Below are 72,089 nucleotides of genomic sequence, written 5' to 3' on the forward strand. Positions count from 1 at the left end.
ATTTTTTCAACATATACCCCTCATTTGAAAGCTCATGCTTCAAGGGTCTCAAAAATGCAAAAATCATTAACAAAAGGTATGGAAATCACTTACTTCTAGGGATGATAAGTTGTTGCAAATTTTGAAGTTCAAAAACCCCCAAAAATGGCTAAAAATCGGTTGACAAAGAAGATAGAAAAGGGATAATATTCAGCCCATTTTACTCAGAATCACCAAAAATTCAAAGACAAAATATATCAATCTAACATATATCTTTTATTTCTCAACAACTAACATCACAAAACTCACAATTTCATCAATGGCACATTTCAAAATCATAATCAAATTCAGAAATTGAGGCATGGGCTTAGTAAAACACAAAGCAACGATCACAAAAAATGTAGAAATTATCAAAAACCAAACAAAATCTATACCTTAAATAAGGAAATCAATGGCCGAATGAAATAAAGCTTAAAACCATTTCTTCTCTTCTATTTTTGGTAGAAAAAAGATGAATAAAATGGTCACATTTTGATTTGTTTTGATTAATATTAACATATTAATCAATTTCCCATTTTGTCCTTATTTTATAACATAATTAAACCATTACCAAATATCCATTTATGTCCATTAATCTTGTCAATGGACTAATAACCACATAAGGACCCTTGCTTTATAAAGCCATGACAAATAGATACCATTAAATATAGGAAGATACTTTTGCGTTTTATGCGATTAGTTCATTTTTATCCAATTGAGCACACAAACAACTAAATTTTCATACGAAACTTTCACACGCGAATTCACATACCATAAGCATGAAAAATAATATTTAAAATATTTTTTTACTCGAATTTAGGGTCCCAAAACCACTTTTCTGAATAGGGTCTAAATCAGACTATTTCATGAAGACATGCATTAGACCCTTCCATATGAATGGTTTTTATGTACCAACATTGAGGGTTTGAACTTTGAAGTTTCCAAAATCCTCCTGCTACATGAATTTAGTTTATAATGAGCATTATTAATGGTCAACCAAATAGTCCCTACATCACATGTAAATGGGAATTAATCCATCTTAAACAAACCATAATTGAAGTCCCACATGATCTCAAGGATGATAACACGTACATGAGACACAAATATCCTAGGTTTACGAATTACTTTCCTTAGAACTACACTCACGAAATAAGCATGTAACATGTAACATTTACTTAGCAGCATAATTAGGATAACATACACACACGCATAAAATATGAACACAAACTCATGCTTAACACAAATGACATTGAATATGATGCAAAACAGAAACTATGGAATTTTAAAAAAAAAGAAAACTTTTTAAATTTGAAATGAAAACTTAAAGTAATTAAACGACTTAAAATTGGTAGATTAATTCAATCAAGTGTTGGAACACCGGTACACCCCATGGCGCAATGAAAAAATTAAATTTGATGATCACATCTAGGGATCCATGAGTGAGGAATGAATCGAGGTGAGAAGGGTATGAACAATCCTTTAATTGTCTAGAAAACCAAAGATAAATGTTGTGAAACTAATTATCTTTTATCATCTTTTTAATTAATTAATTATTTTAATTTCCAATTTAGTCCCTACTTTTTTCTAATTTTTCCATGGATGAGTCACCAAAAATCTACATACTTTTCTTTAATGGTCTAACTACCATATAAGGACTTCTAGATTTGAATTCAATAGCTATTTAATCCTTATAGCTATAGAAACAAGTTTCGCATTTTATGCAATTTAGTCCTTCTCGTAATTAAGCATTTAATCGATAAAATTTCCGTATCAAAATTTTCACACGACATGTATATCATAATACAGGTCATCTTATAAAATAAAAATAAACTCTATTTTCGGATCAGATTTGCGGTCTTGAAACCACTATTCCGATTTCACTAAAAAATGGGTTGCTATACATGGCTTGGCATTTGTGTAATTTTTAAAGTTTTTAAAGGTTAATTAAGTAATTAATGATAAAAATAAATGAAATAAAACAAACTATCATCTTCCGTTATCATCATCAATCGAATTTAGAAGAAAATAAGAAGCCATTAGAGACCTAGGTTCGACCAACCTTATTTTGCCAATAGGTAAGTGATTTTTTTCTATTTTTAATGCTTTCTACATTTTCGGGATCGTAGCTTAATCTAGCTAGTTGGGGGACTAATTCGTGAAAGTATTAAACTATTAGGGTTTTTCCATTGTTGAATATACATGGTTTTTGATGTTTGATGATAGAAAATGGATAGTTGTTGTTGGATAACCAACTTTTGTAAAGAGATTTTTGATGAAATTGACAAATAGGAATTAAATTAAAAAATAGAAAACTTTACAATGGTAAAATTATGAAATAAAAGAAATATAGGGCTTGCTAGGGACCTAATTGATATTCAGCCATAGTGGGTTGTGGTGGAATTTCATGAATTTTCATTTTTATGAGCTAGGGACTAAATTGCAAAAAAAAAAGTATATGGGCAAAATGGTAATTTTACCTGTAATAGCCCATTTTCAGTGAAATCGAAATAGTGGTTTTGTGTAACACCCTAAATTTTGGGCATAGAAGTAATGGGCCTTGGGTTTGGGATCGGTTAGAAGGCGGCTTAACTAAATGAAATGTGTTTAAATATTTTATGGTTGCATGTTTAGTCTAATTGTTAAGTGATTTAAGAAGGGTTGGTAGTGTGGAAAAAGTCTTGGGTTCGATCCAGGGCTTTAGCAAAATTTTGCATTTCTTTTCTAAAGGACCCTGAGCATTAGTTGGAAGGCTTATTAATAAGGCCTGGTAAAATCTGACACAAGGAAACACTTGGCCCAGTGGCAAATGGCATTGGTAGCAAGCAGGAAGTCCAGGGTTCAAGTCCTGACCTTGGCAAAAAATTTTATTGCGCATATGATTAGTAGGGAAATAAGCGTTTAGGCCTTATAAATATGTTTGGTGGAAATTCGACACAAAGGATGCGCTTGGCCAGTGGTATGATGGCCTTCGGAGTAAGGAGAGATGCTGGGTTCAAGTCACAGCATGAGCAAAAATTGTGGGGTTTTTTTAGACAACCTGGAGGTCGGCAGAAAGACTTTATAATTAATTGGGGAGGAAGAAGGAAACAAATAAGGTAGGTGCTGTAGTGGCAAGGGACGTATAGTGCAGCCAAGAGATTAAGGGTTCGAATCTAAATGGTAGCAAATATTTTTAGGATAACCTGGTTGCGAGTTAATAGGCCTTGAAAATAGTTAGGGATGGAATATGGCACAAGTGCCCCTGCAGTGAAGTGGCCAGAAGCATGCTATGGATATGAGAGGTTGCAGGTTTGAGTCCCAGGCCTAGAAAAGTTAAAATTTTTATTCTTTAAGAAAACTGAGGCTTAGGCATATAAGCCTTATAGTTAATTGTGACCGAATGGTAGCACAAGATAGGATGTGGTGCAGTGGCCAGCAGCGTGTTGGGAAGTTGGAGGGCTAGAGTTTGAGTAGTGGCATGCACAAAAGGGAGTTTAATTTTGCTACTCAACACAGGGAAGGAATGCTATTCGGTGGAAGCAATTTGAATGCAATTCAAATTGGAATTGTTGGCTAAAATCAAGGGGATTAGGATGAGGATTAAGTGTGGATATCATGATGATAAAAATTGGAGAGATTGAAGGGAATTTAACTGGACGAGTTTAAGTTGATTTGGGAATGTAGGTTTGTATTTTTTTTTATATTTTTTAGTATATATATGTGTGTTGTTTGGGCAAGTAAGGGCATTTATTGTTTTTGTGTGCTTCAGTCGCATATCATCTCCTCTTTTCTTTAAGCCAAACTCTTGATCTTTTCTTCCTTATTTTAATCGAATCAACCTCTTCCCTCTTCAACTTAGCTGAATGTTTCTTTTTCATTTAAAAGTCGAGTCATACACTTTGGGGGTTTGATTTCTTATTGGCAAGCGATCTCGCAATCGGTAAGTGAATTAGATCTTCTTCATCTTTTGTTAAATATTTCTAAGTTCTTTCATTTCTACACTTTTAAAAGCCAATTTTTCTTTATCCTTTCCAATACTTTCATTAACCCATGGTTTCTCCATTTATTTCACTTTTTTCCTCTCATTCAAGAGTGTGATCGCTGGCTAAGTATTAGGTGATGGAAAAAGGTGGTTCTAGCAGAGAGGTTGGGATAGAGGCTCCCAAGTTTAAGAGACGTAAGGTGTTAGCCATTCGGGACTTTCAACCTAGATGCATATCGCAGCCAATCAATCTAGTCAAGGCAAATATAGGTTCTTCTTCGGTAAGTAGTGGATTTATGTTGAATTAATGGGATGGTACTGATGGAGTATAATGTTGTATATAGGTTCGGACGATTATGAATACTTAGTACTCCAGGTGATAAGGTGTGTACTTCTACCCTATGATAGCTTGATATAAAGCCGAAGGTGTGTACATACACTGCACACACACAAGTAGATCGACATATCAAAAAAAGTTGAAATGCCGAAAAGCTAAAATATCGAAAAGCCAAAAGTTTGGCTACGGTAGTCTTGTGAGTGCGCGAACACTCGTGAGGGGGAAACTGATAGGTTATCTAAGGCGCCATGGGTGATTCCATGGACTTGGCCTGTGAATTGGCTAACCGGGCCAGCATGGGCTAAATGGGCCCGATAGGCTGTTGGGCCCATAATAGGAAAAATTGATAATTGATGCTATGTGATGGAAAATCGTATATGATCATGACTGTAAAAGTGATTGTGCCTAGTAAGCCATATAGATGTGATTTGGGCCTAATGGGCCATATGAATGAGATTGGGCCTAGTGGGCCATAAGCATGTATGTGGACTTTTTTGGGTTTGTAAGGGGTTTTGGGCCTAGTATATGATGACTGTATAAAACTTAATTAATTTATTGAGACCGTGGACAAGTCATAGTGTTATGGTGTGGCAATGGGTATATGCTTGTCTAGGATTGGATCTAGGGAGAGCTTGGTACTTAAGCAGTCTTAATGACTCAACTCCTTTTCTATGGTTCTACCTAGTGTATAGTATTCATTCATCTTAGCTAACGGGGATTTGTTAACGAGCCAAGATAAGTAAAAACCCGTAATAAAGGAAAATTACCGAAATGCCCCTAAGGGAAGAAATGACTAAAATACCCCTATCTGTGGGATGTAAGATTTATGGATGTTACATGTATACCTGCTGCATTCATATGCATTCATATGATATTCTGTTTAGGTTGCATATTGGTTGGGAATTATGGAACGGAGGAAGTATATGAGGATCGCATGGTTGCTTGACAATCGTGGATCCACCGACGGGTATTAAGCCCAATATATGATTGACAGCTTACTGCAGTGACGGTGGTACTGCAACTGGGCTACCATTGATGTGAATCGGTTGGGTGGGTCGATATTTATATCCCCACGTATGAGTACCGGGGACAGAGTTGGTGTGTAGCAGTTGGATTATTGGGGTGGGTTGCACAACATTGCACATATGATATTATTGTGATATTATTGCGATGTGGGCTTCGGGCCAACTGAGGCTAAAATGGGCTAAGGCCCAAAGGCCATCGTTATTGAATTGGGCTCAGGCCCAAAATGACTGATGATTGCTTTATACTTGTTGAGGGTTGTACACACTAAGTTTTCGAAACTCACCCCCTCCTTTTAAATTTTTTAGGTGATCCTCAGTAGGCGGCTCGACGGATGGAGGGACTTAGAGGTGGCAAACTAGCATAAAAAGTTTAGACTTAGTCTTTATGTAAGTTTTAATATTTTGATTTTAAATTATTTCTATTTGATTTGGGTTGTAACAAGCTCTTTCCTCTAGCTAATATTTCAAATTAGGATTACTATCATTTTTATGCTTTATATTTATTAGAAGTAGAACGTTAAACCATAACTAGTTTTTTGAATACTATGTTTTCGCAACTAAATTTTTAAATAAGAAGTTACATTTAAATTAAATGTTTTAAACAAAGCTTCCGCAACTGAAAGGAGATTTTACAAAGCAATTGAGGTGTATCATTTTAAATAAGGGTTTCCAATGAAAACAATGTTTTAGCTAAAACACTTCAATGTGGCACACCAGATTCGACCATAAAGTCCGGGCCGTGTTTGGGGTATTACATTTAGTGGTATCAGAGCCAAGTTTTAAAACTCGGGCTGTGAAATGGGCTTTGTTTTTGGGCTTTTAAAATTGTTTACAAATGATATTTAGGTGGTTTTGAAAGATTCTATTGTGTGGCACATCGGGTCTCCAACGTCGAGCCAAGTAAGTTCTCTTACTACTAAATTATGTTGAACTGTTATACTGCAATATGTCTTATGCTATTAATTGTTTATATTCAGTAGGATTTCCTTAGATGTCATATTGTACTAAAACACTTGAATCTAAATTTGATACTTATTTTTTGAGTTTGAAAATGTTTGCGATAGGTCGATGTATTGAATATAATAGTATGCCCAAAGATCAATCATGAGATGGTTGTAATAACATACTTGATTTACCATGTTTATTAATATAAGGCGTTGCCATTATTATTTCAGCTTCTTTTCTGTGTGTATAAATAAACTGTTTTATAATAATGTCCTGAGAATAATATGATTATTCTTAAAAGGTCCTTAGTCAAGTATTATTGTTGACTAGGACAACAATAATGCATTAAGACTAACATGTAGTTGATTGATGATAAAGAGTTGTCATTGATATGGAGTGTCAGAATCAATGCATGAATATGTGTGTTAGAGAACAACATATTGGACTGACCCGCTATGAGTATGTTTCTTGGATTATTATGTAATTGTCACAACATTACTCATAGTGATTAATATGTATATGATTTGTCATTGATATGGAGTGTCAGAACCAATGCATGAATATGTGTGTTAGAGAACACATATTGGACTGACCCGCTATGAGTATGTTTCTTGAATTATTATGTAATTGTCACAACATTACTCATAGTGATTAATATGTATATGATTCTCAGACTTGAGATCATCATTATCCCAACATCATGAGTTGTATATTTTGATACAGTCAAACATACACCATAACTTGTTGATTTATAAAGGCTAATGTTGGATATACCACAATCTATGTAGAGGGATATGGTTGATCAATATAGGATAAGTCCCTCCTACATAATAGGAGTAATATCTTAGGCCACTTGATTGAGTGAGACTAGAAATGCATGGCCATGCTCAAATAAGTTGATATGAGATGTCATACTTATTTGTGTATCGTAGTCTACTCAAGATATCAAGAAACATGGGATGGACTATGCAAGTGTGACTATTCCATGACTTGCGTACATTCCAGAGATAAAGGACTTAAGAATTAATGCATAAAAGATTCATCACAAAAGGTTATGTCGAATCATGACTTCTTGTAACTTAGGTAGCAATGATGCATTGCTAGATGCCACTCATTGTTTGTAACATTAGAATCGTTCTAGTATTACTGCTAACGTTACAAGAACCTATAGGGTCACACCCCATGGTTGAAATGAATGGAGTAAGACATAGTTGGTATTGTGTTTGGTTGTCACATGAATTAAATTAATTATAGAATTAATTTAATTGGGCAATCAAATATCGAACATATTATATGTACAAGGATGTTATACACATAAGGAGAACATAATTTTATTAATATATGAATTTGGTTCGTATAAAATTTAAATAAATATAGTTTACCGAAATCTTTATTATAATTAATGTAATTATAATTTTCGGTTAAAACATTATTATATTTATTTATTTTAATTATGATTATTATGTTCGGATTAAAATTTAATTCGATATATACATACCAATTATAAAAGGAGTTATATTTAGAAAGGGAGAAAAACCCTAAAAAGTGAATATATATATAAAAACCCGAAATTTTGCTATTAGGTCTAGCAGCCGCCAAGCAAAATATCTCTGAAAATAGTTTTTGGGGATTTCTTCCATTCTTTGTCAACTGGGTGGATTGCGTAGAGGTTGGGATCATAAGGATTGCGGCTTGGATTCGAAATCAAAATAGTATTCTCATTGCCGAGGCTTCACTGTCTACTCAAATCAAAATTTTGGTAATTTCAAAACTTTTTCACCCCGATTCGTTCCTTGCACATGGATCTATGGTTTGGATCGCCGGAATGTATATATATATTTTTTCCGCTATGCCATAGGGGTACTGGCGTTCCAGCAATGAATATATATTAAAATTATTAGGATTAGAGTGTGCAGCGGTAGCGTAGTGGGATAGTTGATACACGACTACCCTGTTATTTAGAAATTTTGAGGACGAAAATTTTTTATGAATGGAGAATTATAACACCCAGAATTTTGGACCTAGAAGTAATGGGCCTTGAGTTTGGGATCGGTTAGAAGGGGCTTAAATAAATGAAATGTGTTTAAATATTATATAATTGCATGTTTAGTCTAATTGTTAAGTGCTTTAGAAAGGGTTCGTAGTATGGAAAAAGTCCTGGGTTTGATCCAGGGCTTTAGCAAAAGTTTGCATTTTTTTTCTAAAGGATCCTGAGCATTAAGTGGAAGGTTTATTAATAAGGCCTGGTAAAATCTGACATAAGGAAACGCTTGGCCTAGTGGCAAAAAGGCATTGGTAGCAAGTAGGAAGTCCAGGGTTTGAGTCCTGGCCTTGGTGAAATTTTTTATTGCGCATATGATTAGTAGGGAAGCAATAGTTTAGGCCTTATAAATATGTTTGGTGGAAATTTAATGCAAATGATGCGCTTGGCCCAGTGGTATGATGGCGTTAGGAGTAAGGAGAGTTGTTGGGTTCAAGTCGCGGCATGTGTAACACCCCTGTCCCGTAACTGTTGTCGGAATAGGAAAGGGGTATTACCAGACTTGTAACTCATGTCAGAACAGTAAAATTTTAAACTTTTTCTTGAAATAAAGATCATTCATTTAGATAAAAGCTAAATACAGCCAGGGATAAAATTAAACTTCTATAAGTACACATTCAAAGGATGCCATTTTCGCATGGCTTATATACATTAACCAGAATATTATTCTGCTACTAGTCTATTCTATACATGCCATAAAATAATCCAAAACATAGCAGTACCAAACAGTGGATAGTGATAGTGTGACGAGTTGTTGACGATTCCCGAGCAAAAGCCAAATTTGACAATCTATAAAACAGAGAAACGTAACAACAGAGTAAGCTTTCAAGGCTTGGTAAGTCTTAAGTAAAACAATTAACTTTGCTGGGTTAAATACATTTATAACTTACACAAAATCCAAGTGAAGTCTCGATGGGCTTAATAAGCCTACACAAGTACATAATACATACCTGGCCAACTTAATGTGCTGAACATCCGTAATTGTTGATTTATTACTAAGTCGCTTAAGATTAGGCCTTACACAAATCACGTTTTGAAATGTCAAGATATATCCCCATTCGGTCAAATAGATTAAACCCTATGTATGCACATGTAATTCATCTATTTCATCCAAATTTAAGAGTATATACCCCTTCGCATTTAAAAAAAAAACATCAATGCTATTTTTTTTTAGTTTAATCAGTCGTACTAAAACATAACACTATAATCACATTCGGTTTCCATATTTGGAAACACATATTGATGTTTTCATATTACATAAACAATTTGATAGAGTCAATACTCGTTGAATATAACTTATAACCATCTCATAAGTGATTCCCCAAGTACATTTGTAATACAAACGAAATCGAATTCACATAGCAAGTAAGTATTACTTACCATATACTTAACCTTTGTACACTTACCGTTTCCATAGTTACCAATTACCAATTCAATCTTTCAATACCTCTAACCACTTAATCATATGCACTCATTTCGTGCACATACATAAATATATATATGTATTTAGGAGCTTAGTTCTTTAGTTCATATTCACATTAATATTTCAAATAAAACATAACACTATAATCGTTACCACATTTCACACAAACTATCACCATTGTAATTCATTAACCTCATTCGAATATAAGCATATAGCATATACCTTAACTTCATGTCCTAATATCATTCGACTTTAATACATATTTATATATATTTATATATATCCCTTTCAATAAACTTCCAACTAAATAAGAAAATACACATATGACTTACATTCTTCTCATGACAACCATTCGGCTAAACAACATATAAGTCATTACACCTTCAATTTATAAAACTATCAACACATATTACATATACATTACTTACGTTTATAAAATAGCCATTCGGATAACTTGCACACATTTAAATTTTAGCCATTTTGGCCTCACCACCTATATATTTATCTTGTGCATCAATTCAGCAATAGCTTATAAGCAACTCAATTAGTTTCATCAATGTTTACGACAAAATCACAGATTCACTACAAGCTGTTTTCTTGAGCAACAATCATTAGATTATTTGTAACTGGAGTTATGGAACTCCAAATGAAGTGCCGTAAATTTTCCCCGAAAATAGACTCATATATCTTCTATCCATAAAATTTTCATGATTTTTGGTTTGGCCAATCAAAACCAGAATTTTCTTAAAGTTTCCCCTATTTCACTGATCGACTATACTGACCACTCTTCACTACAAATCAAATTTCTCATTGTACAGATTTCAAAATATGTTCTTGTTTATTTCATTTGAAACTAGACTCATTAAGGAGTCTAAGAATATAAATTTTATCTTATAACAATTTTTGTACTATTTATAATGATTTTCTAAAAACAGAACAGGGGATTTCAGATTCATTCTGACACTGTCACACACAACTTTAAATATCTCTCTATAGGAAATTCCTTTGCTTACACTGTTTATTTTATAAGAAATGATTACATATTTTATTCAGTCTCTAATTCCACTCCAACAATTTATGGTGATTTTCAAAATCACGCTACTGCTGCTGTCCTAAGCAGATTATTACAATTTGCTCTTAAATTTCCAAGTCCAAACACTTAAGAACTTAGCATTTGAGTTTAAAACATATCATCATATATAAGTACTTCTTATTATCACATACAAATTATAATTTAAATATCACTTTTCTAATAACAAATCGGCTAAGGCTCATAGAAGTAACTTATTCCTTATCATTTTACTATAGGTAATTACACCAATTCATAGTCCCATCTTTACCCGTATTCCATATCATTCTTCATTATAACTAAACTTATATGCTAGAAACTTACCTCGGATGTTGTCGAACGATTTCAACGGCTATTCGATTACTTTTTCCTTTCCCCTATCCAACTTTGATCCTCTAAGCTCTTGAGCACAAGGGCAGATAACAAGATTCTGCCATGTAGGCATCAACAGTTCCATCAACCATGGATTCTACCCGATTTTTCCCTTGATCCAACCGTTCTTCCCAGCATCAAGGTTTCGTAATTTTTTTTGAACATCTTACATAGCAGCAATAAATCGAATGATTAAGGATAAATTTAATCATTTATCACTCACGTTCAGATATAGTTTAAAAGTAGTAAATATCAATTAAACCAGAGGAATTTTGAACATTTAATAGTCATTTTTAGGCACATTAACATCAGTAGACATCAATTAAACAAGGGAAAATTTTAGAATATTTAATAGTTATTTTCAACTATCATAAATAGTACAACCTAACTAAACTAACAAAGCTTCCTGTCGCTAATTAACTGCATTCAGACGATCAAATAAGCCTTGACACCATCTTAAACAGTAATAGTTAATCATCACTTGGATAATTTAATTAGACATTAAACACTACTTCAATAGCAGCCACTTTTCACCCTTGGAACAACTTAAATTCGATAATAAATCATCATTGTACAACAACAATTTATCCCCCAATTAATCAACTTAGTTTTAACATTAATTCGGTAACAAGCCACAATATAGAACAATATTTATTCATACTTTTGGACAGCTTAAATACAACATTTAATTTACTTCAATTTATGTTTCAAGACCACATAATTCATGTCAGTTGACCACCTGGACTACAACAACAAAACACTAACATCACAACCATTAATATTCATCAATTACAACTTAAGGACAATGATATTTTAACCAATTAATCAATACATAATTTAACTGTTAAATTATTAAATTCAAGTATTAAAATAACTAAATTTACCCCACCATTCAGCAGCATTAGCTGACAATTTTTAACCTTCAACAAAACATAATAAAAATGTCTTACTTTGGACAGCATCGAACCCTATTCTTGGTCTGCAATAAAAACCTGTAACTTTTCCTTATTTTGAACCGTAAAAACAACAACATGCAAACAACCAAAATATCCTTAACCAACTTCAATTTCAACATGCCATGGACAAGACTCCATTTTTAACTAATTAACCAACAGGTAGCTCAAACCAATTTCAACTGAATTATTCAATAATATAATATCTTAAATAGTAAATTGGAAATTTGGAGTTCAAGGACTTACTAGAAATTTCTTCCTAGCTGAAATTGCCTACACCACTTTCTCCTTCCCTTTAACTCTTTGTCCTCCTCCTTCTTTGTTAGCAATGCTTGAGAATCTAGCCTTAAAATGAGTGAAATTTCTTGTTTGCCTCAACATGCAAGCCGTGGCTTTCTTTTCCCTCTCGTAAGACTAAGAGAAAATGAAGAAACTATGAGCTAAAACTAATGTTCTCTCTCCTCTGTTGATAAAGATGAAAAGAAAATATTTTTTTCTCCTTAACAATATAAAATTATACAACCATCATAAGTAATTATTTATGTCTAATTTTAATATAAATTCCTCATCATGGCCGGCCACTATAAACAAAAAGGAATATTTGACATGCAAGTACAAGCATTTTATAACATGCATTAATAGGCCACTTTAACATTTACCTAACACATTTCTAAATTTTCTCACACAAGTCCTATTTAATAAATTTCACATACTATTAACAAAATTTAAGCATGAAATTTTCACACATGCATATTCATATATAATAATCATCAAATATGTCGGTTAATTATTTTTATGACTCGGTTTTGTGGTCCCAAAACCACTTTTCGACTAGGGTCAAATTAGGGATGTCACAGCATGAGCAAAAGTTGTGGGGTTTTTTTAAGACAACCTGGAGGTCGGCAGAAAGACTTTATAATTAATTGGGGAGGAAGAACGAAACAAATAAGGTAGGTGCCGTAGTGGCAAGGGACGTATAGCGCAGCCAAGAGATTAAGGGTTCGAATTTGAATGGTAGCAAATGTTTTTAGGATAACCTGGTTGCGAGTTAATAGGCCTTAAAAATAGTTAGGGATGGAATATGGCACAAGAGCCCCTGCGGTGAAGTGGCCAAAAGCATGCTATGGATATGAGAGGTTGCACGGTTCGAGTCCCAGGCCTGGAAAAGTTAAAATTTTTATTCTTTAAGAAAACTAACGCTTAGGCATATAAGCCTTATAGTTAATTGTGACCGAATGGTAGCACAAGATAGGATGTGGTGCAGTGGCCAGCAGCGTGTTAGGAAGTTGGAAGGCTAGAGTTTGAGTAATGGAAGCAATTTGAATACAATTCAAATTGGAATTGTTGGCTAAAATTAAGGGGATTAGGATGAGGATTAAGTGTGGATATGATGATGATAAAAATTTGAGAAATTGAAGGGAATTTAACTGGACGAGTTTAAGTCGATTGGGGAGTGTAGGTTTGTATTTTTATATATTTATTTATTTTTTTAGTATATATATATGTGTCGTATGGGTAAGTAAGGGCATTTGTTGTTTTTGTGTGCTTCAGTCGCATATCATCTCCTCTTTTCTTTAAGCTAAACTCTTGATCTTTTCTTCCCTATTTTAACCGAATCAACCTCTTCCCTCTTCAACTTAGCTGACAGTTTCTTTTTCATTTAAAAGTTGAGTCATACACTTTGGGGGTTTGATTTCTTGTTGGCAAGCGATCTCGTAATAGGTAAGTGAATTAGATCTTCTTCGGCTTTTGTTAAATATTTCTAAGTTCTTTCGTTTTTACACTCTTAAAAGCCAATTTTTCTTTATCCTTTCCAATGCTTTCGTTAACCCATGGTTTCTCTATTTATTTCTCTTTTTTCCCTCTCATTCAAGAGTGTGATCGCTGCCTAAGTATTAGTTGATGGAAAAGGGGGTTATAGCAGAGAGGTTGGAATAGAGGCTCCCAAGTTTAAGCGACTTAAGGTGTCAGCCGTTCAGGACTTTCTGCCTGGATGCGGAAGGGGGACTACGTCAGATTTTGAGTTACATAGGCAGATTGCAGCCGATCAATCTATTCAAGGCAAGTATCGGTTGTTCTTCGGTAAGTAGTAGATTTATGTTGTATTAATGGGATGTGATGATGGAGTATAATGTTGAATATAGGTTCGGGTGATTATGAATACTTAGTACTCCAGGTGATAAGGTGTGTACCTCTACCCTATGATAGCTTGATATAAAGCCGAAGGTGTGTACATACACTGCACACACACCAGTAGATCGGCAAATCCTAAAAAGCTGAAATATCGAAAAGCTAAAATACCGAAAAGCCAAAAGTTTGGCTACGGTAGTCTTGCGAGTGGGCAAACACTTGTAAGGGGGAAACCGATAGGTTATCTGAGGCCCCATGGGTGATTCCATGGACTTGGGTTGTGAATTGGTCAATCAAGCCAGCATAGGCTAAATGGGATCAATGGGCTGTTGGGCCCATCATAGGCAAAAATTGATAATTGATGCTATGTGATGGAAAATCGTATGTGAGCATGACTGTAAAAGTGATTGGGCCTAGTAGGCCATATAGATGTGATTTGGGCCTAATGGGCCATATGAATGAGATTGGGCCTAGTGGGCCATAAGCATGTATGTGGACTTGTTTGGGTTTGTAAGGGGTTTTGGGCCTAGTATATGATGACTGTATAAAACTTAATTAATTTATTGAGACCGTGGACAAGTTATAGGGTTATAGTGTGGCAACGGGTATATGCATGTCTAGGATTGGATCTAGGGAAAGCTTGGTACTTAAGTGGTCTTAATGTCTCACCTCCTCTTCTCTGGAATCATAACTGGTGCATAGTATCAGTTCATCTTAGCTAACGGGGATTCATTAACGGGCCAAGGTAAGAAAAAACCCGTAATAAAGGAAAATTACCGAAATGCTTTTAAGGGTGAAAATGACTAAAATACCCCTATGTGTGGGATGTAAGATTTATGGATATTACATGTATACCTGATGCATTCATATCCATTCCTATGATATTTTGTTTAGGTTTCATATGGGCTTGGAATTATGAAACGAAGGAAGTATATGAGGATCGCATGGTTGCTTGACAACCGTGGATCCACCGACGGCTATTAAGCCCAATATATGATTGGCAGCTTGCTGCTATGAAGGTAGTACCGCAACCGGGCTACCATTGATGTGTATCGGTTGGGTGGGTCGATAGTTATATCCCCACATGGTGTGTACCGGGGGACGGATTTGGTGTGTAGCGGTTGGATTATTGCCGTGGGTTGCACAACATTGCATGTATGATATTATTGTGATATTATTGCGATGTGGGCTTCGGCCCAACTGAGGCTAGCATGGGCTAAGGCCCAAAGGCCACTGTTATTGAATTAGGCTCAGGCCTAAAATGACTGATGATTGCTTTATACTCGTTGAGGGTTGTACACAGTGAGTTTTCGAAACTCACCCCCTCCTTTTAAATTTTTCAGGTGATCCTCTGTAGGCGGTTCGACGGATGGAGGGACTTAGAGGTGGCCAACTAGCATAAAAAGTTTAGACTTAGTCTTTATGTAATTTTTAATATTTTGATTTGGGTTGTAACAAGGTCTTTCCTCTGGCTAATATTTCAAATTAGGAGTACTATCATTTTTATGCTTTATATTTATTAGAAGTAGAACGTTAAACCATAACTATTTTTTTAAATACTACGTTTCCGCAACTAAATTTTTAATTGGCAAGTTACATTTAAATTAAATGTTTTAAACAAAGCTTCCGCAACTGAAAAGAGATTTTACAAAGCAATTGAGGTGTATCATTTTAATGAGGGGTTTTCAATGAAAACAAGGTTTTCGCTAAAACACTTCAATGTGACATGCCAGATTCGGCCATAACGTCCGGGCCAGGTTTGGGGTGTTACATTTTGGGACCACAAATTTGAGTCAGAAAGAAAATTTATTTTAATAATATTTCATGGTCTGTATTATGATAAGAAAGATGTATGAAAATTTCGATAAGAAAATTTTAGCGATTTTATGTTTAATTGTGGAAAGGACCAAATTCCATAAAATGTAAAAGTTGAGCTCTAGTCGCTATAAGTATCAAATAGCTATGGAATTCAAAACTTGAGGTCCTTATATGGTAATTAGACCATTAATAAAAGTTAGTAGATATTTTTGGTGAATCAATCATGGAAAAATAGGAAAAGAAAGGGACTAAATTGGAAATGGAAATAAATAAAAGATGATAAATTAAATAAATGTTTAATATCATAATTTTATATCATCTTCATCCTCAAATTCTATGGAAACCCTAGGAAAGAGAAAGAAAATCGAGCAAGCCTAGTTGGGTAAGTAATATTGTCTTGTTTTTAGTAATTTCTATATTTTTTAGATCGGAATAACCTAATCTAGCTATTTTGAGGATCAATTTGTAAAGTTATCAAAGTATTGAATTTTTTTCACGGATTTAAATGCTAAAATTTTGAAATTTATGGTAGAAAATGAAAGGTTGTTGATAGATAAGCAACTTTTACAAAGAGAATTTTGATGAAATTATGATTTAGGGACTAAATTGAAAAGTAGTAAAACCCATGGAAATTTTTTGATTTTTTTGAAATTCATGGGATGTTATTGTAACATGTAAAATTTGGTTAGCTTGAAATAAAGATTAAACTATATGAATTTCATTTTCCGAGCTTAGGGACAAAATTGTCATTTATGAAAGTATAGGGGCAGAATAGTAATTTTGCCTAGGAAGTGAATTGAGTTCAATTGAGTATGAAATGGATTAAATTTATGTTGAATTAATTTATTTAGATTCGAAAAACTTAAATACGAAGTTAGATCAAGGAAAAGAAAAAGTGCCGGATTAGTAGATTTCTATATACGAACAAATATCGAGGTAAGTTTGTGCAACTAAATTGTGTTTATTTTTATGCTTGAATTGAGTGTGGTATATGTTTATATGAATTATATAAATGTTATAAATATATGAAATAATCACATGCCCGTTAATGTTTAGAAAACGATAAGTTCTGTTTGAATAATGAAATTCGATAGATATAGCGTTTTCCCCATATTAATTATGGTCCAGCATATGTTGCAGACAGAACATAGCTCAGACGAGCAATCCTGTTAAAAGCCTTCTTGAGCATTCCTATTATATAGTTCCTATGAGCATCCTAATCGGTAGTGATCCTGCATGTGTTACGCACCACCACAGCTCTTTGTGAGCATCCTATTACATGATTCGATCAGTTGTGATCCAGCATTTATTGCGAACACAAACACAGCTCTTCATGAGCATCCTGATATAGGATCTTATGAGCTTCTTGACATGGCTCACTTGAACTCCCTGTTATGCTATTCAAATCTCCCTATTAATAACTCTTAGGAGTTACTTGTTAAGCTCAATGAGCTTCCTGTTCTAAACTCTTATGAGTTTCCCGTTTAGCCCAGATAAGCTTCTTGATACATGGCTCTTATGAGCATCTTGTTACATGGCTCGAGAGAGTGCTTCTTGATTATGTGCCCTAATTGGGTACCCCTAGATATGAATTGGCAGATTTTAGTTTTGTACACTTTAAGTGTACTATATGAGTGTATCCATCGATATTTCAAATAAATTCAACTAGTAAAGTTCTGACATGGCTAAACTGAACTTGAAATGATTTGTCATGGAAATGTACATGTAATATGGAATAATGATATGGAAAATATATATATGAAAATCATTAAATGATGAGCTCATCCATCTTCTTGCTATTATGTGAATTACTTGACTAACATGATTGGTGAAGTTGTGTGTTTTAGGCTATTAGCCAAATTGCTTGGATGCATTTTTGTGTGCTTATCTGTAATGAAAATATATGGTAAGTTAAATTCCTATTATGCAAGCTTACTAAGCATTTGAAATGCTTGCTTGGTTTTCTTTCCTCTGTTTTATAATACTCGGAAGCTCATAGAGGTTGGAGATCGATCAAAGCATCATCACACTATCCTTCAGCTCGTTTTGGTAAAAATACGGAACTTACTTTGGTATAATGACATGTATAGCCTAATGGTGACAAGTAAGGGTATGTAAATGTTTTAGTTGTAATTAGCCATTGGAATGGCTAGTGATAAAATATTTAATATATTTATGCATGAAGTTATATCATGTTTGGTATGTGAGTAATGCTTAGATTAGTAACTTAGATACAATCACACTTAGGTAAATATATGATTGGAAAAGGGTAAGATGAATACTTGAAAAGTGTGATTTATATGCCTTGAATTGGTTGTTGAGTATATTAAAGTGTTCACGTAGGTGCAAGGTAAAAATGGTGAAAAATAAGGCTTGGAAAATAGCCTTATTTTATCCACACGGGCATTTGTCTCAACTGTGTGTGACACACGGCCATGCGCACCGGCATGTGGCTTGGCCTGTGTCCCCTACATCTTAAAAATCAAGAAATAAAATGCTCAGCACACAAGTAGAGACACGGGTGTGTGTCTCAACCATGTGAGTGTAACACCTCAAACCCAGCCTAGACGTTATGCCTGAATCTAGCAATGTCACATGGAATGGGATTTGAAATCAAATTTATCGAGTTAAAACTGTTTCTATTTATTAGCTTTTGTTTATCTTTCATAAATTTCAAAATTGTTTTCTCGTTAATTTGATTCGTTTAAAAACATATCCTGTAGCGAAAGCTTTTAAAACCGTGCTATTTAAAGAAAATCGTTCGCGTTTAAGTAAAACTTTGTTTTTAATTAAACCTAGTTTTCATTGAGTTTTGCAGTTTAAAAGTCCATGAAAACAGTTAAAATCCAAATAAAGGCAGACAGTCCAAAAGTCCCAAATTACATCAAAAATAGGAAATAAAAGCCATAAATGGAATTGAAGCAGTTCAATAGACATGTGGTCACCATTGAGTCATTCGCCGCTCCGATCCGTCTAAGTCTAGGGATTACCTGTATAGATAAAACAGAAAGGAGTGAGTTTATGTAAACTCAATGTGTAATCCCCACAGAAAACATGCATACAGTCAGACAATAGTTATCAGTCAAATGCAGTCTAGACGCCTAAGCTCGTTGCAGATTCAGATACAATTTAGGCCTTAGCCCATTCCAATACAGTTTCAAGTACAAATTAAGGCTTTAGCCCATCTCAAATACAATATGCATATAGTAACAAAAATCAGTATCCTACCCTCCAGCCTCTACACACCATCTTCGACCATCCTTACACACCATGTGGGGTTTAAAAAACCCACCCAGCCCTACACACCAAGTCGTACCGAATGTGGCACATATCAGTAATATTGCAGCTGAGCTGCCAGATAATAGGCGTAAAACCCTTTCAGTACACTTCCTCCAATAACCAATCATCCTACCACAATGCAAATGCAACTAAACATGCTCAATGTATACATACAGAAATGCATGCTTAAATGCTAAAATTCAGTTATCAGTTATACATACAGATCAGTAAACATGCATAAATTTATTATGATCAATATATATATTATATAGGTTTAAGTATAGCTTACCGACCCTACAGTAGGTTTACAGTCGACTTGGGCAACTCGTGCAACCCTAGGAAACATTTTAACTAAATGGGCCCATGCGCCCATGTGGCTTACCCGTTGGGCCCACACGACCAGATTGGCTTTGGCCTGTGTGGATCACATGACTTGGCCCAAATTCCCACATGCCCATGTGGTCCACACGACCATACCTTGGCCACCACATGGTCGTGTGCTGCGCATGACCATGTCTTCGTCGACTACACGACCGTGTTGTCATACATAGCCTACCACATGGGCGACTACACGCCCGTGTGGCATCAATAGTTGGGTTTTTCAACTTTTACTGAATCCCATTTTTTTATTTTTTAGTGACACACCTGTTTCGAAAGCAATGCAGAGCAACCTTGAGCTCTCCAAAACCTAATAACAGCAATCCAATGGCCACTTAACAAACAATTTACGAGCCAACACTTAAGCCTAAAGATTACACAAGTGACTTACCGATGAAACAAGCAATCCCTAGCACGGTTTAGGCTATTCGAGCATAACTTTGTTGCTCACGATGTTTTCCTACTTCAGAAACATGCAGAATAGTTCCTTAACTTATATAACAAACCATCAATACAACAATTAAGCTTTAACCAACATGTTGGAAAAATCAAGTTCTAGAAACTAAAATCCCACTTATCAGAATAGTGCGAAACACCAAAATAACGAGACGAAAGGACTACGATACGAAATATCAAAATCGATGGAGGAAGAGGAAAAAAGAAAATGCAGGGAGAGATAGATGAAACGTCAGTTTCTTTCTTGTTTGACCGAAACTCTCTCAGTCAAACGAGCAAAAATAAACTCCTAGGTTCGCGTAGGGATTCAAACACAAGACCTCCAGCACAACACAACACACCTTTACCATTTGAACCAACAAGCTCATTCTAATATGGAACTACAGGTAATTAAATATAAGCCCATTGAACAAAGATAGGGCTTAATTCCAAAAATAAGAAAAATTTCCAAAGGTAGGACTTGAACTTGGGACCTCTCACACATACCTAGAACACTAAACCATTGAAGCAAATACACATTTTTTCACCTTTTAATAGAAAGAAAAATAAGAATTTTGGGGCGTTACAAGTCTACCCCCTAAAAGAAAATTTTGGCCTCAAAATTTACCTAATTAGAACAGATGAGGATACTGCTGATGCATCGCATCCTCAGGCTCCACGTGGCCTCCTCAGTGCTATGATTCAGCTACAGCACCTTGACTAAAGCGATAGACTTCTTTCGAAGAACCTTTACATCGAAATCCAGAATTTGAACAGCATCCTCCTCGAAGGTCAAATCTGGCCTAACCTCAATTTCTTCAACAGGAACATATGAGTAGGATCAGAGCGGTAATGCCTCAATATTGAGACGTAGAATACGTAATGAATATAGTTTAACTTTGGAGGTAACTCTAACTAATAAGTGACCGATCCCACTCGCTTCAGAATTCAGTAAGGCCCAATAAACCTAAGGCTCAATTTGCCCTTGTGACCGAACCTTAGAACCTTCTTCCATGGCGAGACCTTGAGAAACACGGAGTCCCCTACAGTATACTCAATCTCACTTTTCTTTAGATCAGCATATGATTTCTGCCTATCAGAGGCCACTTTTAGACGATCCCGAATCAGTCTAACCTTATCATACAGAGCTTCGTATGGTGCCATCTGAATGCTAGACTGCAAGTGGTTATTATAGGCGAACTCCGCTAGCAACAGATAATCCTTCCAACTGCCTCGAAAATCGATAACACAACTCCTCAACATATCCTCCAGTATCTGAATCACCCTCTCAAATTGACCATTAGTCTGAGGATGGAACACAGTACTAAAGTCTAATCTCGAACCCAGAACCACATATAACTTTTTCCAGGACTGAGATGTGAAAAGAGGAAATGATTGAGACCGGTGCCCCATGTAGTCTCACTATCTCAGAAATGTAGAGCTTCACCAACTTTTGAAGAGAATAGTCTGTCCTAATCAGAATGAAATGTGTAGACTTGGTCAATCGATCTACGATGACCCAAATAGAATCCTTCTTTGTGGGTGATAGAGGCAACCCACTAATGAAGTCCATCGTTACTCGCTCCCACTTCCATAGCAGAATCTTAATAGGTTGCAGTAAACCTGGAGGTAACTTATGCTCAACCTTAACCTACTGGCATGTCAGACATCATGCCACAAAATCAGTAACTTTTTGTTTCAATCTCGGCCACCAGTATAGTTCTCGAAGATCTCGGTACATCTCATTCCCACCAGAATGCATAGCATAAGGGCTACTATGCACCTCTCTTAGAATAGACTGCCTCAGATAAGTATTAATCAGTACACAAATCTGACCACAAAAATAGAGTACCCCATCATTATTCAGCCCAAAGTCTGTAGTGTTGCCACCCTCAATATAACGGAGCCAACAAACTTCCATCGTCGAACAAACTAAGTCTAGCGAACATCGTTCTTAGATCAGTCATCGGCCTACGACTCAACGTATCGGCCACCACATTGGCCTTGCCAAGATGGTAATCAATAGTACAATCATAGTCCTTAAGTAGCTTAATCCATCTACACTCCCTAAGATTCAACTCCTTCTAAGTCAAGAGGTACCTGAGGCTTTTGTGATCAGTGTATATAATACACCTCTCACCGTACAGATAGTGCCTCCAGATTTTCAAAGAAAAGACTATGGCGACCAATTCCAAATCATGCATCAGATAGTTTGCCTCGTGCTTCTTAAGTTGACAAGATGCATATACCACAACCTTACCATTCTACATTAGAATGCAACCCAAACCCACATGTGACACATCGTTGTAAACCACAAACTTCTTTCCACGTTTAGATTGTATCAGAATAAGAGCCTCAGTCAAAACAGTCTTGAGCTTTTTAAAGATCTCCTGCTACACATCAATCCAGACAAACGGAATACCCTTACGTAGTAGCTTAGACAAGGGTACTGCAATCAGTCTCACGGAAAATCTGAAGCACAACTTTAAGATGCTTATCATGATCATCTCATCATGATCATCCTCAGTCTTAGAGTATACCAGAATGTCATTGATGAAGACGACAATGAACTGATCCAAATAGGGCTAAAATACTCAGTTCATCAAATTCATAAAAATGGTCGGTGCATTCGTCAACTTGAAAGGCATAACTAGGAACTCATAGCGTCCATAACGAGTCCTAAATGCTGTCTTATACACATCCACCTTTTTAGCCCTTAACTGGTCATACCCTAAATGGAGATTGATCTTAGAGAACACAGAAGGCCCTCGGAACTGATCAAATAAGTTATCGATCCTCAGAAGTGGATACTTGTTCATAATGGTCAGCTTGTTCAACTGCCGATAGTCTATCCACATCTTCATGGTCCCATCCTTTTTTTTAACAAACAGAACTGGTGCTCCTCACGGAGACACACTAGGATGAATGAAACAACGATCCAACAACTCCTGTAATTGAGCCTAAAGCTTTATAAGCTCCTTCGGTGCCATTCGATGGGGGCTATAGACACTAGAGCTGTACCATGAAGAAGCTTAATCCCAAATTCCACTTCTCAGTTTGGAGGTAAACTTGGTAGCTCCTCAGGAAAGACGCCCAGAAAGTCCCTTACAGTTCTGATGCCCTTTATAGAAAAGTCCCTAGAATTGGAAATACTAACATAGGCCAAGAATTCTGGCGTTCCTCACATTCCTTACTAACCAGTTTCTCAGCCACGAGTGCAGAGATCACATTAGCCAAATAATTCTGACGTTCTCCAATCATGACTACCTCATTATCCTCCTCAGTTCTCAAGATAACCCTCTTAGTCGCATAGTCCAGACTGATACGGTCTTTGACCAACTAGTCCATACCCAGAATCAGGTCGAACTCCCCAAACGGAAGCTCCATTAGATTAGACAGAAATACCGACCCTTAAACCTCTAGTGGAACATCTTTATACAGTTTGCTAACCCAAACTGATTGCTCCAGTGGACTCAGTACAGTCACTTCACTAGAAGTACTCTTAACCAAAATCCTAAGTTTTCAGACACAGTGCTAGCTACATAGGAATGTGTGTAACCTATGTCTATCAAAGTAAGGTAAGGTACATCATAAATTAAGAATAGACTAGTAATGACGTTTGGAGCATCTCTGTCGTCTCAATGATGAGCAGCATAAATAAGAGTCGACTGTTTCACCTTAGTTTGTCTAGCACCTCTGCCTGGTGCTCTCTGTCCACATCCCATACCGTTACCACCCCTAGCCTGACCACAGCCCCTCGATGGTTGCTGAACTACCCTCTGTGGTTGCGCAATACCAAAACCCGGAGCTTTCACCTGTTCGGCCCTCAGTAGACACTCCCGAATGTGGTGTTCTAACGACCCACACCTCAAACACTCCCCAGTCCTCCTCTAACTCTCGCCCTGATGGCGTCTACCACAATCTCCTCTAGCTCTAATTGGCCCATCAGTCCTGGCCTTTTTCTTAGGCTTCTGTACCGAACTCGAGGGCTCTGAATCCCTCTTGTTCTTACCCCTCTCATGATCTCTATTTTGGAGCTCAGTGCACTTAATCTCTTCGGCGATTTTCGCCTTCTCTACCAGAAAGGAGAACTCTCGCTCCCTCTGCGAAGCTATCAGTACCCTCAGATTATCCCTAAGACTGTTCTTAAGATAGATACATCTTTGATATTCAAATGCCACCATACCTTGCGTATAACAGCTCAGTCTCAGAAATTCAGCCTCATACTTGGCCACTTATCGGTTTCCCTGAGTGGGTTCAGAAACTCACCCCTGCTAGCATCAATGTAACTTGCTCCCACATACTTCCCTTGAAAGACAGACTTAAAGAACTCCCAAGACAGATGATCGGATTGAGTGCCCTCCTTAAGAGTTAGCCACCACTAATAGGCCTCATTACGAAGCAATGAGACTGCACCCTTCAATTTTTGCCCAGGGATTAGTCTAAATCATCCATTATCCTCTCAGTAGTCTCTATCCAGTATTGAACCACATTAGGGGCAATTCTAGTCACACCCTTAAAAAGTTTAGCTCCATTGGACCTGAGTCATTCCGTAACCAACCTTCGACCCCCAGATCCAGTGTTGGGCCCAACGGCTCTCTCCAGTATCCTTAACATAGCCTGGGACAATGCTCATCACTAGCCATGTGATCTTGAGACCCAGTTTCAGTAGTAGGTGACACTGGCGTCTCACTCGTATCTAGGTTTGGAATGCTGCCCAAAGAAGAGGACTCAACTCGAGCCCCCTATGACCTCTACCTTGGCCTCTAGTACCACGTTCATGGATACCTCGTGCGCTCATGTCTATTCAGCTTTATCTATATTATGAGTTTTTTGAATCAGTTGCAGTTTTAGTATTTATTAACATATGTTTTATGTAAAGCAGTATCATAAATTCAAAGTTTGTTTTTCACAAGTATAGTCTTTATTAGTTTCAATTTTACTACCGTTTCAGTATACACTCACTAGAATGTTTTCAAAATACAATATCTATAATATCATAACAGTTTATCAAGATATTTACAGGACTGGCGCCGGAGACTTAGTGTATCATATTCTCAGTCAAATCATTTCAAATCATTTGAAAATCAGCTCTTAAAAACCAAGTTTTAAAACTCAAAATTCACAGTCGAGTTTTGCAATCTAGCTCTGATACCACTAAATGTAACACTCCAAACCTGGCTTAGATGTTATGGTTAAATCTGGCGATGTCACATGGAATGGGATTTGAAATCAAATTTATCGAGTTAAATTCATTTCTGTTTATTAGCTTTTGTTTATCTCTCATAAATTTCAAAATTATTTTCTCATTAATTTGATTCGTTTACAAATATAACCTGTAGTGGAAGCTTTTAAAACTGTGCTATTTAAAGAAAACTGTTCGCATTTAGGTAAAATGTTATTTTTAGTTAAACCGAGTTTTTGTTGAGTTTTGCAGTTTAAAAGTCCATGAAAATAGTTAAAATCCAAATAAAAGCAGACAGTCCAAAAGTTCCAAATTACATCAAAAATAGGAAATAAAAACCATAAATGGAATTGAAGCAGTTCAATAGACATGTGGTCACCATTGTGTCTTCTGCCGCTCTGATCCATCTAAGTCTAGGGATTACATGTACAGATAAAATAGAAAGGGGTGAGTTTACATAAACTCAGTGTGTAATCCCCATAGAAGACATGAATACAGTCAGACAACAGTTATGAGTCAAATACAGTCTGGGGCCTAAGCTCATTACAGATTCAGATATAATTTAGGCCTTAGCCCATTCAAATATAGTTTCAAGTATAGATTAGGGCTTTAACCCATCTCAGATACAGTATGCATACTGTAACAGAAATCAGTATCCTACCCACCAGCCTCTACACACCATCTCTGACCTTTCCTACACACTATGTAGGGTTTAAAACACCCACCCAGCCCTACACACCAAGTCGTACCGAATGGGCGCATACCACTAATTGCATCTGAGCTTCCAGATAATAGGCATAAAAGCCTTTCAGTACACTTCATCCAATAATCAATCATCCTACCCCAATACAGATGCAACTAAACATGCTGAATGCATACATACAGAAATACATGCTTAAAATTCAATTATCAGCCATACATACAGATCAGTAAACATGCTTAATACATATATTATATATTTTGGTCACACGATTTAGGGTTGAAGTATTGCTTACTGACCCTATAGTAGGTTCACAGTCAACTTGGGTGACTCGTGCAACCCTAGGAAACATTTTAACTAAATGGTCACACGCACCCATGTGGTTGCCCATTGGCCCCACACGTCCAAATTGGCTTTGGCCCGTGTGGGTCACAATACCTTGCCCAAATTCCCACACGCCCGTGTGTACCCACACTCTTGTGTGGCCCATTCGGCCACACCTTGGCCACCACATGACCGTGTGCTACGCACGACCATGTTTTCATCGACCACACGGACGAGCACACGCCCGTGTGGCATCGACAATGGGGTTTTTCAACTTTTGTCGAAGCTCATTTTTCTGTGTTTCGAGAACACACTTATTTCGAAAGTAATGAAATAGAAACCTATAGCTCTCGAAAACCTAATAACAACAATCCAAAGGCCACTTAACAAACGATTTACGAGCCATGACTTAAGCCCAAAAATTACGCAAGTGACTTACCGATGAAACAAGCAATTTTTAGCGCAGTTTAGGCTATCCGAGCGTAACTTTACTGCTCACCATATTTTCCTACTTCAGAAACATGCAGAAAAGTTCCTTAACTTATATACCAAACTGCCAATACAACAATTAAGCTTTAACCAACATGTTGAAAAATCAAGTTCCAGAAACTAAAATCCCACTTATTAGAATACTGCGAAACACCAAAATAACAAGACAAAAGGACTACAATACGAAATATCAAAATCAATGGAGGAAGAGGAAAAAAGAAAATTTAGAGAGAGGTAGATGAAATCTCAGTTTATTTCTTGTTTGACCGAAACTCTCTCAGTCAAAAGAGCAAAAATAAACTCCCATGCTCACGCAGGGATTCGAACACAGGACCTCTAGCACAACACAGCACACCCTTACCACTCAAACCAACAAGCTCATTCTAATATGGAAATAAAGGTAATTAAATATAAGCCCATTGAACAGAGATAGGGCTTAATTCCAAAAATAACAAAAATTACAAAAGGTAGGGCTTGAACTTAGGACCTCTCATACATACCTAGAACACTTAACCACTGAAGCAGATACACATTCTGTCAACTTTTAACAGAAAAAAAATAAGAAATTTGGGGTGTTACAGTGATACACACGGCCCAGTATATAGGCATGTGTCTTGGCCGTGTAACCCCTGCACCTAATTTTTGAAAATTAATTTGTCCACACAGTCTAGCACATGGGCGTATGGCTGGCCGTGTGACCCAAGTCAGAGAGTTACACGGGTAAGGACACGAACATGGCCGTGTGTCTCACATTGAATGCCCCCACGACCTGGGACATGGGCGTGCCATTGGCCATGTGAGCCACATAGACTGGCCACACGGGCGTGTGTCCCCTACACATAAGAAAAATTTTGAAATTTCGTAAAAAATTTTATATGATTTTGGTTTAGTCTCGACTTGATTCTAATATGTATTTTGGGCCTCAAGGACCCATATGACGAACATTATGATTTATTGTGATTGATTTTTAGAAATGAATAGTAAATGACATGAATTAACTGTAATTGAATTGTAAACTTCAGTAATACTCCATAACCCTGTTCCAGTGGCAGATACAGGTTAGGGGTGTTTCATCGCCAAAATATGATTTTGGGTTAAATTGAATGAGAAATATATTGAATAAAGTTAAATTTATCCATATATATCAAGGATGGCCTAGTACGGCATTAGATCGGGGTAAAGAAAAAGTCTCAGGTTAATCGCCTCTGTATTTACGTAAATCTATTGAGGTAAGTTCATATGATTAAATTGTGATTATATGTTTTATTTTGAAATATGCATGAAATATATATTTGCTATATGTATACACAGTTGCATATCCAATGACGTACGAAAATTACCAAGTCTCGTTTGAACCTTAGGAATTTGTAGGATACAAATGACATGTAATTAGGGTTTACATGATTTGGGTATTGGTCCGTATGTGTTGCGGATACTCCACAGCTCATGTGAGCAGCATCGTGTAGCTACGTTCCTAATACGAACTCGCCTCAGTTTAGTGAGTTGAGTCATTTAGATGCCCGATCGTCTAATAAAGAAGTGTCATTCGACTTGAGAAGCTTGGATGGAATTAAGCTTAGATTGGGGTTTAGGGATAAATATGCGCAAAGAACGATTACCAGCCCAACAGAGATCTAAGTTATTACCCTAAGAGATGGACCATTCCAAGTTATCAAAAGAATCAACAAGAACTCCTACAAACTTGATTTACCGGGTGAGTATAACATAAGTTGAACTTTCACTGTGTCTAACTTATCCCCATTTGATACAGAATCTGACTTGAGGACAAGTCACTTCGAAGAAGAGTGGATGATGCGAGCACGCCCCGGAGCTCCTCTAGCTAGAACAAGGATCTGATCGAACTACCCTAAGGCCCCATTACACGAGCACAAGCTAAGTCCTTTAAAGAACACATTTCAGCTTTAGCTGCTCACACATGGAATGAAACCATGGCTAGACGCATTGAAGGAGCTCGAACGAACTCAACAAGGACTCCATGCATTCTTTTGCAAGTCGACCTTAGCTTCCATTTGGTTTCATCAGCTCAACTCAGCTCCATCTAGCTCAATTGAGCTCATCCTTAATTTCTATTTAATTGTGTTTGCTGGAATAAATTAAATAAGTTAGTTAAATAAGTTAAAGTCAGCTTAAATAATTAATTTTGTTTTAATTTATCTAATCTTGGACATTTTAATTAAGTTTAATTATGTCTTATTTTTCTCATATTTATTAGCTTTTTTAATGTGTCAAGTTTATGACCAATTTAAAGCTTGCTGCCCATTTAATTTGTCCAGCCGATTTAGCTAATTAAGATGTTCTAAGCTACAGCCGGATTTAAGACATGTCTTAAACCTTACATGCTTAATGTGTCTTAGTTGAATACAAGGTTTTAATATGTATTTGAGTTGCTGAAATTAATATGTTTAAGTTGAGTTAATATGCTGAATTAATTTGAGTGCAGGTGCAATGTTTGGGATGGCATTAACACAAATTTAGCTACTGATTTATTTTCTCCAAAAGACATGATGGTTCGATTATTGCAACAGCAACAATCAACTACTAATTACTCTTCTCAAAGAGACCAATTAGCTCTTCCAAGCTACCATTGAAAGCTTTCACACCAGCAGCCCATGCTGTTCACATTACAAGGCTGTTCATGTTTTTGCTCTCACACTTTGTGACCAATTGTCTCCTTGTGTTCACAATTCACGGCTGGCTAGCTACCCAAGAAGTTCATTAAAACTTCAAGTCCATTTAGTTTTACTAAGCATCAGCTCAATCAAGCTTCCCAAACACTAAGGCCAAATTTATTGCTGCAACTCAGCTCCCAAAACACTCAATTAAGTTCCAGTTGAACTAGGGCATCTAGAAGCTGCCCATTGATGTTCTCTATGGCCAAGAAACTTTAAGGAACTTTCATAAACAAATTCTTGAATTTTCTAGCTTAATTAAGCTGAAATCAAATGGTTGTTCAGCTATCCTAAGCTGCCTATTTGGCTAGCCATGAAAAGGCTATAAATTCAGCTCATTTCACTTTGTAAAGAACTTTTGTCAACTTGATTGTTATGTAAGTGTTTTTGTGAGAATTTATTCTCTCAATTTTGTCCAAAGACTCAGCTGACTTATCTACTTAATGAGTGGTTCCAACCTGAATCTTTTCTTAACTTATCACTCTATTTGAATGTAGGGTTCACCATCCTACATACCATTGGTTCTTATCTTTTTAGTTAACGGGTAAAAGTCGATATCACCATCAACTATCCTTTTTAAGATATTATAAGTTTTGGGTCAGCACTCCTATTTAGTGTTAGTTCACTCTTGCATCTTAAAATTCACTTTTCGTCCATCCAAAAATACCCACCTAACCGAACAAGCTATCATTTATACTTTTATTTCTTGCTAGCCAAACCTACAACTATCCAAACTCAACCATTTTGAATCCATATTTGTCCTTAAACCCCAATCTAAGCCTAATTCCATCCAAGCTTCTCAAGTCAAATGGAACTTCTTCGTTAGATGATCGGGCATCTAAACGACTCAACTCACTAAACTGAGGTGAGATCGTATTAGTTCTGACCCACAGCTCGTGTGAGCATACTGACTTACAGCTCGTGAAAGCATACCGATCTTCAGCTCGAGTGAGCATACCGATTCATAGCTCGTATGAGCATACATGTACAAGATTTGATAGATTACAGTTATATGAGTGAGCACACTATGTGTGACCAATCCCAGGTATTCAATGGTATTCTAATGGTTCAACATGCAATATTCTAATACAAAATGGTAAGAGTTCAATAACGGATTATTACAAGGACACCTACGAATTACGTGGAAATATTTTTACATGGTATATGGAAAATTTAATTCGATGATACGTGTCTATGAAACTTAATCAATTGTTATACTCATCCATGATTATTGGTTTATATATGTATTTACATGGCTAACATGGTTGATGTACATGTGCTTAGGCATTTGGCTAAATTATGTTGGGATATTGTAACATCTTGATTTTTGGGTTTTTCGCGATTCTTGATATTTTAAGTAAGTTTCTAAAATTTGGTATGTGATTATGGAATTCATAATTTGGGTATGTAAATGGGCTTATGGAAGGCCCATGAGTTGGCCAAAACCCGATAGAATTTTTAAATTTTGGACTTAGAAGTTAGGGGTTCTGGCTAGGTGCCCTTATATAAAGTTCTGGGTAACATGCATCACAAAAAGAGCTGTAGTAAAGTCGCAAGGGTGACGCCACTAAGTTCCTAAAAAGGTGGCATGTGGAGCATAAGGGAAGACCTGGGATCGATTCCCTGTGTTGGCAAATAAGAGTATTTATTTTTCTGTGCAGGAAGGGTAAGTGTTGGAACCTGAGTGGATTCTGTAAGAGGAGAGTTGGATCAAGTCAAATGCATAGATTACGGAGGGATAAGGGGAGAGATTTTAGGGATTTGTTATGGAGATAGAGTTGGCCGAATAAGGGAGATTGGAGAGGGGATTTTTGGCAGAGGGGTTTTAGGTGGGGATTTTCGGCTTTAGGGGCTAGGTGGTGCCGATTTCTCCTTTGGTGTGTAGCCTTTTTCTCTCTTTTCTTTTCCAGCCGAATCTACCTCCCTCCCATTCATTTTTTCCTCCTTTTCCTTCTTTCAAATCAGCCCACTATTTTCCTCCATTCACCATTGTTTCTTTCCCTTATCTCTACTTCTGCCGAAATACCACAAAAGCCGAAATCAGTGAAGATAGGGGGTGCCGATTCTTTGTGACCAGCAACCTTTTCTTTCCTTTTCAGTTGTTGGCGTTCAATTCCTTTAGCTTTTAGGCGTATGGGTTCAAGAGAAGAAAGACTGTGGTAAGTGCTCGAACTCTAAACGATTCCTAGAGTAACTGTTGGCCAAAAGCCGAAACCCTATAATTTAGGGAGATGGCCAAATATGGGTATAGGCTTTATGGGGTCTTCTTTTAATATTTTTTGTGGTTTATTTAGTGGAGGAGTAGCAAGGTGTAGTTCCGACTTGGGGTAGCTTGGATCTCCGGAGTGGCTAGACCTAGTCATCAATCGCGACAAAGGTAAGTTTCCTAAGGCCATTATGGATGGTGGCCGAATGTGTAAGTATTAGTATTAGATGATTTTTGGGGTGGTTCAATTATGTGAAGATGATTATTAATGATGGATTATAGGAGAAATCGTGTAGGAGATCTCGTCGAGGAATATCGCCAAACAGGTGTGTAACGAACCCTTTTTCATAAGCTGAAAGCGATAAATGCTGAAAAGCTGAAATGCCGAAATTCTGGCATTTCGAGGACTCGTGAGCAAGCGAACGCTCATTAGTTAGTTAGATTCATTTAGATGATGATCAGGAACATTGGAAATAGTAAGAACGTGATTTTTGGCATTCACGGTAAGTTGGGCCTCGAGGGGCTGCAATAGGGCCCAATAGGCTTTCGGGCCCATTTGGGAAAAATTGGTAGAAAACGGAAATCTATTAAATTGCATGTTAAGACTGTTAATACTGTTATGGATATAGGCTAATTGGGCCTAAATGACAAAATCGGCTAAGTAGGGCCCATTTGGGGTTTTAGGCCCAATAACTCGATTTCGCTAAAAAAATAGGCCAGAATCACTTTTGCACCCATGAATTGTTAGTAACCGTTAATGAACATGGAAACCCTAATTTTTGGTAAAATTACAAGATTACCCTTATAACATGAAAATGACCGTTTTGCCCCTAGGTAAAAATAACCATTATACCCCTAGGGTTTATGTATGAATTTAATACATGGGATTTTGATAAACATGGTATGTATGATATGCACATGACATGTATGATATGCACATGATATGTATGTTATGCACATGATGTAATCATAAATGCATTGGGTTGGGTTTTATATGAATGGAGGAAGTGTAAAAGGGCTTATGCCCCAGTTATTAAAGGGCTTATGCCCCAGTTATTAAAGGGCTTATGCCCCAATTATTAAAAGGGCTTTTACCCCAGTTATTAAAAGAGGCTAGGCCTTCAGTTATATGATAAAGCAGCTATGCTGCCAGTGGAGAGTCATGGCGGGGTGGGTTGAGTTAATCCCCACATAGTGTGTTGGTTGGTACGGGTGGAGAGTAGCGGATGGTGGGTTGAGTAGTCTCCCCAAATGGGCTTGCATTCTTTCATTGACATTATATGTGATATTGAAATGGGCCTATGGGCCATACCGTTTACAGTAAAGGCTTCGGCCCAGTGTTATGAAATATGAAATATGAAAAGAGCTATGGCCCAATACATGTTGAGATTGGATTTGGGCTTAGGCCCAACAGGCTGTTATTGTTTTGGGCTCTGAAAGGGGCTTGTTGCACACTGAGTTTCCAAACTCACCCCCCTTTCCTTAACCTTGCAGGTGAGCCTTGATGTGGGGACTTGGGCCGGAGGGGATTTAGAGTAGCCACGGTGATCGCCTTTGGACTTTTAAATAAGCGTTGGTTTTCATTAAATTTCCTTTAATTATTATTTATTTTTGGGTTGTAATAAGGCCATTTTAACTTTCCTTTTATTTCTTGTCGGGATTATTTCAATTTTAATAACTTTAAACCTGGTTGATAATTATTCAAATGGGCTAGACTTAGGACGTGTTTTCAAAATAATACTTGTTTTCAAAATAGCTCAACGCCACAATTAATCGATTTATCAAAGACGTCCACTTAAACAAATTTAAACTCGATATAACAAAGTGTGGCTATGGTTGTGGGCATGTCTAGGATTGGATCCAATCAAAGAGCTTGGTACTTAAGCAGCCTTCATGGCTCACCTCCTCTGTCTCGGATACCTACCTGGTGCCCAGCTTCCATACACTTTGTTAACTCAACAAAATATATGGTTTTTAAAACACTAAGACGGAACGTGGGTTTTCAACTCCAATGTGGCATGTTAGATTTGGCCATAACGTCTGTGCCGGGTTTGGGGTGTTACATTTAGTGGTATCAGAGCCTAGGTTGCAACAACTCGGCTGTGGATCGGGTTCCAAAAAAATTTTCAAAAAAACTTAGGCCTAAGAAGGGTATTTTTGGAAGGGGTATTTTTAAAATGGTCCAAGTTTTTCTGTTTTAAATCAAGAGTTCAAAATAAAGGGTGTTTTCAAATCAAAGTTTTAAAATTTCTATTTTCGGTGATAAAAAACATGGTTTTCAAGTTTTGGATTGGAGAAAGAGGTGGCGCACTGAATCCCCGGCACCAAGTCCGTAAGTATATTTTCTTTACGCTATATGATACTGATATGATATTATGAATAGTGCTGAGACTCTACTATGATATTGTAGATAGGGTAAAACTGTGAAACGGTAGAAATGAGACTGTAGCTAGACTACGACGATACGAAAACAATTCTTGAACTGCTACATTTCCATAAGACATTTTCTTAATAAACAGTGGAACATTATACTAATTTCATAAAATTCGTAAATCAGATAATTCGATATGAGTACAAGAAGAGTTCATGGACGAGGCCGCAGATATGGTCGCGGAAGGGTGCAAGTTAAATCTTCATCCTCAGGGCATAGGCCAGCTGAGGAGCCATCTGTACCACAAGCAACGGAAACTCGGTCTTATGATCGGGCTGCGGGGGATGACACTTTGTCCCAAGCCATGTTAAAGGTTTTAGAGAGAGTTGTTAGAAATAGGGGGTCTATATCGGAGCGACTCCGGGCCAACAGGGCAGAAGTATTTAGGGGTGTATCTGGAGTAGCCCCAAATGTGGCAGAATATTGGCTAGAGGCAACAGAACGGATCATGGACGATCTAGACTGCTAAGTGGAGCAAAAGCTGAAAGGAGCTGTGTCGCTGCTACGTGACGAGGCATATCGATGGTGGATCACCATACGGGAGAGTACCCCAATTGAGCAGGTAACGTGGGAATTGTTCAAAACTGCTTTTAAAGGGAGGTATGTTGGAGCAAGCTATATGGATGCTCATCGGAAGGAATTCTTGAATTTGACCCAGGGTGATAAGACTGTAGCAGAGTATGAGGCAGAATTTTTGAGGCTGAGTCGATATGCTAGTGGAATAGTGGCAACTGAATATGAGCCCAGTGTCCGATTTAAGGATGGTCTCCGCGATGAGCTTAGGATATTGATAGCTCCACAGAGGGAGCGTGGTTTTGCTGCATTGGTAGAGAAGGGTAAGATAGCCGAGGAGGTGAAGATGACTGAGCGACAGAATCGTGAGAAGGATCGACCCAGATTTAAGAGGGATTTTAGACCCTCAAGTGCCACGAATTGAAATGTTAAAAGAGCAAGGATGGAGGAACCAGTTCGAGTAGTTCCAGTAAATACTTATAGACCGCGGGCTTGCAGGGACTGTGGTAAGGTGCATATGGGAGAGTGCTAGAAACGAACTGGAGCATGTTTTCAATATGGGTCTAAGGAGCATAAGTTCAAAAAGTGTCTTCGGAGGACAGCTCAGGAGCTAGCTGCAGAGCAAAGAGATGTCCAACCACGGCGAGGAGGACCACCACCACAGAGGGGTCGTGGGCAAGGTAGAGGTGGCAATGGTAATGGACGAGGACGTGGGGCACTTGGCAGAGGTGTTGGACATGCCGAAGCCCGACAACCGGTGTTGGTTTATGTTGTACAACGTCGTGAGGAGGGTGACGCTCGTGATGTTATAACTAGTACGTTCTTCATTCATAGCATGCCTTACACTGCTTTGATTGATGTGGGTTCCACTCACTCGTATGTAGCTTGTGATGTATCTGAGGCTTTGGATGTGCTTCCTGAGGAGACTGTGGGTGGGGTATCGATGATAAGTCCATTGGGACATTCGGTTAAGGTAGATAAACTTTTTAGGGCAGTACCGTTAGTGACACAAGATAAAATCTTTGAAGGAGATTTGATAGAGCTGCCATTTGGGGATTTTGATCTTATCTTGGGAATGGACTGGATAGCTAAGCACAAGGCAACGTTGGATTGTGCTGCAAAGAGGATGGTACTACGAACTGCTGAAGATGAGGAGATAATGGTCATAGGGGAACGAAGGGATTATTTTTCCAATGTTGTTTCGACTTTAAGAGCCGAGAAGTTGATTCGAAAAGGTTGTGAGGCGTACTTGGCCCTTGTAAGTCAAACTGGACTTGAGGAGATAACGGTAGAGTCGATTAGAACTATTAAGGAATTTCAGGATGTATTCCCAGATAAACTTCCTGGATTACCCCCAAGCGGAGAAGTCGAGTTTGGAATCGACTTATTACCTAGAACATCTCCTGTGTCCATTGCACCTTATAGGATGGCACCAAATGAATTGGTGGAATTGAAAGCTCAGATATAGGAACTGTTGGATAGAGGGTTTATAAGACCAAGTGTTTCCCCGTGGGGTGCATCGGTACTGTTCGTAAAGAAGAAAGATTGGACTATGCGAATGTGTATTGACTATCGGCAGTTGAATAAACTGACAATCAAGAATAAGTATCCGTTACCAAGAATCGACGATCTGTTCGACCAATTAAAAGGAGCCTTGGTATTTTATAAGATCGACCTTCGATTAGGATATCATCAATTAAGAGTTAAAGAGGTGGATGTTTATAAGACGGTGTTCAGGACTCGATACGGTCATTACGAGTTTCTGGTAATGCCTTTTGGACTGACTAATGCACCGGCAGCATTCATGGATTTGATGAATCGAGTGTTCCAACCATACTTGGATCGGTTCGTAGTTGTTTTTATTGACGATATCTTAGTGTATTCGGAAACGGAAGAGAAGTATGATGAGCATCTTCGTGTAGTGCTGCAAGTGTTGAGGGAGAAGCAACTTTATGCAAAGTTTAGTAAGTACGAGTTTTGGCTGAAAGAAGTTACCTTCTTGGGGCATGTTGTGCCTGCCGAGGGGATCAAGGTGGACCCTCGAAAGATTGAAGCAATTTTCTGTCGAGGGTAACAGAGATCTGAAGTTTTCTAGGGTTCGCAGGTTATTATCGGAGATTCGTGGAAGGATTTTCTGTGTTGGCAGCACCGTTAATGAAACTTATAAGGAAGGGAGCACCTTTTGTTTGGACAAATAAGAAGCAAGAGGCTTTTGAGAAGTTGAAGAAGGTTTTGACGGAAGCACCAGTGTTGATTCAGCCAGAGTTTGGTAAGGATTTCACTGTGTACAGCGATGCGTCACATGTAGGTTTGGGCTGCGTGTTGATGCAAGAGGGTAAAGTGGTCGCTTATGCTTCACGACAGCTTAAGCCACACGAGGTGAACTACCCTACGCATGACTTGGAGTTGGTAGCAGTCATCTTTGCACTTAAGATATGGAGGCATTACCTGTATGGGGAGAAATGCATCATCTATACGGATCACAAGAGTCTTAAGTACTTGCTGACTCAAAAGGAGCTGAATCTTAGGCAGCGAAGTTGGATAGAGTTGTTAAAGGACTATGACTGTTCGATTGAGTACCATCCAGGTAAGGCGAATGTCGTGGCTGATCCGCTAAGTCAAAGGGCTGTGGCGGAATTAAACGCGATGTTTGCTCTTCTAAGTTTGTATGACGACGAAAGCTTATTGGCGGAGTTGCAAGTAAGACCAACTTGGGTAGAACAGATTAAAAAGCAACAGTTGGTGGACGAGTCGTTGGTTTCTCGGTTTCAACAAGTTGAGAAGGGGGAGAATCCGGACTTTAGGTTAAATAATGAGGGAGTTCTCTGTTTTCGAGGAAGAATTTGTATGCCGAAAGACTCCGACTTGAGATTGATGATTTTGAAAGAGGCACATAATGGACCTTGTGCTATGTATCTAGGAGGGAGTAAGTTGTATCGAGACTTGCGAGAGCAATATTGGTGGCCTGGGCTTAAGCGAGAAGTGACCGAATTTGTAGGGAGATGTTTGACATGTCAACAAGTGAAGGCCGAGCATCAACTACCTTCGGGATTGTTATAGCCGGTAAAGATACCACTTTGGAAGTGGGAAAGGGTAACTATGGACTTTGTAAGTGGGTTGCCATTGACACCTTCTAAGAAGGATTCGATTTGGGTGATTGTGGATAGACTCACGAAATCTACTCATTTCATACCTATCCGAACCGATTACTCACTTCAGAAGTTGGCTAAATTGTATGTGGCGAAAATAGTACGGTTGCATGGTGTGCCAGCATCGATAATTTCAGACCGAGACCCAAGGTTTACATCTCGATTTTGGCAGAAGTTGTATGAGGCATTGGGAACACGATTGGATTTCAGTACGACTTTTCACCCTCAGTCGGATGGGCAGTTAGAGAGGGCTATTCAGATTTTAGAGGATATGTTGAGGGGTTGTGCTATTGAGTTTAGAGGTAGCTGGGAGGACCATTTTCCATTGGCGGAGTTCGCGTATAACAACAGTTACCAAGAAAGTATTCAGATGGCTCCATATGAGGCACTATATGGGCGAAGGTGTCGTTCGCCTACTTGTTGGGCAGAGTTGGGGGAAAGGCAAATACTTGGACCAGAGTTGGTAGCAGATACTGAAGACAAGATTAAGGTGATCAGGAATCGGTTAAAAGAGGCGGCAGATCGACAAAAGTCTTATGCCGATCTGAAGCATAAGGATATTGAATATGCGGTAGGGGACATGGTTTTTTTGAAAGTTTCACCTTGGAAGAAGATTTTGAGATTTGGTAAGAAGGGTAAGTTGAGCCCACGGTTTATTGGGCCTTACCGAATCATTAAGCGGATAGGGCCAGTGGCATATCAGCTAGAGTTACCTCCAGAACTGGATCGCATTCACGACGTTTTCCATGTGTCCATGCTAAGGCGATGTCGTTCTGACCCAACTCATATCGTGCCAGTTGCAGAAATCGAGGTATGGTCGGATTTGACCTTTGAAGAGGAACCTTTGCAAATACTTGATCGCGATGTCAAGGTGTTGAGAAGGAGGTCAGTCCCATTAGTGAAGGTACTTTGGAGGAACCATGGCAAGGAAGAAGCTACTTGGGAGACCAAAGAGGCAATGTGTCAGCAGTACCCTCAACTGTTTGGATCAGGTAAATTTCAAGGCCGAAATTTCTTTAAGGAGGGTAGAGTTGTAACATCCTGATTTTTGGGTTTTTCGTGATTCTTGATATTTTAAGTAAGTTTCTAAAATTTGGTATGTGATTATGGAATTCATAATTTGGGTATGTAAATGGGCTTATGGAAGGCCCATGAGTTGGCCAAAACCCGGTAGAATTTTTAAATTTTGGACTTAGGAGTTAGGGGTTCTAGCTAGGTGCCCTTATATAAAGTTCTGGGTAACATGCATCACAAAAAGAGCTGTAGTAAAGTGGCAAGGGTGATGCCACTAAGTTCCTAAAAAGGTGGCGTGTGGAGCATAAGGGAAGACCTGGGATCGATTCCCTGTGTTGGCAAATAATAGTATTTATTTGAATGAAAGAAGATGAAATGATAGATGAATATGCATAATATATGTGGCTTGTGACTTGTTGAGAATTGGTACTTTATTTGAATGGTTTATAAAACTATTGATGTTATTTGTTGAATGGTATTTTTGGCACCATTTCGTATGTTTTGGTAAGAAAATTCAATAGTATATAATGATGCAAACTTAGTTGGAAGTTAGTTAATCATTTTGATCAAATTGAGTGCACATTTAGACATGTTTATATGTTGTCATTTGAAGTGCCTGAGGGCATATTGGTTGTAATTCATTATACCATATGTATATAGCTAGAATCATGATTTTGGTGCCTTGTTATGACTTGTTTATATGTGCATCTTTGGCTGTAGGTATATACCTAGTTGGGTGCGAAAAATAACTTGTAAAAGGGCCTATTTTCGTCCACATGGGCAGAGACACGGGCGTGTGTGTAACAGCCCGGTTTAGACCCTAGTCGGAATAGTGGTTTCGGGACCACGAATCTGAGTGAGAAAAATATTCTAATATTATATTCCTTGCTTAAAGTATGTCAATTATTATGTGTGAAATTTTCGTACGAAAATTTTATCGTTTATGTGCTCGATTTTATAAAGACTTAATCACATAAATTGTAAAAGCAGTTAGCTAATTGTTAACGTGTTACATTGCTGTGGCTTTTATAATGTGGGGTCCTTAGAGTGAAATTTGGCCATTAAACCATAGGATGGACGGTTATGGGATTATTTATAAGGTTTTCATATTAATTTACAAAGGTTAAAAAGGTAAATAATATATTATTATGAAATAAATAAAACAAAACATAAAAAATTCACATGCATTTTCATCTTTAATAGCCGAATGTGGAGAAAAAGAAAGCCATGGAGGTTGTTTTTAGTTCAGCACTTTTGGAAACTAATTAAAGATTCGTTTTTGTTCGGTTTTTGATAATTTTTAAATTTTTGAGATCGTTGCTTCGTGTACTAGCTGGCCCGTGCTTTAATTTTCAGAATTGATGATGAATTTGATATTTTCCATTGTTGATAATGTGATGAAATTGTGTTTGATGATGAAAAATAAATATGTGTTAATAGATTTTCATATTTAATTAAGTGATTTTTAGTAAAAATGCCTATTTGCGATTAAATTGTAAATTTTGTATATTGAGGGGTCAAAATGTGAAATAAATGAAAGAAATGGGCTGCTAGGGACCTTAGTGAAATTCAGCCAAGCATGGGTGTGGTCAATTTAGAACATTTTTTGTTTTATGAAATAGGGTCTAAATTGTGAAAAATGTGAAATGTCAGTGACAAAAGTGTAATTACCCCATTTATGCGTTTTTGGATGAATTTGGTTGAGTTTATGATTTAATAAGTTGAATTTGTATTGAATTAGATCAAGAAATAAGGAAATCGGATCTGGATCGGGGAAAGTCAAAAATTATCGAACAATCATTTCGTTCCACTCATGTTAGTACGAGGTAAGTTCATAAGTAAATAAATGTTGTTAAATTGAAATGTATATGCATTATATATGTTGAATTGAGTTGTAAAGAAATATATATATGTGATGCCGAATTGAATCGAGCTTTGGAGAATCTATTCCAAAAATGAATTGTTCGAATAAGTGAAATTGAGAAAGTTTTGATAATCTAACAACGTTTGAAAACCCCTTACGAACCATAGGAATAGTTAGGATACATATGTCATGACATAGGATTCTGATATGCGTTATCGTGTAAGACCACGTTTGGGACGTTGGCATCAATTTGTGATTTACATGTAAGACCATGTCTGAGACATTGGCATCGTATATGATTTCGTGTAAGACCTGTCTGGGACAGTGGCATCGATATTTGATTACATGTAAGACCACGTCTAGGACGTTTGTATTGTATGAGATTATGAGCTCTTCAAGTATCCTTATTGATTCCGAACAATTCAATGGGCATTCTGAGAAAAGAATAACCATGTGAAATTGTATTCGATTCAGGTATGTGTGATTTGTTATGAAATTCAGAAACAAAAGGTGAGTATGTATCACATGACCATATGTGAAATATATGACAATGAATGATGTATTATATATGCTTGTTATATGAAATTGTGGTTCTATGTTTTAGACATGAGATTTATGATGTAACACCCCGTTCCCGAGACCGTTGCCGGAGTCGAACACGAGGTGCTGACCGACTTAATTCATTTACTTGCACAGTTCATTTTAAAAATTTCCAGACAGTTGGCTAACTGTGTCGCTGTCACCTTAAAAATCATATCTTGAGTTCCACAACTCAAAAATCAGTTTCGTGATTTTTCCCTGACACTAGACTCATATATGCATCTACATTTTTTTTTCTATAATTTTTGGTCAGGCCAATTAGTACAGTTTATTAGTTAAAGTCTCCCATGTTACAGGGATCGACTACACTGACCTTCATGCATTACGACTTGGATATCTCCCTGTACAGGGCTTAAATACTGATGCCGTTTGTTTCTATGGAAACTAGACTCAAATAGGAATCTATACATATATAGCATGACTCCTAATTATCTCTGGTTAATTTATAATGAATTTCCAAAGTCGGAACAGGGAATCCAGAAAACGTTCTGGCCCTGTTTCACGAAAACCTAAATATCTCTTAACATACAACTCATATGACCGTTTCGTTTCTTCCATATGAAAGAGGATTCATCAAGGTTCATTTAAATAATTTATTCACTATTTAATTCCATTCCTACTATTTTTAGTGATTTTTCACATCCACATCGCTGCTGCTGTCAGCATCTACCTTTAAGGTAGACTTTACCTATTTCATAGTTTCCATGATTCAATTAGCCCTTTTTTTTGCATACATAGCACAAAGTATAATCATGATTAACCATTCCAATGGCATATCGTTTCCAAACATTTCCATACCTCTTAGTGATCAACATACAAAACGATTATAGTACTATGCTAAAAACGTATATAAGCCATTTTCGCATGGCTATCCAAATTTACACAAAATCCATGGGTACATGACCAACAACAAGAAGGGTAGTCCTATACATGCCATTTCAAAGTTCAACCAAAATTGTACCAAAAGGGGGCTTTGATAGTGTGGGAGACTTCGACTTCCAAAAATCCCGAGTCCGATAGCTGACGAGCCAAAATCTATAAAACAGAGAAACAAAGAAACGGAGTAAGCAATTTATGCTTAGTAAGTTTTGAGCAAGGGATTCCAGCACAACAAAAGTATAGCATTCATATAGCTAAACGGATAATTTCATATGCACAAATTCTCAATATCATACTTACTTCACATTACCAACCCTTATGTTCATACACAAAAGATCAACTTAGCCAAAGGCCGGTAGCTCATTTATCGACTGAGAGAATACCGATTTGTAAGGGATCAACTAATTCAAAGCACACACGAAACATACCTCATCGCTGGGATTTTACGAGCGTATTAATTTAAATTTTTACAGCAAGATCGCTCATTCCCAAATCAAGCATCTTCGGGGTTTAGCCGGATATAACCACTCGCACAAGGCCTTCGGGTCTTAACCTGGATATGGTCACTAGCATAAATGCCTTCGGGACTTAGCCCGGATATAGTCGCTAGCACAAATGCCTTCGGATCTTAGTCCGGATGTAGTCGCTTAGCACAAAAGCCTTCGGGACTTAGCCCGGATATCATTCGAGTAACCATGCACATATATCAATAAGTCATGACACATTCATATTTCATTTTCATTACCAAAGCTCAAACACAAGACACTTATCACATTTACAATTTCGGCTCAATAGCCACATACAAGAGCATGATTTTGATTTACTTAAGACATAATCTAATCGAATCATAATTTAAGTCCCATTACTCGAAAACTTACCTCGGATGTTGTCGAACGATTCCGATGGCTATTCGACCACTTTTTCCTTCCCTTTATCGGATTTAGTTCCCCTTTGCTCTTGAGCTTAATTTAACAAATAAATTGATTTAATCATTTGAGCATCGAAAAGAGGAACTCAAGGTACTTGGCCCACATATATTCATTAGACATTAAAGTCACATATGTACGGAATCATGAATCAAACTCAACACATTAGTTAATACTCTCCTTAGCCGAATTTTCTAAGTCAAGATAAAGCCTTCAATATGCTTACCTATGGCCGAACAACACATCAACATATGTACTCATTCATGTGGCCGATTATGCATGTCTATGTTGAGGCCAATTATATACTCAATACCACACACAAATGGCATACCTTTTACTAACTAAGGCATTACATATTATAACTCAATACGCATCCATCATGTACTCCATAACCGAAACACCATCATATGTAAATATATACCTTGAGATATTGTATATGTCATACCAATACGTCATGTGCAGACATATATATATATATGTGCAAGAGCCGAATCTCAAAGTTGATTATAACTAAACATGAACATAAATCCAAAACACAAATCTTACCTACCATGCAATAAGCATAAATCATACTTATGGATATACCATGGCCGAATACATCACAACACCATACCATTTCAATTTTGGTCATGGTTAAACAAATAACTTAATGTCTCACTCAAAAATGCTAAAAAGAAAATCCAAGAGTCATCAATCCACCATCACATGTATCATTAACAAGCTTCATATTTAGCATGCAATGGCATTAACACAAAATCCACCTAGGCTGAATATCATCCCCATGACATAGCAAAGATTTGAACCATGGGCTAATTAGAACTCAAGCTAGCAACTAAAAACATGCATGAATCTCATGGCACAACCTCAAACATACCTTAATCTAGATACAAGTATGGCCAAACCTCCTCCTAATCCTCTTCCAAACCAAACATGAAGCAAGAACTCCTTCCTTCTTCCTTAGAATTTTCGGCAAAAGGAAATGAAAAAGGATGAACAATTTTTTTTTTCTTTTCTTCACTCACGGCAATGGGGGGGAACACTCACACACATTCTTTTTTTTTGTTTTCTTCCTTCCATTTCTTATTAGTTTATTGCCCATGCTTCTTATTTTATTTTTCCATTAACACAACATGTTTCATGACATGTTTTGCCCATCATCCCTTGTCATGGCCGGCCACTAGTACTTAAATGGGGGAAATTGACATGCAAGTCCACCCCTTTGATTACATGCACTATTAGGCCACTTGCATTTGCCTAGCACATTTCTAAATTTTCTCACATAAGTCCTATCAACTAAATTCACATGCAATTAACTAAATCGAAGCTTAAAACTTTCACACATTTATATTCACATATTTTAGGCAATAATTATCACATTCAAATAATTTGGTGACTCAGTCTAGTGGTCCCGAGACCGCTTTCCGACTAGGGTCACTTTAGGGCTGTCACAACTCTCCTCTACTTAAGAAATTTTCATCCCCGAAAATGTTACCGGTAAATAGGTTTGGGTATCGTTCTTTCATCGAGCTCTCGGTTTCCCAAGTAGCTTCCTCGATCCCGTGTTTGAGCCATAACACCTTTACTAATGGAACCCTTTTGTTTCGCAACTCTTTCACTTCACGAGCTAGGATACGCATCGGTTCTTCTTCATAACTCATATCGGCTTGAATTTCAACCTCTGATGGGCTAATTATGTGCGATGGATTAGATCTATAGCGTCGAAGCATCGAAACATAAAAGACGTCGTGAATCTTTTCAAGTTCAGGGGGCAAAATCAATCGATACGCAACTGGACCGACTCGTTCGGATATTTCGTATGGCCTGATGAACCTCGAACTCAATTTGCCCTTACGCCCAAATCTGAGTATCTTTTTCCAAGGTGAAACTTTAAGAAACACCTTATCTCCCACCTGATACTCAATGTCTTTTCGTTTCAGATCCGCGTACGACTTCTGGCGATCTGAGGCTATCTTTAGACTTTCACGGATTACTTTTATTTTCTGTTCAGCATCTTTAATCAAATCCACTCCGAAAATTTTACTTTCACCGAGCTCGGTCCAAAACAATGGTGTACGGCATTTACGCCCGTACAAAGCCTCGTAAGGTGCCATCTTGATACTTGATTGAAAACTATTGTTGTAAGCGAATTCAATCAATGGTAAATACCGTTCCCATGAACCACTAAACTCAAGGATGCAACATCTCAACATATCCTCAAGTATCTGAATTACCTGCTCGGATTGACCATCTGTTTGTGGATGAAAAGCGGTGCTAAAATCCAGCTTGGTACCCAAAGCTTCTTGCAATTTCTTCCAAAATCGCGAGGTGAATCTCGGATCTCTATCCGACACAACAGAAATCGGTACCCCGTGTAATCTCACAATCTGAGAAACGTACAATTCAGCTGGTTTATCCAATGAAAAATCCATACGCACGGGGATAAAGTGAGCCGACTTAGTCAGTCTATCAACAACAACCCAAATCGCATCCTTCTTACTTGCTGACAATGGCAGTCCGAACACAAAGTCCATTGTGACTCGATCCCATTTCCACTCGGGTATCATGATCGGCTGAAGTAATCCTGAAGGCACTTGATGTTTCGCTTTCACTTGTTGACATATTAAACATCTCGAAACAAAGTCGAAGATGTCTCGTTTCATACCATGCCACCAAAACCGACGTTTCAAATCGTTGTACATTTTCGTACTCCCCGGGTGAATTGACATTCGGCTACAATGGGCTTCGTTCAGAATCATCGAAATGAGTTCTGAATTCCTTGGGACACACAAACGACTTCTGAACCTCAAACAATCATCATCATCAATTTGAAACTCCGATTCCTTGCTCGGAACACACTCAGCCCGTTTTGCAACCAATTCATCATCGACTTTCTGAGCTTCACGAATTTGATGAATCAATAATGGTTTGGCTTTTAATTCAGCTACTAACACATTGTCGGGTAGAACAGACAAGTGTACATTCATCGCTCGCAAAGCAAACAGTGATTTCCGACTTAAGGCGTTCGCAACGACATTAGCCTTTCCCGGGTGATAATTAATGACAAGCTCATAATCTTTCAACAACTCAAGCCAACGCCTTTGTCGCAGATTCAAGTCTCGCTGGGTCATCAAATATTTGAGACTTTTGTGATCCGAAAATACATGGCACTTCTCACCAAACAAATAATGTTGCCATATTTTCAAAGCAAATACGATGGCGGCTAGTTCGAGATCATGGGTCAGATAATTTCTCTCGTGTGGCTTCAATTGTCTCGACGCATAGGCCACAACTCGACCTTCTTGCATCAATACGCAACCCAATCCAAGTAGGGATGCGTCACTATAAATGACAAACTCTTTGCCTGATTCGGGTTGCACTAAAATTGGAGCTTCAGTCAAATAAGTTTTAAGTTGATCGTAACTTTTCTAATATTTCTCCGTCCATTCGAACTTAACATCCTTTTGAAGTAGCTTCGTCATTGGTGTGGCTATCATCGAGAAACCTTTTACAAATCGTCGGTAATAATCGGCGAGCCCCAGGAAGCTCCAAACTTCGGTAATATTTCTTGGAGGCTTCCAATTAAGTATGGCTGAAATTTTGCTCGGGTCAACTCGAATACCCGATGCGGATACCACATGACCCAAGAAGCTAACCTCTCTTAACCAGAACTCACACTTACTGAACTTAGCATATAACTGCTTATCCCGCAAAATTTGCAACACTAATCTCAGGTGCTCAGCATGTTCGGTCTCATCTCTTGAATAGACCAAGATGTCATCAATGAACACAACTACGAACCGGTCCAAATACTGTCTGAAGATCCGATTCATCAAATCCATAAATACCGCAGGGGCATTAGTGAGCCCGAACGGCATCACTAAGAACTCGTAGTGACCGTACCTCATTCTGAAAGTAGTTTTGGGTACGTCCGAATCTCGAATCCGCAACTGAGAATAACCCGATCTCAAATCTATCTTTGAAAACACTGAGGCTCCTTTTAGTTGATCAAACAAATCATCAATACGCGGTAACGGATATTTATTCTTTATCGTCACTTTATTCAGTTGACGATAGTCAATGCACAACCTCATGGTTCCGTCCTTCTTTTTCACAAACAATACTGGTGCACCCCAAGGTGAGAAACTTGGTCGAGCGAAACCTCTATCCGTCAATTCTTGCAACTGAGCTTTCAACTCTTTTAACTCGGTTGGTGCCATACGATACGGAGCTATCGAAATTGGCGTAGTCCCAGGTACAAGCTCAATACCAAACTCTACCTCCCGAACAGGTGGCAAACCCGGTAATTCTTCGGGAAAAACATCCGGGTATTCACAAATTACTGGTACCGACTTAAGTTTCTTTCTAATTCCTTGTTATCAAGTACATACGCAAGGTATGCTTCATACCCCTTTCTTACATATTTCTGAGCCAACATTGAGGATATTACAGCTGGCAACCTATCCAAGTCCGTAGACTCAACTCGGATTACTTCGTTATTTGCGCACCTCAAATCAATAGTCTTGCTTTTGCAATTCACAACCGCATCATGCACGGTCAACCAATCCAACCCGAGAATAACATCAAATTCATCAAACGGCAGAAGCATCAAGTCCGCCGAAAAACAGGAACCTCGAATTACTAGGGGACATTTCTTACACACTTTGTTGACAAGCACGTAACGACCCAAGGGATTTGACACCCGAATTACGAACTCAGTAAACTCAATAGGTAAAGTCTTACTGGATGCTAAGGTTTCACATATATAAGAATGAGTAGAACCAGGGTCAATCAAAGCAATTACATTAGTATCAAAGAGAGTAAAAGTACCGATAATAACATCAGGCGAAGAAGCATCCTCGCGGGCACGTATAGCATAAGCTCTAGCTGGTGCACGAGCCTCAGATCTGGTTGTAGCATCTCTAGATCCTCTCTGACCGCCACTAGCATTGCCCATGTTTCTAGACGGTCTACCCCGAGCAGTAGTAGCACCTGGTTTCCCACTCTGAATTACATTTTGTTCAGGCAACCTCGGGCAATCCTTGATAAAGTGGTCAGCTAATCCACACTTATAGCAGGAGTGGTCATGGAACCTACAGCTCCCCGAATGCCATTTACCACAATGCTGACACTTCGTTCTGTCTCGACGTTCATTCCCAACACTGGCGACCGAAGTGCCTCGTGTACCCACAGGGGGTCGATCACGATCTCGTTTAAAAAGGCCCGAAGTGCCTCTAAACCGGCCCACATCATCTCAAAATTTCTTTGATGCCTGTTGAAGAGACTTTCCCGAGGATCTTTTACGAAACTCTCCAGTTCCCACATCAACTTTTTGTTTTTCTTTTCTAAGCTCTTCGGCTTTACAAGCTCGCTCGACAAGTACTACGAACTCTCGTATTTCAAGAATGCCAACGAACATTTTTATATCTTCATTCAGCCCATCCTCGAAGCGTTTACACATGATAGCCTCGGACGAAACACATTCCCGAGCGTATCTACTAAGTCTAACAAATTTTCGCTCGTAATCAGTAACTGATATAGAACCTTGCTTAAGCTCAAGAAATTCCTTCCATTTTTGATCAACAAATCTCTGACTGATATACTTTTTCCGAAACTCAGTTTGGAAAAACTCCCAAGTTACTTGCTCTCGGGGCACAACAGAAGTCAGAGTACTCCACCAATAGTAGGCAGAATCGCGTAGCAAGGAGATAGTACACTTTAGGCATTCATCGGGTGTACAAGATAGCTCATCGAGTACCCGGATAGTGTTGTCCAACCAAAATTCAGCTTGCTCGGCATCGTCGCTATCCGTAGCTTTAAATTCAGTAGCCCCATGTTTTCGGGTTCTGTCAACTGGGGGCTTATTTGACCTTATTTGGTCAGTTACCGGAGGTATTGTAGGTGCGGGGGTTGTATTAGTCGGGAATGGAGGTTGTGGAACAGCCGTATTAGTTCGAATGTATTGGTTGAACCAATCATTCATCACGCTATAAAAAGCTTGCCTAGCCTCATCATTCGGATTGCTAGCAATCGGTTGAGAGTCCGCCGGAGCTGTCCCTTGTGCGGGAGCAGGCAGCAGGCGCCACACTCTCAAGATCATCAGCTACCGCTCGGTCGGGATCGGGATCCATTACTATAAATAAACACATTTTCAATTGCCAAAAATCACCACACTATCAAATAATCACAAAATGGCATGTATAGCTAGACCCAAACATATTACGCTAGTCCTAGAATCGACTAAATCGTGCTCTGATACCAATAAAATTGTAACACCCCGTGCCCGAGACCGTTGCCGGAGTCGAACACGAGGTGCTGACCGACTTAATTCATTTACTTGCACAGTTCATTTTAAAAATTTCCAGACACCTGGCTAACTGTGTCGCTGTCACCTTAAAAATCATATCTTGAGTTCCACAACTCAAAAATCAGTTTTGTGATTTTTCCCTGACACTAGACTCATATATGCATCTACAATTTTTTTTCTATAATTTTTGGTCGGGCCAATTAGTACAGTTTATTAGTTAAAGTCTCCCATGTTACAGGGATCAACTACACTGATCTTCACGCATTACGACTTGGATATCTCCCTTTACAAGGCTTAAATACTGATGCCGTTTGTTTCTATAGAAACTAGACTCAAATAGGAATCTATACATATATAGCATGACTCCTAATTATCTCTGGTTAATTTATAATGAATTTCCAAAGTCGGAACAGGGAATCCAGAAACCGTTCTGATGCTATTTCACGAAAACCTAAATATCTCTTAACATACAACTCATATGACCGTTTCGTTTCTTCCATATGAAAGTGGATTCATCAAGGTTCATTTACATAATTTATTCACTATTTAATTCTATTCCTACTATTTTTAGTGATTTTTCACATCCACATCGCTGCTGCTGTCAGCATCTGCCTTTAAGGTAGACTTTACCTATTTCATAGTTTCCATGATTCAATTAGCCCTTTTTTTTTGCATACATAGCACAAAGTATAATCATGATTAACCATTCCAATGGCTAATTGTTTCCAAACATTTCCATACCTCTTAGTGATCAACATACAAAACGATTATAGTACTATGCTAAAAACGTATATAAGCCATTTTCGCATGGCTATCCAAATTTACACAAAATCCATGGGTACATGACCAACAACAAGAAGGGTAGTCCTATACATGCCATTTCAAAGTTCAACCAAAATTGTACCAAAAGGGGGCTTTGATAGTGTGGGAGACTTCGACTTCCAAAAATCCCGAGTCCGATAGCTGACGAGCCAAAATCTATAAAACAGAGAAACAAAGAAACGGAGTAAGCAATTTATGCTTAGTAAGTTTTGAGCAAGGGATTCCAGCACAACAAAAGTATAGCATTCATATAGCTAAACAGATAATTTCATATGCACAAATTCTCAATATCATACTTACTTCACATTACCAATCCTTATGTTCATACACAAAAGATCAACTTAGCCAAAGGCCGGTAGCTCATTTATCGACTGAGAGAATACCGATTTGTAAGGGATCAACTAATTCAAAGCACACACGAAACATGCCTCATCGCTGGGATTTTACGAGCGTATTAATTTAAATTTTTACAGCAAGATCGCTCATTTCCAAATCAAGCATCTTCGGGGTTTAGCCAGATATAACCACTCGCACAAGGCCTTCGGGTCTTAACCTGGATATGGTCACTAGCATAAATGCCTTCGGGACTTAGCCCGGATATAGTCGCTAGCACAAATGCCTTCGGATCTTAGTCCGGATGTAGTCGCTTAGCACAAAAGCCTTCGGGACTTAGCTCGGATATCATTCGAGTAACCATGCACATATATCAATAAGTCATGACACATTCATATTTCATTTTCATTACCAAAGCTCAAACACAAGACACTTATCACATTTACAATTTCGGCTCAATAGCCACATATAAGAGCATGATTTTGATTTACTTAAGACATAATCTAATCGAATCATAATTTAAGTCCCATTACTCGAAAACTTACCTCGGATGTTGTCGAACGATTCCGATGGCTATTCGACCACTTTTTCCTTCCCTTTATCGGATTTAGTTCCCCTTTGCTCTTGAGCTTAATTTAACAAATAAATTGATTTAATCATTTGAGCATCGAAAAGAGGAACTCAAGGTACTTGGCCAACATATATTCATTAGACATTAAAGTCACATATGTACGGAATCATGAATCAAACTCAACACATTAGTTAATACTCTCCTTAGCCGAATTTTCTAAGTCAAGATAAAGCCTTCAATATGCTTACCTATGGCCGAACAACACATCAACCTATGTACTCATTCATGTGGCCGATTATGCATGTCTATGTTGAGGCCAATTATATACTCAATACCACACACAAATGGCATACCTTTTACTAACTAAGGCATTACATATTATAACTCAATACACATCCATCATGTACTCCATAACCGAAACACCATCATATGTAAATATATACCTTGAGATATTGTATATGTCATACCAATACGTCATGTGCAGACATATATATATATGTGCAAGAGCCGAATCTCAAAGTTGATTATAACTAAACATGAACATAAATCCAAAACACAAATCTTACCTACCATGCAATAAGCATAAATCATACTTATGGATATACCATGGCCGAATACATCACAACACCATACCATTTCAATTTTGGTCATGGTTAAACAAATAACTTAATGTCTCACTCAAAAATGCTAAAAAGAAAATCTAAGAGTCATCAATCCACCATCACATGTATCATTAACAAGCTTCATATTTAGCATGCAATGGCATTAACACAAAATCCACCTAGGCCGAATATCATCCCCATGACATAGCAAAGATTTGAACCATGGGCTAATTAGAACTCAAGCTAGCAACTAAAAACATGCATGAATCTCATGGCACAACCTCAAACATACCTTAATCTAGATACAAGTATGGCCAAACCTCCTCCTAATCCTCTTCCAAACCAAACATGAAGCAAGAACTCCTTCCTTCTTCCTTAGAATTTTCGGCCAAAAGAAATGAAAAAGGATGAACAAATTTTTTTTTTCTTTTCTTCACTAACGGCAATGGGGGGGAACACTCACACACATTCTTTTGTTTTTCTTCCTTCCATTTCTTATTAGTTTATTGCCCATGCTTCTTATTTTATTTTTCCATTAACACAACATGTTTCATGACATGTTTTGCCCATCATCCCTTGTCATAGCCGGCCACTAGTACTTAAATGGGAGGAAATTGACATGCAAGTCCACCCCTTTGATTACATGCACTATTAGGCCACTTGCATTTGCCTAGCACATTTCTAAATTTTCTCACATAAGTCCTATCAACTAAATTCACATGCAATTAACTAAATCGAAGCTTAAAACTTTCACACATTTATATTCACATATTTTAGGCAATAATTATCACATTCAAATAATTTGGTGACTCGGTCTAGCGGTCCCGAGACAGCTTTCCGACTAGGGTCACTTTAGGGCTGTCACATATGAAATATGAAACATGGCTTTGATGTATGATTTCTTGGTTCAAAAACTTGAATAGATAATGAAATTAAAATGGTTGAGTTGGCTATATGGTTCATATATGCAAATTTGGTTTATGTGAATAAAGGAATTATGGATGAAGGAATTATGGATGTTCGAGTTTGGAAGTGTTTATAAAGAAGTTGATGTAACCTTATGTATAATTTGTAGTAAATGAACATATTTTGATTGGCGATGTAATGAATATGTACGAGCTTGACTTATATGATTGAGTTAACAGTTGTTTTTCGAATTTGAAAGCATGGTTATACGTTCATTGATAAATAAGATAAGTGGAGTTATTTATTATGGTTATATGAATTTACGAGTACAATAAATGCATATGTGATTGAGATTTGATAAATTCAGTTAAGTGATATTGGTTTTTAGATATTATTAAAATGAGTTATTTGCTTATGGCTTACTAAGCTTTCAAAGCTTACTCTGTGTATTTTTCCTATGTCTATAAAGTTTCAGAGAGTTGCTCGGGTTGGAAGTCGTAGAAGCTAAGTTTTGGTTGTAATAGCTCGATTTAGACCCTAGTCAGAACAATGTTTTCGAGACCACGAATCTGAGTTAAAAAATATTTTAATATTATATTTCATGCTTAAAATATGTGAATTGATATGTGTGAAATTTTCGTATGAAAATTTTATCGTGTGTGCTCGATTTTATAAAAAGGACTTAATCGCGTAAATTGTAAAAATGGCTTGCTATATGTTAAAGTGTTATAATGCTATGTTCTTTTAATGTGGAGGCCTTAAAATGATATTAGGCCATTTAATAGTCGGATGGATGGTGATAGACAACCATTATTTAGTTTTCTTATTAATTTGTAAAGGTTAAAAAGATAAATAATATATTATAAGTTAATAAAATAACACAAAAACATAAATCACATGTATATTCTTCTTGAATGGCCGAATGTAAGAAAGAATGAAGCCATTTTTTTGAGTAAAGGTTTGGCACTCTCCAAGCTAAATTAAGGTATGTATTTTGTTCGGTTTTTGATAATTTTTATGTTTTTGAGATCGTTGCTTTGTCTTCTACCTAGCCTATGTCTCAATTTCTAAATTTGGTGAAGATTGTGAGTTATGCCATTAATGATTTTGTAAGCTTTTTGATGATAGTTGATGAAATATGAAACATATGTGATAGATTAATATGTTTTGTTTTTGAATTTTTGATGAATTTGACTATTTTAGGCTAAATTGTGAAAATGAGAAATTGATGTATTAAAATGTGAAATAAATGAAATATATGGGTTTATATGAAGTGTAGGAATATTCGGCCAAGCATTGGTTGAATTGAATTATGCATATTTTGTGATTTTGTGAAATAGAGACTCAAGTGTCAAAATGTGAAAATGTGAGGGCTAATTTGTAAAATGCCCTAAATATGTGCATATGGATTGATTTGAATGGTTTGGTGAATAAAAGAGTTAAATTTATATTGATTTTGATCAAGAAAAGTGGAAATCAGATTTGGATTGGAAAAGTCAAAAATTATCAAATAGTCATTCCGGTTCGTTCGCGTCTGTACAAGGTAAGTCATAAGTAAATAAATGTTGTTAAATTGAAATGTATATGTATTATATGTGCTGAATTAATTTGTGAATAAATATATGTATATAGTGAATGGTAATGCAAATGTATGTATTATGAATAAGTTTTATATATATGTTATTATGATATTGAATTGTTTGAGAACCAAAATATATGAATACGAGAAAGTTCTGATATTATGACGACGTTCGAAAAGCCCTGTATGAACCCTAGGAATAGTAGAGGATACATAATCATGACATTAGATTCCGAGAGTATAAGACCACGTCTGGGACGTTGGCATCAATTTGAGATATCATGTAAGACCATGTTTGGGACACTAACATTAGAGATTTCATGTAAGACCCTGTTTGGGATAGTGGCATCGATATGTGATTATATGTAAGACAACATCTGAGACGTTGGCATTGTACAATATGTGTGTGTGTGTAAGACCACGTTTAATATGTTGGCATCGATATGTAATTTTGATATTTGTTTACGAGTAAAACACTGTATGAGACAGTGGCATCGATATGTAATTACATGTAAGACCACGTTTTGGGACGTTAGCATTGTACGATATGTACGATTATCCGAGTATCCTATTTAATTTTGAATTATTCAACGAGCAATGTTAAGTAAAGATCGAATACAAAATCGAATTAAAAGGTTCAGGTATGTGTTAGCTAATGTGTTGAAATTAAGGTAAGTTTTGGTATTTGAAGTAATGATATGAATCATGTTATAAATTTGGTTATATGTATATTGAATGGAAATTTATATTCAGCAAAATGATATAAGTATGTGATATTAAAGTGTGAAATATGTGTATACATATATGATTTTTGGTATGTGTGAATTGTATATGAATTCAGAAATGGTAGGTGAATATGTTTCTAATGACGATAATGACATATATTATTATGAATGAAAGAAATGTATATAAATGAATGTGTGTTATATGTGCTAGTTATATGATCTTGTGATTCAATGATTCGAACATGAGAAGTATGAAACAAGAAACATGGTTTTGAGATATACTGTTTTGATTTGAAAATTTGATATGAAATAGATATTGAGAGGGTGGTGTTATAATGTACGGTTTGTATATGTAAAATTGGATAGTGAAGCATGACATATTTTGGTTAGTCATGTAATAATTATGTGCAAACTTGATTTATATGATTGAGCTAACGGTTGTTATTCGAATTTGAAAAAATGGTATATATATTCATTGATAAATAAGATAAGAGAAGTTATTTAATATGGTATATGAATTTACAAGTACAATGAATGTATGAATGATTGAGATTTGTTAAATTCGGCTTAGTGATATTGATTTTTAAATATTATTGAAATGATTTATTTGCTTATGGCTTACTAAGCTTTTAAAGCTTACTCTGTATATTTTTCCTATGTTGATAGAGTTTCGAACACTTGCTCGGGTTGGAAGTCATAGGAGGTCTCATCACACTATCCAGTTTTCTTCGTTTCAGTAAATTAATGCTTTGAGTTTAGGTTATGTGGCATGTATAGGCTAGTTTTGATATATTTGGTTTTGAAATTTGTGTATATATATATAGCCATGCAAAAATAGCTTGTTTAAGATGTTAATGTTGTGTGTATTCGGTCAAGTCTTAAGGTTATTATGGAAGTATGTTTTATGGTATATATATGTGTGGTATTTGGTATATGGTTCGGCATTAAAAAATGTTAATGAGAATGAATAATCATCCATGAAAGTAGTTCATTTTGGAAAGTATGAAAAGTGTTATGTTTTGGCTTGATAATAAGGTAAAGTGATATATATATTTGATTGAGTATTGGTTATGTCGATTCAGTTTGCGACGACAAAGCTTATAATTATATTATGCTTGAGTGGTTGTGTTTTTAGGTACGATTCATGATGGAAATTGATGATTATATTTTGAGTATGTTTGATGGCCACTTAAATAGACAGAAGTGACATAATTGTTATGATATTAAGTTTTAAGATAGCATGTTAGCTTAAAATCTGGGTGATGGAAATGTTATGACTTATTGAGGTTGAAATTGATGTCCGAATGGTTGTTTATTTGAATGGTTAGATATACGAGATTTAAACATGAAAATTTTGTATGCTAAAAATGTATAAGTTTGAATTATTATTTGAGTTCAAATTGGTAAATTTTGCTATAGCAAAATGGGTATTATTTTTAGGTTGATTTGCTAGTTGTATAGATGGAAAATGAATTAATTATGTATATATAAATTTTGATATGCTGTACAGCATATGAAATTTGATAGGTTTGACTTGGAAATTGAGTTTATAATTAGTTATTGAGGTTATGGTAAAAATGCACATGAAATTTAATGTCCAAAAGCTATACTCGTTCATTTAGTAGTATTTGATATTTATACATACTTGAATACCCAGTAAATGATATGAATGATAGCTTATGAAATGGATATGTACAAAGGGATGATGTGATATATGCACTTGTGTATGTAATGAAATATGCTTAACCATAATTTATGTATTCGATTTCTATTAAGGTGGTGATCATATGGTTTGAATTTTGTAATTATGAAACATGTACAATTTGGTTTTGATATTTGATAGCTTGGTTTCAAATTTTTGAATAGCAAATGGTATAGAAATGGTTAAATATTGAAACATTGTTTTTATAAGAGAATGTCCGATAAAGCATGATTGTGTGTTTGAATATGTGATTCAAATTATGAATTTGACTTGTATGAATAAGAGGTTGGTTATTATTTTTAATTTCGAAAAATAACTTTTATAAAGGAAATTATATTACAAGTTACATGATTTGTAATGACTGTCTTTCTAAATTGTGTTTTGATCGGTAATGCTTCGTAACCATAATCTGGCGACAGATACGGGTTAGGGGTGTTACATTGGTAATATGGCATTATAGGCTAGTTTTGAGATGGTTCATTTTGACTTGTGTATTTATATAGCCATGTGAAAATGTCTTATTCATGATGCTAATATGGTGTATACTTGGTTATGGATTACGCTCATTTTGGAAAGTATGGTTCATGGTTTATATGTATGATGTAATTGGTTATATTATTTGGCTTGAGCATTGAGATGAAATATTGGATGTATTTTTGACTTATGGTTCATATTTCTATAGGTAAAATGATGAGTGTAACATTGATGATGCATTAGTTATTTGAATATGGTTTGAAAAGGCAAATAATGTGATATGTTTATATATATATGTGTATATGGCTAAGCGAAATGGTTATTTTGGTATGTTCATAGTTGGGAATTTGGTAATGTTTGGCATGTGATTTTAATATGATTTGATATAGAGAATGAGCACGAAATTGGTTGATGATATTATGGATTGATTGATACATGTTTAGAGTTGAATTTGGTTGAAAATGTTGTATATATGATGCTTGATTTTGGAATTGTAGGGAGGACCCAAATGGGTGTCATATTGGCCTTGTAAATGGCTTATTTTTGCCCACATAGGCAGAGACATGGGCGTGTGTCTCTGTCGTGTTGCTCGAGGGCCATTTCAAAATGAGCTTGGGCAGACCACACGGTTGCACACACACGAGCATGTACCAGGCCATGTGGCCAAGTCAGTTTCGACCACGGGTTAGACAAGGGCGTATCTTGTGGCCGTGTGGATAAGTCAGTATGTATGCCCTATTTAGCCATGGCCTAGACACACGTGCATGTCTAATGCCGTGTGAGGCACACGGCCCTACTTACACAGACGTGTGACCTTTATAACTTTGAAAAATGTTTAAGTTTCGAAAAATTTTGTATGAGCTCAGTTTAGTCTGGACCCTTTTCTAAAGCATGTTTAAGGTCTTGTTAACCTACATAAGGGGCCAATGATGTGTGACTTTGATGCTATATTGATTAAGAAATGAATGAAATTGTTCTGATGTGTCCAGGAATGCCTCTTAACCCTAGTCCGGTGACGGATACAGGTTAGGGGTGTTACATTTGGTTTGTATCAAACCTATGGTTTAGTCGGTTCTAGGACTAACATAGCTAATGAGAGTTTAGCCATACATGCCACTTTTAACCTATGATAGTGTGATATCTCCTGATTCTGATGAAAATTGTTTTCATGAGACAGATAAGATTTCCAACCGAGCTAATTCTACTCATACGGAATGTGTACTCAAATGTTTGAATGCAAATGTGTCGATTATGAGTTGAAACTCATAATGGTATGGATCAAAGAGTATGACATATTGTTATTGATAAACCTTATAATTATATGAGCATATGGGTTATGATATTTGGATTTTGATTATTTTATGAAATGCTTTGATCGTGAATTAGTGATTTGAGTTGGCATATGAACTGTGTTAAGAACAAAATTATTAAAATCAAATGTTTATTAAATGTTTTGAGAATGTGAAATTAGAAATGAACTGATTATTTATGACAGTATATGTTAAGTGCATGTATGAGAGAGTTAAATTTGAGGCTTTACTACCCTCACCCCCTTATCTGTAAAATGTTACAATGAAATCTATAAGATTTAGGTTGAATAAGCCTATGAGTGTGGAATTACAGAAGCCTGTGTTCGGAAGATTAATAATGTAGTTAGAGAAGTGAATGAACCTGCAAATGAAGATAGTACTAAAGAAGATATTGAAAAGTTCTGAAGACTATTCAAATTATGCAGAGTCACTATCAACGAATAAGTTGAATTCGATGAAATAAAAGTATTCAGGTATAATATCTAAAGAAAAGGTATTAATTGAAAGTTCTTTTGAATTGATTTTTTTTATTAATGGGATAATATGGACTTAATGATGACAGAATTAGACAGTTGAATAATGTTTAAATTATACTGATGGCTGAGTGCAGTGGTTATAGTCGGGCAGTTACTATGACTTCTTCTGGACATTCTATGTGTAAATTTATCCTTAGAAGTATATGTGACTGTTTAATTTCAGAAGGAATTCTTATCATATGAGAATATTAGCTAAACGTATTAAAAGATGAAAGTATCATTGGTCTGTTTGGGTTATATTCGACATTGCTATGTCTTTCTCTGGTATTTATTCTCTTGTGTGAATATGAAAATTGACAGTATAAATCTGTATGATGCTAATACTCTGTTTCTACTAGCTATTGTTCTGTTGAAAATATATGAAGATTATATTGCTTCTGTTACTGTGGATTCCAGAATTTATGAGTGATATTGTTCTTTCTAGACATTTCTGGGATATCATCGTAGTTGATATCATTCTATGTAGGTTGTAATTTTTTGATATTCTGTATAGCTTCAGATGTTGAAAATTTCACTATCCTGCTTTTCTTATGATTCTATGTGATTATCTATAAGAGATATCTATTTGACGGAAATGGCTATATCTGTTATAATAGTAATTTTTGTTCTGAAATTTTGGAAGTACTATAGTATCGTTATCAGAGTTATAAAAGTTGTGCTTCTGCATTGGGTGTTGTTCAAATCATATTTGATTTTATTCTGGGTTCAAATGCTTTATTAACATCCGGGATATTATCTATTATTACGGGTAAGATGTCGGTCTTATTATGACATTATGATTTCTTTTTTATTATTGTGGCATCTATATAATGATATGTCTGGGTTATTTCTTTTAACGAGAGGAAAAGATTTCTTTGAAAGGACCGATTCAGTAGTTTAATCTGATCTGAAATTATTTAATTGAAAAGTTAATTAGGTTATCTGTGTTTGAATCTATCCACCGGTTTGGAAATAAACTTTGAACACACATGTGTAAATTGAAGGATAGTCTGGAGGAAGAATTCTTATTTTTGAAGAATTGATACAGAATTACATCTATCGGAACAATTCTGTTTGAGAAATGTTGTGGTAAAATAAAGTTAGTTCGATTGTTGAAATTTTTCCTTTTGCACGGAGATATTGTTAACCGAAACATCAGTGCTGGTACCGTCTAATTTGAAGAAAAAGTTTATGATCTTCAGTCATGTGTCAATGAACGGTTTGAAGTGTATTCTAAAAAAAATAGCATATACAAAGATATCATGTGATTTCATATGGTTAAAGCTACATGAAAAGGGTTATGTGACATATTTGATGATTACAATACTTTAAAATTATTGATGTTATAGAGCGAGATCTGAACTTGGCACAACAAAGCTAGCTTGAATCGTCGAACAACTTTTGATTCTGTAAGTAAATATTATTATCCAAAGGAAATGATTATAGTTTCAAATGATCTGAATAAGAAACTTTTGTGTGCTTTACGAGTGATGAATATGTGACTGATCTTATTAGAGGATGATTATATGTTAGCTGGATTAGAAGTTAAATTGATTCTTACTAAGTGAATTCGTGAAACTTAGAAATGTGTTATCAAATTATAAGTTAAAAAGGGGTTTAGCATAAATCGATTTTTGATTCAGAACTTCAGATGTGGAATTGATGATTGCTTGTTGCTTTAAAATAGAGTATGTATACCAAGAAGCTCTGAGATTGTATAACCATTATTGCAAGAGGCTCACAGTGTCAGTTAAACGGTTCATACAGGAGTAACAAGATGCATGATAATCTGAGAAAGTGGTATTGATAAATGGGTATAAAGTGTAATATTTCTGACCTCGCGTTAAATGTCTGAGCTATCAACAAGTTAAAGTTAATTATTAAGCATCTTCGAGACTATTTCATCATGTTTTGATATCTGAGTATTGGTGAAATAAAATTTTTAAAAATTTGTATCGGGATTATCTCTTATCATTGGAAAAGATAGATGTTCACTGAATTATTCTTAATTGTCTGAATAAGTCTTTTTGTATGCATAGATTTCATTTTTTGATAAATCAGCTAAGTTATTCATTTTAGAGACTTTCAGTTTGCACATGGTGCTAGTCATCATTTTTTGAGATTTAAATCTAAAATTCATATGGTAATTCTAGGAGAAATTACAGTAAGCTATGAGTATGATATTGTTTTGAAATTTCTCGAAATAATTATTTGTCATTGTTGTTTTAGAGTTTCAAAGCAACTATGAAAGATTGTTGCTGTTTGATAAACTAACAGGTGAGTATAAAAGTGACATTGTATGAGGTATAGTATGTGGCAGTTACCTAACTCCGTTGTTCAGGATCGAGTTTTGTGAGTAAATGATTCATGAGATTAATATCACCAGCGAAATACAGCAAAAAATGAAGGTAACTCAATACAGTTAGAAGCAGATTCAATTTAATATGATGTAAAGTGGAAAATAGATCAGAATCTTAATTGTGAGATTAAAGAGATATGAAATCCGAAGCTATATTTGAATTTGCAATATACTGTGTGAAAGCAAATCCTTAATTTACTTTCTGGTAAGATTTTCGGGGTCGAAAATCCCTAAGGGGGAGAGTTGTAACAGCCAGGTTTAACCCTAGTTGGAACAGTGGTTTCGGGACCAAGAATTCGAGTCAGAAAAATATTTTAATATTAGATTCCAGGCTTAAAGTATGTGAATTATTATGTGTGAAATTTTTGTATGAAAATTTTATCGTTTGTGTGCTCGATTTTATAAATGGACTTAATCCCATAAATTGTAAAAGTGGCTAGGTAATTGTTAAAGTGTTACATTGCTATGGCTTTTATAATGTGGGGTCCTTAAAGTGAAATTTGGCCATTAAAGCATGGGATGGACGGTTATGGGATTACATTATAAGGTTTTCATATTAATTTACAAAGGTTAAAAAGGTAAATGATATATTATTATGAAATAAATAAAACAAAACATAAAAAAATCACATGCATTTTCACCTTTAATAGTCGAATGTGGAGAAAAAGAAAGCCATATAGGTTGTTTTTAGTTCAGCACCTTTGTAAGCTAATTAAAGGTTTGTTCTTATTCAGTTTTTGATAATTTTTTATATTTTTAAGATCGTTGCTTTGTGTACTAGCTGGCCCGTGCTTTAATTTTCGGAATTGATGATGAATTTGAGATTTGCCATTGTTGATATTGTGATGAAATTGTGTTTGATGATGAAAAATAAATATGTGTTAATAGATTTTCATATTTAATTAAGTGATTTTTAATAAAAATGCCTACTTGGAATTAAATAGTAAATTTTTTAAATTAAGGGGTCAAAATGTGAAATAAATGAAAGAAATGGGCTGCTAGGGACGTTAGTGAAATTCGGCCAAGCATGGGTATGGTCAAATTTTGAATATTTTGTGTTTTGTGAAATAGGGACTAAATTGTGAAAAATGTGAAATGTCAGGGAAAAAGTGTAATTAGCCCATTTATGTGTTTTTGGATGAACTTGATTGAGTATATGATTTAATAAGTCAAATTTGTACTGAATTAGATCAAGAAATGAGGAAATAGGATCTCAATTGGGAAAAGTCAAAAATTATTGAATAGTTGTTTCGGTCCGTTCGTGTTAGTACGAGGTAAGTTCATAAGTAAACAAATGTTGTTAAATTGAAATGTATGTGCATTATATATGCTGAATTGAGTTGTAAAGAAATATATATATGTGATGCCGAATTGAATCGAGCTTTGGAGAATTTGTTCCAAGCATGAATTGTTCGAATAAGTGAAATTGAGAAAGTTCCGATAATGTGACAATGTTTGAAAAGCCCCGTACGAACCATAGGAATAGTTAGGATACATATATCATGACATAGGATTCCGATATGTATTATCGTGTAAGACCACGTATGGGACGTTGGCATCGATTTGTGATTTATGTGTAAGACCATGTTTGGGATGCATCGTATATGATTTCATGTAAGACCCTATCTAGGACAGTGGCATCGATATTTGATTACATGTAAGACCACATCTGGGACATTGGCATTGTACGAGCTTATGAGGTATCCAAGTATCCTTATTGATTCCGAATAGTTCAACGAGCATTCTAAGAAATAAATAACCATGTGAAATTGTATCCGATTCAAGTATGTGTGATTTGTTATGAAATTCAAAAATGAAAGGTGAGAATGTATCATATGACCATATGTGAAATATATGACAATGAATGATGTATTATATATGCTTGTTATATGAAATTGTGGTTCTATACTTTAGACAAGAGATTTATGAAATATGAAACATGGCTTTGATGTATGATTTCTTGGTTCGAAAACTTGAATAGATAATGAAATTAAAATGGTTGATGCAAATTTGGTTTATGTGAATAAAGGAATTATGGATGTTCGAGTTTGGATTTTTTTATAAAGAAGTTGATGTAACCTTATATATAATTTGTAATAAATGAACATAGTTTGATTGGTGATGTAATGAATATGTGCGAGCTTGACTTATATGATTGAGCTAACGGTTGTTTTTCAAATTTGAAAGCATGGTTATATGTTCATTGATAAATAATATAAGTGGAGTTATTTATTGTGGTTATATGAATTTACGAGTACAATAAATGCATATGTGATTGAGATTTGAAAAATTCGGTTTAGTGATATTGGTTTTTAGATATTATTAAAATGATTTATTTTCTTATGGCTTACTAAGGTTTCAAAGTTTACACTGTGTTTTTCCTATGTATATAAAGTTTCAGAGACTTGCTTGGGTTGCAAGTCATAGGGGATGTCGTCACACTATCCAGTTGTCCCTTCGGTAAATAAAAGCTTTAAATTTTGGTAATGTGGCATGTATAGGCTAGATTTGAGATGGTTTATTTTGACTTGTGTATTTATATAGCCATGCGAAAATGGCTTATTCATGATGCTAATATGGTGTATATTTGGTTATGTATTGAGCTCATTTTGGGAAGTATGATTCATGGTTTATATGTATAGAGTAATTGGTTATATGATTTGGCTTAAGCATTGAGATGAAATATTGGATGTATTTTCGACTTATGGTTCATACTCCTATAGGTAAAATGATGAGTGTAACATTGATGATCCATTAGTTATTTAAATATGGTTTGAAGAGCCAAATAATATGATATGTTTAGAGATATATATATGTATATGGCCAAGCAAAATGGTTATTTTGGTATGTTCATAGTTGGGAATTTGGTAATGTTTAGCATGTGATTTTAAAATGCTTTGATATAGAGAATGAGCATGAAATTGGTTGATGATATTATGGATTGATTGATACATGTTTAGAGTTGAATTTGGCTGAAAATGTTGTATATATGATGCTTGATTTTGGAATTGTAGGAAGGACCCAAATGGGTGTCATATTGGCCTTGTAAATGGCCTATATTTGCCCGCACAGGCAGAGACACGGGCGTAAGTCTCTTCCGTGTTGCTTGAGGGCCATTTCAAAATGAGCATGGGCAAACCACATGGTTGCGCACATACGGGCGTGTACCAGGCCATGTGGCCAAGTCAGTTTTGACCACGGGTTAGACACACGGGCGTGTCTTGTGGCCATGTGGATAAGCCAGTATGTATGCTCTGTTTCGCCACGACCTAGACACACGAGCACGTCTAATACCATGTGAGGCACACGGCCTGCTCACATATGCGTGTGACCTTTCTAACTTTGAAAAATGTTTAAGTTTCAAAAAATTTTGTATGAGCTCAGTTAAGTCCCAACCCCTTTCTAAAACATGTTTAAGGTCTCGTTGACCTACATAAAGGACTTTATAATGATGTGTGACTTTGATGCTATGTTGATTCTGAAATGAATGCAAATTGTTCTGGTGTGTCCGGTAATGCCTCTTAACCTTAGTCCGGTGACAGATATGGGTTAGGGGTGTTACAGTGTGTCTCAGCCATGTGTGACACACGGCCAGGTGACACGGCCGTGTGTCCCCTATAACTTTTAGGGGGTTGCAAGTCAGGCTGTTACACGGCCTAGCACAATACCTGGAACACGGGCATGTGGTGTTATTTCGAAGGGTACACAGCTGGCACACGAGGGTGTGGCTTGGCCATTTCACCCAAGTCACGGGCACGAAAACTGGCTGGGACATGGCTGTGCGTCCCTATTTCGAATGCCCACACGGCCTGAAACATGGGGGTGTCTCTTGGCTGTATGAGTCACACGGCCGTGTGACCCCTGCAGTGTAATATCTCGAATTAGGGCCTAATCAAAATAGTGGTTTTGTGACCACAAATCCGAGATAGAAATAATTATTTTATAATTATTTTATAATTATTTTGATGTTTATGATATGATTGCATGATTGTGTGAAAATTTCGTGATGAAATCCTATGCCTAAAGTGCTTAAATTGAAATTAGGGACTAAATCGAATAATTTGCAAAACTTGCATTCTAGGAGTTTTTAGTATGAAATTGTTTTGGAATATTAATGAGGAGGTCTTAAATAGAAATTTGACCAATTTCTAAGTCTATGGACAAAATTGGACATGGATGGAATTTTTGGAAAGTTTAGTAGTAAGGGCATTTTGGTCATTTAGTTATTAAAATGAATTAAAAAAAATTAAAAGCCAATTTTTTTCCATCTTCTTCATTAGGCCGAAATTTCAAGTGTTCTCCATAGTTAAGGTTTGTTTCAACCTTTCAAGCTCCATAGTAAGTGATTCCAAGCCCCGTTTTTAATGTTCTTTACGTTTGTGGAATCCGGGTAGCTCAATTAAGCTTATGCTAGCAATAATTCAACCTAGGGTTCATATTTGGAAAAATACCCATAGGTGAAATTTGTTTATTTTGGTGTTTTATGATAGAATATGAGGTTTTAAATTATGTTAGACAACTTGTACTATTCGGTTTTAAGCGAAAACGAGTAAAAGGGCTTAATCGGTAAAAATACCTAATAGTCATAAGTACATGTTAGAGTGTGAATTTGATGTTTCCATAGAAGGGAAAAATGATCAGCATGTCATAAAACATAAGAATAAGGGATGAAGTTTAATTCCCGAGCCTAGGGGAAAAAGTGTAATTATGCAAAAGTTTAGGGCAAAAATGTAATTTTGCCAAAGTTCGTATTAAATGCTATTTTGATGAATGTATGTATTAAATAAGATTAATTTTGCATTATAGATCAAGAGAAACGAGATTCAAGATGCGATCGAGGGAAAAACAAAGTTTACGAAGAATAGGCTCGATTGCTAATAATTTCATTTTAAGTAACTTAATGAAATTTTTATTATATGATGATTATTATTATGAAATATTATGCTTTGTGGTTATTGTTGAGTAATATGCAAATTATGTTTATTACTTGTTAAATATGGATTGCTACTGAGTATCGGTTTCAATATTCCATGGAAGACGGTAAAGATGTGTGATCGAGGAAAAAGCCCGTTTGAACCTTGGGAATAGATTAGAATACAAGTGACATGTCACTAGGATATTTGAGTTCCGAACTCATTGAGTTGAGTCCGAGTTCGTGAGATGTAACTAGGCATCCGAGCTCGTTGAGTTGAGTCCGAGTTCACTTATGAATGTGAACGCCCAAGCTCGTTGAGTTGAGTCTGAGTTCAGTTATGGGTGGGTTACATGGTAGCTTGGCTACATAAGTTCCGCAGGCTATTGAGTTTGTCTAGCTGCGGGTATGGCTCTTATGTTCATGAGATCCGCGTATTCGAATTATATTCCGATGTGTTCAACGGGTGAATCTTAAGTGAATAAGAAGAAGGCCTAAAACGAAGGTGACATGTTGGTGAGTGTGGTAAATGAGAAAATTTGACAGGTATGTGCTTAAACCCTCAGGTTGAAAACTTGGTATGATGAAATCGTAGAAAGATATTAAATACAAATGAAACATGAATGTCTTGGTGTTGTTTATGCAAATGATGTTTTATGTGGGATTGTGTAATTATGTTACTTGCTATTTGCATGTGAACTTACTAAGCATTTGTGCTTACTCCCTCCTTTTTTTTCATTGTAGTTTTGACAAGCCGGCTTGAGAATCGAGATAGGTCGAAGACTTGTTCACACTATCCGAAGGCTTAAATTGGTAAAATGGCTTGTGTATTTTGAATGTGGCATGTATGGCAAAACACTCACTTTGTGTAATTGATCTTATGATATGGCTATGGTTTGGTAAGAAAAGGGTTTGTAAATGATTAGCCATTGGAATGGCCAATCTAAGTCATATTTGATGTTATGTATGTTTAAAATGCTATTTAGTCCATGAAAATCCTTAGTAAAGTGAAATTTGCCATAAAACAGAATCTGACAGCAGCAGTGATGTAAATTTGAAAAATCACTAAAAATAGTAGAAATGGAATTAAATGATGAGTAACTTATGAAATTGAAGATTAATGAGTCTATTTTCATATGATTGAACAAAATAGGTATATGAATTATATTTTATGAGATATTTGAATTTTTGTGAAACAGGGCCAGAGTGATTTCTGGATCCCCTGTTCTGACTTTAAAAATTCATCATAAATTGTAAAAATATAATTAGAAGTCGTAATTTATATGTACAAATTCTTTATTTAGTCTAGTTTTAAGAGAAACAAACTTCATAGTCATTGAAATTCTTTACAGAGAGATCTGATTCGTAATATACAGAGGTTAGAGCAGTCGAACCCTGAAACAGGGGAGACTTTAACTAATAAACTGTACTAATTGGCTTGACCAAAAATTCTAGAAAAAAATAATTAAATAGATCTATGAGTCTAGTTTCAGGGAAAATTTACGGAATTTGATTTTGAATTTCATAACTCGATATATGAATTTTTAAGCGACTGTGACGCAGATTGCTAGCTTGACTAGAAATTTTAAAAATAAATTGTTTGAGCTGTTTAAGTAATGAATTAAGTCTGTTAACACCTCGTGTTCGACTCCGGCGACGTTCTCGGGTACGGGGCGTTACATGCAGTGTTGAAAATTTTCAATATGTTTTGAAAAAGTCTCTAAGTTTTCGATTTAGTCCTGACTTATTTCCAACACGTATTTTGGGCCTCGAGGCCTCGTTTAAGGGACAATATGTATGTTTTTCCTTGGTTTTAATATGTTTAATGATATGATATGAAATGTTTATAAAAATATGTTTGTATGATTTGAAAACTCCAGCAATGCTCTGTAACCCAATTTTGGCGACAGATACGGGTTAGGGGTGTTAGATTTATTGCATCAGAGCTACAATTTAGTCATTTCTCGGACTGAACGTAGCATATACGAGTCTAATTATACATGCCATTATATAACATGTGATAGTGTGACATCTCCTGGCCGTTTTAAAATATGTTTCCATATAGCAATGACATCCAACCGAGCTGACTTTGATGAAGTAGAAAGCAACACTCAAGCCTCCATTCACGGAGTTGCATCGAGTGGTATAAGGCCCGTATTTGAGGGCCGAAGAGGAGAGGCTAAGGAAGCTTTCTACCAGATGATGAACGAATGGTTTACCAAGTTCATATGGACGAACCTGGCTGCTCAACAACCTCCACCCCTCCTGCTCCCCAACTGATCCCCGTTATTCCTCAAGGTTTGGAACCTATACAAGTTAGTAAGCCACCTATTGATAGAATTCATAAGTATGAGGCTGAAGAATTTAGAGCTACGGCTGAGGATGTAACACCCTAAATTTTGGCCTAGAAGTATTAGATTTTGAGCATGGGGATAGTTAGGAGACTGCAGATAAATGTTTAGTTGTACTAAAAAGTGACACAATTATGCATTTGTTTCAGTGGTTAAGTGTTCTGGGTAGTGTCTGAGAAGTCCTAGGTTCAAGCCTGGGCATGTGCAAAAAGTTTTATTTTTAAGGAGTAAACCCTTGCCTTTAGCTAGTAGGCTTATAAATAAATATGGATAAAGATATGTCAGAATGGGCCTACTGGTCTAGTGGTTAAGTGGAGTGTTGTTGTTGCAAAGGGTCAAGAGTTTGAGTCTCAACGCGAGCAAAGGATTTATTTTTACTTGTGGGCGTGTAAGTGGTTGTGTGTTAGTGAAATTCTAATACTAGTGGGCGGTTGGAGTGGTTGAGAAGTGTGGAGGATGAAGTGGCCGATTTTTAGGAAGATTTAGAGGGATTTTATTTTCTTTTTTGTTATCACTCTTCAAAGAAATTTGGCTCCTCTTTCTTCCAGGAAAAATTGACGATAGTTCCTCTGCCTCCCACTCTACTGTTCATCATTTTGCTGCTTTCTTTTTCCGAAGTTGCATTTAGTTCTTTCTTCTTGTTCTCTTTTTCTATCTTTGTTCTTTTCTCCTCATCGTTCCATTGCTTAAGGTTTTGCTGGAAGCAAGTCTTCCCAATTTTGATCCCCAAGTTTTAGTAAGTCTTTGTAAGTATTTCGTTTCTTTTGATGACTTCCCTTTAAAGTGTCTCGTACATGACATTAGGAGAAGTTTTCAAACGCTTATGGGCACCAACCGAAGAGTTTTTTGGGTGCAATATTCAGTCCATATTTTTAAGGTGGGAGGTTAGTCGCTTTTGGGTTAACCTTGATGTCTAACACCCCAAACCCGGCCCAGATGTTATGGCCAGATCTGACGTGTCACATGGACTTACGACTTGGTATGCATTCGTTGGTTTAAGTGATTGGGGTGGTCTTTGTAAATACAGTGGTTGAATGAAAAGCCGGTTTATTTAGGCTATCCATTTGTTGTGCTTGTTAAGTCTTGAAACCGTTCATTAATTTTGAAAACCCGTGCAACCTAACACTAGTAGTTTCGTCATAGTATGAATATAATTAAAAAATAAAACCATAGTGGAAAAAGGAAATTTAAATAGCGGCCTTATTACAACTTAAAACCCAAAATTAAATCAAAATATAAAAATAGTAAAAATAAACTAACTTAGAAAAACCACATTTACAGATGATGTGGCCACTCCGAATCCCTCATAGCTCCAAGCCCACTATGGCTGGGGATTTCCTGCAGAGATGAAAATAAAGGGTGAGTTCGGTAAACTTAGTGTGTAACATAACCCAACCATAGCCCAAAACAGATCAAACCTCAGAGTTAGACTTATTTGGTCCTTGGCCCAGTACAAAAATCAGAATGAAACCCATAGGCCCATAGCAGATACAAAACAAATATATCATGAATGCAGAAATCCCAACCCAGAGCCATCCATAACACCCCCGTACCAGCCTTACACCATGTGGGGAGACTACTCGACCCACCCAACCGCTACACACCACAGAAATTGCAGCGAGGAAACTAGATATTGTGACGAAGTCACCAGATACAGATATTGTGGCTAGGCCACCAGAACAGATATATATATGTGGGGAAGCCACCAGATTGCAGCGAGGCTGCTAGATATTGTGACGAAGTCACCAGAACAGATATATGTGGGGAGGCCACCAGATTGTAGCGAGGCTGCTAGAACGCTTCCTCCATCAATATCAACCCATGTCCCATGCAACAGAAATAATATGTCATGGCATACGTATACAGAAACAGAACATCATGCTTTTCAGAAAAAAATATAACACTAGGGGTAAAATCATAATTTTGCATGCATAAGGGTATTTCAGTAATTATTACCTATTGCTAAGGTTTCATGCTCATTCTAACGTTTACCAAGTAATCATCAATACTTACCTCGTCTTTTTACCAAAGTGGGCCCGTTAGCCCATTGGCCCATTTTCGGCCCATTAAGCCCAAAAATACCGTTGTGCACGAAAATGCACACTCTGCACTCTAATCGTCCAAATGAACCATATTCATTAACAATTGTCTCACGAGCGTTCGCACGCTCGCGAGTTCACAAAATACCAACATTTTGATATTTCGGCTTTTACCGATTCAGTCTAAGGGAGGTGTCGTTTACACACCTGGTTGATGACGATTGATGGCGATATCTCCCACGTGATAATCCTACAATCGATCACTAACACATTAGACTTACGAATTAATGATAACTAACATAAATCCACGTCAACTAACCCAATGATCACACAAGTTAGTCATTTATGCACGAGGGGCAAAATGGTAATTTTACCCCACAAGGGTATCTCGGTAATTCTACCCTACAAGGGTATTTCGATATTTCTACCTTACAAGGGTATTTCGGTAATTCTATCCTATAGGCGTATTTCAGTAATTCTACCTTACAGGGGTATTTCAGTAATTCTACAACTTATCCACTTGGGCCTACGGACCCATTGGGACCACATGGCCCATTTTAGCCCATCGCGGCCCGAAATAGCCGTCCTACTGCTAGAGTAATGAGAAATACACAACTGTTAGGAGACTGCAGTTAATCCGCGCTCCAAACACTCTTAGCTGATGCCCAACCCAAACGAGCACGTCACAACGCGAAAAGGATCAGCCAAGAAGGGTATGCCTACTCTCCTCATGGTTTGCTCTATTTAAAGCCAGCTCTCCATCTACTCTTATGTTAGCTTCCCGATGTGGGATCCCTCCATCACCAGAGTTTAAAACCAACACCAACTCTTACGGTCCCAACATAGCAAAATAATCAACCTTTGCGTGCCAAGGGATTCGAACCAAAGTCCTCTCACATGCCAACTCACGCCACCACCACTAGGCAATCAACTTATTTGTGTCATAAATCCAACACATTAAACTTTAAAGCGCACCTACTTGCTTCCAGATTTATTGAAAAGAAAAACCAAAATATATTGCAAGAGCCAAGACTTGAACCTTGGACCCCTTGCTTCCTCTATGGCGTCACTTCCTTGTCCCCTAAGTGGCGCCACCTTGCCACTACACCACACTCCTTTTTGTGTCATCTTTTACCCCTTTACTCTTAAAAGCCCAAACGCCAATTGCATCACCTGTGCATAAAATTAAAATTTTGAAGACTACCATAGATTTAACTTAAGTTTGGGCCTTCCAAAGGCCCACTAACCTACTAATATATATTAACCAACGAGAACACATACAAATTTTAAAAATCACAGAAACACAGAAAACCTGAAAATTGGGGCGTTACAACTCTACCCTCCTTAAAGAAATTTCATCCTCGAAATTTTACCTGAATCAAATAGATAAGGATATTGTTGACGCATCGCCACTTCTGGTTCCTAAGTAGC

This window comes from Gossypium hirsutum, chromosome A09 (assembly GCF_007990345.1).
Source record: "Gossypium hirsutum isolate 1008001.06 chromosome A09, Gossypium_hirsutum_v2.1, whole genome shotgun sequence".
NCBI classification, from domain to species: Eukaryota; Viridiplantae; Streptophyta; class Magnoliopsida; order Malvales; family Malvaceae; genus Gossypium; species Gossypium hirsutum.